The sequence below is a fragment of the Salvelinus sp. IW2-2015 genome, linkage group LG23, assembly GCF_002910315.2.
Source record: "Salvelinus sp. IW2-2015 linkage group LG23, ASM291031v2, whole genome shotgun sequence".
Classification (NCBI taxonomy): domain Eukaryota; kingdom Metazoa; phylum Chordata; class Actinopteri; order Salmoniformes; family Salmonidae; genus Salvelinus; species Salvelinus sp. IW2-2015.
In genome coordinates this window covers 49412832-49484920 of record NC_036863.1, presented here as the reverse complement: position 1 = coordinate 49484920, position 72089 = coordinate 49412832, and the positions used below count along the sequence as shown (strand labels likewise).

At 43.2% G+C, this 72089-nt stretch overlaps 1 protein-coding gene across 2 annotated transcripts; it reads left to right on the top strand.

Annotated features, from left to right (window-relative positions):
* Positions 1-20489: 20489 nt before the first annotated feature.
* Positions 20490-57258, top strand: LOC111950631 (segment polarity protein dishevelled homolog DVL-2-like). Of its 2 annotated transcripts, none has more exons than XM_023968374.2 (15): positions 20490-20963; positions 34919-34988; positions 35288-35433; positions 35744-35853; positions 36608-36734; positions 37017-37107; positions 39154-39223; positions 39431-39570; positions 39655-39731; positions 45258-45325; positions 45589-45756; positions 46170-46301; positions 51593-51769; positions 52155-52379; positions 53737-57258. In XM_023968374.2, the coding sequence occupies exons 1-15, from the start codon at positions 20803-20805 to the stop codon at positions 54291-54293; spliced, it is 2319 nt and encodes a 772-aa protein (XP_023824142.1). In that variant the 5' UTR covers positions 20490-20802; the 3' UTR covers positions 54294-57258. The 2 variants fall into 2 exon arrangements, with proteins under 2 accessions (XP_023824142.1, XP_023824141.1); XM_023968373.2 differs by having other exon boundaries at positions 45565-45756.
* The last annotated feature ends 14831 nt before the right edge of the window (positions 57259-72089 follow it).

Genomic DNA, 72089 nt, shown 5'->3' with positions numbered 1-72089 from the left:
CCAGCCAAATAACCAGGCAGTCACCAAAGAAGCAGAAATAGAGATAAAATAAATCACTAACCTTTCATGATTATTCATTCAATGACACTCATTGACTTCAGTTACACAATACATATATGTTTTGTTCCGATAAAGTATATATAAATACAAAACCTCAAGTTTACATTGGCGCCATGTTCAGAATCCTCCAAGATATCGGAGATAAATGCAGAGAGGCCAACATTCAAATAAACATAAAACTCATTCATAACTTTGATGAGAAGAGATACAGGTTTTACAGAGAATTAGAAGATAACACTTGTTCTTTAATGCAACACCGCTGTGTCAGATTTAAAAGCTTTTTCGGCAAACACAATATTCAAGCATCTGAAAAACAGACGAGTTTCAGCCCACAAAAAGCTCCAAGCCATACAGTACCCGCCAAATTGATAGCAGTCAACAAAACTACATAAAAAGCATTCATAAATCTTCACTTAACCTTTGCTGATCTTCGTCGCGGAATGCACTCCAGGACTTCCCCACTTTCCACAAGAAATGTTAGTTTTGTTCGGTAATGTCCATCATTTATGTCCAAATAGCTATTTTTGTTAGCGTGTTTGGTAAACAAATCCAACGTCAGGAAGCGCGTTCACTAAAAGCTGACAAAATGTCCAAAAGTTCCGTAACAGTCAGTAGAAACATGTCAAACGATGTATTGAATCAATCTTTAGAATGTTTTTAACATAAATCTTGAATAACGTTCCAACCGGAGAATTACATTGACTTCAGATGAGCGATGGAACAGAGCTCCCTCTCATGTGAACGCGCATGGTCAGGTCATGGCAGACCTGACTAATTCCCCTCTCATTCGGCCCCCTTCACAGTAGAGGCATCAGACAAGGTTCTACAGACTGCTTACATCTAGTGGAAGCCGTAAATTCATCCATATCTCGCTGTGATTTCAATAGGATCTTGGTTGAAAATCGACCAGCCTCATAATTCCCACTTGCTGTTTGGATTTTTTCTCAGGTTTTTATCTGCCATATGAGTTCTGTTATACTCACAGACATCATTCAAACAGTTTCAGAAACTTCAGAGTGTTTTCATATATTAGCATCTGGGACTGTGGAGCAGGCAGTTTACTATGGGCACCTCTGTGCACCTTTCATCCAAGCTACTCAATACTGCCCCTGCAGCCATAAGAAGTTAAAGATTTTATGGAGCGCAGGGGACTAGTTTGTATAAATGATGGTTGGGGTACACGGGTAAATGTGAGTTAATAAAGCTGCATACAAACATGGACTCTTTTTTGCTTTCGTAAGACAGCTCCAAAATGCAGGTGTTTCAGGCTAGCTCAGCGCTTTCTGTGGTGGTGGGACAGCCAGCGGAAAATATGCCGCATAGGGGTTTGGTAATGTTCTCTAGTTGCACCTTGATTGGCTCACGGGGACACTACGTCACCACAAAGTCTACAGTGAGACCTCGAAAATTCAAGCCCCTTGGGTGCTGCCATAGATTTACATAAGAATTACCCATCCAAGAAGGCTCAAGGTCATTGGCCACAGATAAAACTATGTCAAATCACATTATAGCTTTGATTGTACTGATCATGTCAACATCATACTTTCAAAATCGAAGCTAGACAAGCAGTCATCATCATGCATTAAGTAGGCTATCTACTGGCAAATCCTTTTCAATCCTTGTCATATGAAGATAAATTATATATAAAACATATCGGTGCTCAACGGCCATTGGACATAAACATTACGCAACAAGTTGGAAATCGCAAATTCAACATTGAGTGGTTTGGAACGAATCAGTAGCTAACTCCAAGCATTGAGAAGCAATCACTAACCTGCTATTCAGTGGAGAGGGTGTGTGGTCCAAGTCTGCTATTTTAAGGGTCTCTTTTCCAAGCTTAAAAGGATAAACATTCCCATACTACACCATGGGCCAGAAAAGGTTGAATATATTGGCCATGCTGTCAATCCAGCATGACTTCTGCCACGTTCAAAACAACTGGAAACTCGGAACTGGGAAATCTCAGATTTCAGCAAGTTCAAGACAACTGGGAACTCTGGGGGAAAAAACTAGCACAAACTGGAAAAATATGTTTTGAACGGTCCTCCAACTCTGAATTCCAAGTCGAGAACTCAGTCCTCTTTCTAGAGCTCTGAACGGAAGATCACTAACGTCATGATTCGACGTTGTTTTTTTCAGAGTTCCCAGTTGTCTTTTGAAAGCATCATAAATTCAGAGAATGCCAGACTTGGATGACAAAGTTTTATTTATTTAATTTAATTTCACCTTTATTTAACTAGGTAGGCTAGTAGAGAACAAGTTCTCATTTGCAACTGCGACCTGGCTAAGATAAAGCATAGCAATCGACACATACAACAACACAGAGTTACCAATCGAATAAAGAAAACATACAGTCAATAATACAGTGGAAAAATAAGTCTATATACAATGTGAGCAAATGAGGTGAGATAAGGGAGGTAAAGGCAAAAAAAAAGGCCATGGTGGCGAGGTAAATACAATATAGCAAGTAAAACACTGGAGTGGTAGATTTGCAGTGGAAGAATGTGCAAAGTAGAAATAGAAATAATGGGGTGCAAAGGAGCAAAATAAATAAATACAGTAGGGGAAGAGGTAGTTGTTCTGGCTAAATTATAGATGGGCTATGTACAGGTGCAGTAATCTGTGAGCTGCTCTGACAGCTGGTGCTTAAAGCTAGTGAAGAAAATAAGTGTTTCCAGCTTCAGAGATTTTTGCAGTTTGTTCCAGTCATTGGCAGCAGAGAACTGGAAGGAAAGACGACCAAAGGAGGAATTGGCTTTAGGGGTGACCATTGAGATATACCTGCTGGAGCGCGTGCTATGAGTGGGTGCTGCTATGGTGACCAGTGAGTTGAGATAAGGCGGGGCTTTACCTAGCAGAGACTTGTAGATAACCTGTAGCCAGTGGGTTTGGCAACGAGTATGAAGCAAGGGCCAACCAACGAGAGCATACAGGTCGCAGTGATGGGTAGTGTATGGGGCTTTGGTGACAAAACGGATGACACTGTGATAGACTGCATCCAGTTTGTTGAGTAGAGTGTTGGAGGCTATTTTATAGATGACATCACCGAAGTCGAGGATCGGTAGGATGGTCAGTTTCATGAGAGTATGTTTGGCAGCATGAGTGAAGGATGCTTTGTTGCGATATAGGAAGCCGATTCTAGATTTAATTTTGGATTGGAGATGCTTAATATGAGTCTGGAAGGAGAGTTTACAGTCGAACCAGACACCTAGGTATTTGTAGTTGTCCACGTATTCTAAGTCCGAGCCGTCCAGAGTATGATGCTGGACGGGGCGAGCAGGTGCCGGCAGTGATACGGTGAATAGCATGCATTTAGTTTTACTTGCGTTTAAGAGCAGTTCGAGGCCACCGGGAAGAGAGTTCGTATGCATTGCGAAGCTTCGTCTGGGAGATTAAGTTAACACAGTGTCCAAAAGAGGGGCCAGAAGCGTATATCCGAAATGTTGTCGTCTGCGTTAGACGTGTATCAGAGAATCACCAGCAGCAAGAGCAACATCATTGATGTATCCAGCAGAAGAGAGTCGGGCCGAGGATTGAACCCTGTGCCACCCCATAGAGACTGCCAGAGGTTCGGACACAGGCCCTCCGATTTGACACACTGAACTCTGTCTGAGAAGTAGTTGGTAAAGCAGGCGAGGCAATCATTGAGAAAACCAAGCGGTCGGGAGTCTGCCAATAAGAATGTGGTGATTGACAGAGTCGAAAGCCTTGGCCAGGTCGATGAATACGGCTGCACAGTAATGTCTCTTATCGATGGGCGGTTATGATGTCGTTTAGGACCTTGAGCGTGGCTGAGGGTGCACCCATGACACCTCTGAAACCAGATTGCATAGAGGCAAAAGCCTTGGCCAGGTCGATGAATACGGTGGGATTCGAAATGGTCTGTTTGTTAACTGGGCTTTCAAGGACCTTAGAAAGACAGGGTAGGATAGATATCGGTCTGTAGCAGTTTGGGTCTAGAGTGTCACCCCCTTCTGAAGAGGGGGATGACCGTAGGACGCGCATTTCCAATCTTTGGAAATCTCAGACGATATGAAAGAGTTTGAACAGGCTATAATAGGGGTTACAAACAATTTTCAGCAGATCAGTTTAGAACAGAGAGGGTCCTGATTGTCTAGCCCGACTGATATTGAAGGGATGTCCAGATTTTGCAGCTCTTTCAGAAACATCAGCTATCTGGATGGACTGAGGAGAAATGGTGGGGAGGCTTTGGCGGGTTTTGCTGTGGAGGTGCGGTGCAGTTTGACCGGGTGAAGGGTAGACAGTTGGAAAAACATGGTCAGCCGTAGAGAAATGCTTATTTGAAATTCTCAATTATAGTAGATTTATCGGTGGTGATAGTTTTTCCTAGTCTCAGAGCAGTGGGCAGCTTCGGAGGAGGTGCTCTTATTCTCCATGGACTTTACAGTGTCCCAGAACTTTTTTGAGTTAGTACTACAGGATATGCAAATTTCTGTTTGAAAAAGCTAGCCTTAGCTTTCCTAACTGCCTGTGTATTGTTCCTAACTTCCCTGAAAAGTTGCATATTCACGGCGGGCTAATCGATGCTATGAGAACGAACCACAGGATGTTTTGTGTTGTTGGCAAGGGAATCGAGAACAGTCTCGGGGATGAACCAAGGACTATATCTATTCCTAGTTCTAAATTTTTTGAATGGGGCATGCTCTATTTTACCAAGTGAGGATGAGAAGGCATTATCTAATGAATAGACATGGTCCATACAATCATCACTGAACGGGATGAGTCATTATGTCAATCCAGGCCGTAACCCCCGGCCAGGTCGATTAGTAGCGCAATCTGTGCAGAGTGTTTTAGGAGGCAGTTGACAGATGACGAGCGTGGTCGTTTAAGTCGCATGAGCTCCCATTAACGGATGCAGGCAATGAGGCAAGTGATCGCTAGAATCTTTGATTGAAAACAGCAGAGGTGTATTTGGAGAGGGCAAGATTAGTTAGGATGAACATCTATAGAGGGTGCCCAGTGTTTAGGATTTGGAGTTGTTACCTGGTAGGTTCATTGATTAATTCTGTGTGAGAATTAGGGCATCAAGCTTATAATTGTAGGATGGCCGGGGTGTTAAGCATGTCCCCAGTTTAGCGTCACCCTAGTAGGAAAATCAATTCACATATGGTATCAGAGGCACAGCTGTGTCACGTTCCTGGACCATTAATTCCTTTGTTTAGTCTTCTCGTTGGTCAGGACGTAGCTGGGTGGGTGTAGTCTATGTTATGTGTCTCATTGGTTTAGGTGTGTCTGATTTGCCTGATATGGTTCTCAATCAGAGGCAGGTGTTTTACATTGTCTCTGATTGGGAACCATATTTAGGTAGGCTGTGTTCACTGTTTGTTTGTGGGTGATTGTTCCTGTTCGTTGCGTTCTTTGTTTTATAGGTTCACATGTTCAGGACTGTAGCGTCGTTGGTTTCGTTTTGTTTATTGTTTTTGTTCGTGTTTAATAAGTGTTCCAATAAATATGGAAACGTACCACGCTGCGATTTGGTCCTCCTCTCTTCCACGTAACGACGAGCGTTACAAGCTGGGGGCAGAGGGAGGTCTATAGCAAGCGGCAACAGTGAGAGACTTGTTTCTGGAAAGGTGAATTTTTAGAAGTAGAAGCTCGATTTGTTTGGGTACAGACTTGGATAGTAATACAGAACTCTGCAGACTATCTTTGCAGTAGATTGCAACACCGCCCCCTTTGGCAGTTCTATCTTGGCGGAAAATGTTATAGTTAGCAATGAAGATTTCAGGGTTTTTGGTGGTTTTCCTAAGCCAGGATTTAGACACGGCTAAGACATCCGGGTTGGCAGAGTGTGCTAAAGCAGTGAGTAAAACAAACTTGGGGAGTAGGCTTCTAATGTTAACATGCATGAAACCAAGGCTTTTACGGTTACAGAAGTCAACAAATGAGAGCACCTGGGGAGTGGGAGTGGGGCTAGGCACTGCAGGACCTGGATTAACCTCTACATCACCAGAGGAACAGAGGAGAAGTAGGATAAGGGTATGGCTAAATGCTATTCGAACTGGCCGTCTAGCACGTTCGGAACAGAGAGTAAAAGGAGCAGGTTTCTGGGCTCGATAGCATAGATTCAAGGCATAGTGTACAGACAAATGTATGGTAGGATGTGAGTACATTGGAGGTAAACCTAGGCATTGAGTAATGATGACAGAGATATAGTCTCTAGAGGCGTTTAAACCAAGTGATGTCATTGCATATGTAGGAGGTGGAACAACATGGTTGGTTAAGGCATATTGAGCAGAGCTAGAGGCTCTACAGTGAAATAAGACAGTAATCACTAACCAGGACAGTAATGGACGAGGCATATTGATATTAGAGAGAGGCATGCGTAGCCAAGTGAACATATGGGTCCAGTGAGTGGTTGGGCTGACTGGGGACACGGTGATTCAGACAGTTAGCAGGCCRATGCTAACAAGCTAACAGTTAGTAGGCCGAGGCTAAACAAGCTAGCAGACTGGGTTAGCAAGTTAGCCTTTGGGGGACGTCGCGATGGGGGTAAGTCTGTTTTTGCCTCTTCTTGCGGTGACGTCGATAGACCAGTCGTGGAATTAGTAGGGTTCCAGGTAGCTCTAGGTAGTTAGCAGGGCTAGCAGGTTAGCAGAATGGGCCTTCAGCGGGCGTCGCGCCTGAGGGGCCTGTTGGAGTCCTCGGGCAGATTATGTCGGTATTCCAGTCGTAGAGGATSSRCGGGGTTCCGTGCYCCGTACCGGCAGTAGAARGGGTCYGGATATTGTAGCCCAGGAGTGGGCTTCGGTGGTAGCACAGGAGCCCTGGCCKSGCTAGCTTCAGGCTAATTRGTGCTTGCTCCGGGATGGAAACRCTAGCCAGGAGTGGTCACCCGGGATTGCGGTTAGCTAGTTGCGAAGATCCAGATGAAAATGTTCAGAGTTTGCGGTAGGAATCCGGGGATATGGAGAGAAATAGGTCCGTTATGCTCTGGTTTGAGTCACGTTGTTCGAACTGGCGAGGGCTTTCCGAGCTAAAGGTTAGCTGATGATCGCTAGCAATGGTTTGCTAACTGATAGCTGGTAGGTAGTTAACTGGCTAGCTTCAGTTGAGGGATTCCAGATCCGAAGTAAATAGAAATACTTTAGAAAAAAGCAGATCCACGCCACATTGGGTGAGGTGGGTTGTAGGAGAGTATTTAGAAGTTGAAGTTTAGGAAAATATTTTTAAAAGATATGTGAAGAAAAAGATGTAAAAAGATATATACAAGGGACAGGACAAAGACAAAGACGTCTGACTGCTACGCCATCTTGGATAACAGAACTTGCCCACAAGAAGGACCGCCGGCCCACTTTCCTGTTCAAGTGAACACAGCACAACAAGGTGTGTCCAATAATGTATTGTATGCTGCTGCATAAATGATGTCATATGCAAGGGAGATATGTATACTGTAGCTAAGAAAGTAATACTAAGCGTAAGTTGTGTACTAAGCTGTTAGTAGCCTATGTGCCTCACCCTACTGTTTTAGAGAAATGTCATCATCGAATATTGTAAGAGCTTTTATTGTCTGTTTATATGCCCCCTTCATTTATCCTACGGTTCACACTCGGTGTACAGGGAGAATACTGTAAGAAAAGCCCATGTTCTGAATTCTGTCGCTGTACATTTTCAAAAGTGCTGAACAAATAGTTATATTGACTACGTCTTTCTTAGCTCGCTCATTAATGTCTTTATCTAAATTACGGATTCCCTCTTATCCGCTTGTCGTCCCCATGTGCCACAGCTTGTACATCTCCATTGTCAGTAGAAACCACATTTGTTTAAGCAAGTCAGCTATGTTTTTTTTAAAGGAAGTAAATGAGGCTGAATGAACTGTTTTGCTGCCAGACAAGGCTCTGCTGATAGCCAGGTGTAGCAGTGGTAAGGATTCACTCCATGGTGCTGAAGAGAAAGCTCTGCTGTTGGGACAGCTTTATGTAGGCCCTAACTGTTTGTCACTGTTATAGTGCAATTCATGTATTGTTTAGTGGCTTTGCTGGCATGCAAATATAAACATATATTTTTTTTACTTTGCCCCACCAAGATTTACATGCTAAAATTGCCATTGGGCAGTGAACATTTCCCAGTCATGTGCAACATAGATCTTCACATACTGTAGCAGTCAAATGTTTGGACACACCTACTCAATCAAGGGTTTTTCTTTATTTTTTACTATTTTCTACATTGTAGAATAATAGTGAAGACATCAAAACTATGAAATAACACATACGGAATCATGTAGTAAGCAAAGAAGTGTTAGGGAGACGTGTCCTTGAGTGGCCCTACTCAACCGTAGCATTGATTGTTAAGAGGTTCCTTTGTCTTCTTCAACCTCGTGTTGCGTTTTGGGGTCGTGACTAATCGTAGACCTCGGCAGCATCGCGTGGTCATCCTCGTCTGGTATGTTAATTCTTAACTCAAATGCTTGTTCTAGAGTTTTCCCTATTAACGTTTCACTTTACCGTGGCAATTGTGATCGAATCAATGCAATATTAGCCACTTTTAATGTAACATACAGACACAAAACGAACTGCAATAATTGTATTTTTTGTTATTTACGGACTCGGGAGAGGACTCAGGAGAGGCATGCGTCCTCTGAAACATGGCCCTGCCAAGCCGCACTGCTTCTTGACACACTGCTCGCTTATCCCAGACAATGCTGGGCCAATTGTGCGCCGCCTCATGGGTCTCCCGGTTGCAGCCGGCTGCAACACAGCCTGGGATCGATCCTGGGTCGCTTCTAGCACTGCAATGCTGTGACACAGCTGCGCCACTGTGGAGGTGACTATGCAGGAGATTTTGTTGTAAGCCGATCTCTTCGGAGTCGGACTCTATTGCATTGACACGCACTACTCAGCCCATACTCTACACAGACGGGTGTGGCATAAACAATCAGAGCTGCAGTAGGCCTATATGCAAATAGACCATTGCCATGGATATGTGTCAATTTACTTTGAACTTGATTGTGTTTACAGCAAGAGCAGTCGTGAGTAAAGCTGCATGTAGCCACGTGTGCACATTTTGTTCATATCCTTTACTAGTTAGTGAGTTCACTGCGCACTGTGATTACTATTATTTGACCATGCGGGTCATTTATGAACATTTGAACATCTTGGCCATGTTCTGTTATAATCTCCACCCGGGCACAGCTAGAAGAGGACTGGCCACCCCTCATAGCCTGGTTCCTCTCTAGGTTTCTTCCTAGGTTTTGGCCTTTCTAGGGAGTTTTTCCTAGCCACCTTCTACACCTACATTGCTTGCTGTTTGGGGTTTTAGGCTGGGTTTCTGTACAGCACTTTGATATATCAGCTTATGTAAGAAGGGCTATATAAATACATTTGATTTGAGTTATTAGCCCAGTTAAAGATAATTTGTAGTCAGCAATAGGGGAGTGATTGCTTCCTACAAGAGCACAAAACATGTACATTTCTATACATATTTGAAAAGCGAGTCAGGTAAAGAGCTTTTTTTTGTCTTAAAGGGGTACTGTTATATTTTGAGACTGGCTTGAATAAACTAAGTAGCCAATAGGCAGAGGGTAGCAGAGGCTAATTGAAAGAGCCATGGTGTCTTGACTGCAAATGCATTAGTGAGACGTTGACCCTGCATGCATTTAATGAAAATGTTGTCCTTTTAGTATGGGACAGGATACCACTTTGGGCCCCATGATGGTCTTCCCAACCAAACAGAAGAGTGCACCTTTAACTCCACGGGGAGGGATGGTATCCATATCCCTGGCGTCCCCTTCAGTACATGGAACAGGAGGCCCAGTCGACTGGAATGGACTTTAAGAGGTACTTTGACTGTCTGAAATGACATTATGTTGTTATACCTTATGTAAGCGGTGGTCAAAAGTAGTGCACTCTAAAGGGGGCCATTAGGCACACTTTTCATATCCATATGTAACAGTAAAACTTTATGGCGTCCCCTCGCCCTGACTCGGGGGCGAAACCAGGGACCCGCTGCACACATCAACAACGGTCGCCCACGAAGCATCGTTACCCATCGCTCCACAAAGGCCGCGGCCCTTGCAGAGCAAGGGGAATCACTACTTCAATTCAAGGTCTCAAAGCGAGTGACGTAACCGATTGAAACGCTATTAGCGCGCACCACCACTAACTAGCTAGCCATTTCACATCCGTTACACTCACCCCCCTTTCGACCTCCTCCTTTTCCGCAGCAACCAGTGATCCGGGTCACGGCACCAATGTAACAGTATAACTTTATGGCGTCCCCTCGCCCCGACTCGGGGGCAAAACCAGGGACCCTCTGCACTCATCAACAACGGTCGCCCACGAAGCATTGTTACCCATTGCTCCACAAAGGCCTTGCAGAGCAAGGGGAATCACTACTTCAATTCAAGGTCTCAAAGCGAGTGACGTAACCGATTGAAACGCTATTAGCGCGCACCACCGCTAACTAGCTAGCCATTTCACATCCGTTACACATATATGCTACCAATTCTGGCAACACTAGCAATTACATTTCTTTCCTGGACCTTATTATGCCCAATCCCAAAATGCTGGTAGTCCCTTGGGCACGATGGTCGGACCCGACAACAAGCAAGGTTTCATTAGCTCTACAACATATGATGGCCTCTTCAGGCAGAAAGGAGTAATCGGTCCCAAGGAGGTAATGACCTTTCTGGTTTGGATGTGTGGTAATTGAATGTAGGCTCTGTGCTAACTATAGTCTGTTCTCAGAGCTGGAGCCCATCCCAGACCCTGAGTTCATTCCTGAGCCCATTGGAGACTTTGGAGCAGAGTTTACCACAGAGAAAGAGGGTCTGATTGAAGATCTAGGTAAAGAGAAGGATGAAGCCAAGCCTTTGGTTGACAAGGATCATTCTAAGATTGGAACTCATGGTAAGGGAATGTATTGTATCATGGTGGGTATGTGAATTTCAAGGATGACTCCCCCTAAAAAGCAACTAATCCCTTTGATAACTGCATATGTGGCATCGATATGAGTCAAACATTTATTCTAGTGTCAAAATTGACTACAAAGTGTAAATAGGATAATTTTGGTCATAGTTAGTCTAAAACGGAGTTTAGAACCTCAGTGCTTCACAACGAGTAAATTAAGTTTGGATAACCATTGTCAACAAATCATGCCCCCTTTTTTGAAAAGCTCCATGTGCAAATCTAGGTAGCTAGCTAAAATAAATAATGGATGCAGATATGGTGGTAGCTAACTCATGTCTGAGTCTGACTAATACAGTGAACTAGGCGCAACAAACCGTAACGGTGTCACTTGCCTGAATCAATCCAATCTGGAGCTAGTCAGTCTAGATCTTGTAAAGCATAGAATTAGGGTTACCACAGCCACAAAGTCAAAATTGGCTATATCGTAAAAATTCATGAAAACAAAAATATTTTGGTCTTAAAGGTGAGGTTAGCAGTCTGGTTAGGTTTCAAATCAAATGAATAACTTTTTGAAATGGGTGGGGTTTAGGACTTTGTGGCTGTGGTAACTAGTGATGACCTAGAATTGGCTTGACCAGAGTTACTGCAATGTGTGTTATGTGAGAAGTTGTATTAAAAAATAACTGGTTTGATAAACTAGTAGGTTAATGACCCAGCCAAGCAGATACAAGTAGTAGTCATTTTGGTTGTGAAGTGCATTATCAAAAAGCTTTGTCCTTTATAACAAAATGCAATTTACCACTTGGCTGCCTATTGTGTCACAGGCCCTCCCAGTCAACACAACCTCATAAGATGAGGAAATACAWTGTTTATGAGGATTGCTGCTGCTGCAGTTCGAGATGTCCAGTTTGCAGCCAAACATGGAGAAGACCAGTAAGAGGACCCTCAGCATCACACAGACATTTCTTCGCTGTGAGCATTCCTAGAAATGGAAACAGGGAGGACACTTGAATCAGGTTGGTGAMATGTTACCAGGTCAAAGGTTAAAACAGTTCTGTGTTTTGTCCGAATTCACCTTCATAACCTAGCATGGAAGAACCAGCCTGATCACTCCGTTTATCCATTCTATTTCACTGTACACATCATGATATCTGAAGTGAAATAGAAAGGTAAATGCAGCGATCAGGTTGGTCCCACCATGCTAATCATAACCACCATTGATAATACAGATATGCATCTGATGGTCACAGATACCTTACAAAAAATGGTAGGAGCGTGAATCAGAAAACCAGTCAGTATCTGGTGTGACCACCATTTGCCTTATGTGGCATGACACATCTCCTAAGCGTAGAGTTGATCAGGCTGTTGATTGTGGTCTGTGGAATGTTGTCCCACTACTCTTCAATGGCTGTGCAAAGTTGCTGGATATTTGCGGGAATTGGAACACGCTGTCATACACGTCGATCCAGAGCATCCCAAACATGCTCAATGGGTAACATGTCTGGTGAGTATGCAGGCCATGGAAGAACTGGGACTATTTTAGCGTCCAGGAATTGTGTACAGATCCTTGCGACATGGGGCCATGCATTATGATACTGAAACAGTGATGCCATTGGATGAATAGCACGACAATGGGCGTAGCTTATGCCTGCCCATACCATAACCCCACCACCACCATGGGGCACTCTGTTCACAACATTGACATCAGCAAACYGCTCGCCCACAAGACGTCATACCATCTGCCCAGTACAGTTGAAACCGTGATTCATCCGTAAAGAGCACACTTCTCCAGCATGCCAGTGGCCATCGAAGGTGAGGATTTGAAGAAGGAAACTGAAGTTGGTTACGACACCAGACTACAGTCAGGTCAAGACCTTGGTGAGGACGACGATCACACAGATTAGTTTACCTGAGACGGTTTCTGACAGTTTGTGTAGAAATGTTTTGGTTGTGCAAATCCTTTACGGATGAATCATGGTCCTGGGCCAGCATGGTTTCATGTGGTCTGCGGTTGTGAGGCTGGTTGGACRTACTACCAAATTCTCTAAAATGACATTGGAGGCAGCTTATGGTAGAGAAAAAAACATAATTCTCTGGCAACAGCTCTGGTGGGCATTCCTGCAGTCAACATGCCAATTGCACCCTCCCTCAAAACTAGAGACCGCTGTGGAATTGTGTTGTCAGAGTGGCCCTTCATTGTCCCCAGCACAATGTGCACCTGTGTAATGATCATGCTGTTTATTCAGCTTCTTGATATGCCACACCTGTGAGGCGGATGGATTATCTTGGCAAAGAAGAAATGCTCACTAACAGGGATGTAAACAAATGGGTGCACAACATTTGAGAGAAATAAGATCTTTGTGCGTATTGAAAATGTCTGGTATCTTATATTTCAGATTATGATACACGGGACCAACACTTTACATGTTGCGTTTATATATTTTTTCAGTATAGTTTGACAATGCGTTTCTATCTTTATCATTATGCACTGCATAATAGCTAGAGCAGGGGTGGGAAAACCTTTTGGCTCAAGGGCCACATCGGGATTTTTAAATTCAACAGAGCGCCACGTTTTTTGGGGGACCTCCCAGGTGGAGCAGCGGTCTAAGGCACTGTATCGCAGTGCTTGAGGTGTCACTACAGACACGGGTTCGATCCCAGGCTGTGTCACAGCTGGCCGTGACTGGGAGAACCATGAGGCTGTGCACAATTGGCCCAGCGTCGTCCGGGTTAGGAGAGGGTTTGGCAGGCCGAGATTTCCTTGTCCCATCGTGCTCTAGCAACTCCTGTGGCGGGCCGGCCGCATGCTGACATGGCCGCCAGGTGTACGGTGTTTCCTCTGACACGTTGGTGCGGCTGGCTTCCGGGTTAAGCGGGCATTGTGTCAAGAAGCAGTGCTGCTTGGCTGGGTCGTGTTTCGGAGGAYGCAYGGCTCTTGACCTTCGCCTCTCCCGAGTCCATACGGGAGTTGCAGCGATGGGACAAGTCTGTAACTACCAATTGGATACYACRAAATTAGGGCAAAAAAAGGGGTAATTGAAGTGGCCAGCGGGCCATACTTTGCCCCCTCCCCTTGAGCTAGAGTAATCAGAAATATTGCCTTATTTGTTAAGAATGCCGACTTAAGAGCTTTAGGATAATATCCTTTSCAGTGTTTTACGGGGGTTTCTAATGAGTTCAAGATGGTCAGGGCAGTTATGTCATTCTTTTTCATTATAATTGAGGGCAGAKTCAGTCCAACTCTAGCCCTACTCAGATGTACAAATTATCAGAGGGGATATTCCGTAGATTCGACCAACAAGAATGTTGCACATAGAAAGTATGGCAACTCTTTTCACATGTTTCTGCAAATCCTAACATTCCTAGATTTCTTTGGCCTTGGTTTCCTGAGTTTGCAAAGCCAGACCTATCGCTAGTCTTGGCTTAATGTGAATCAGGTTATCACAAGTCCCAAGGTTCCTGATTAATCAAGTTACAGGGCATTCCTAGGAAAATTGGGCTTGCAATGTTGGGCTTGTTATAAAGGGTCTTATGAGGAACAGGGTCTTAGGTCTAGTTAATATATCAGCTAAACACATATGATATGTTTGTCTGATGACGTGGCACGCAACCATTGGTTGATGCAATGCCTACRCATCTAGTCGGGCAGGAACTCTACCTTTGCTACTGTCATAAATGCACACAAGACTGCCACAGTAACTGTTCTTCAGATTTGAACAAGCCAGATATGCGAAATTATCCGGTGACGATTCATACTGTGGCTGCATTTTAGACAAGCGGCCCAATTGTTTATTTTTTCCACTAATTGGTATTTTGACCAATTAGATCAGCCATAAAAAATCTGATGTGAAGATCTGTAATTGGTCAAAATACAAATTAGTGGAAAAAATATCAGAATTGGGCTGCCTATGAATACGGTCCCTGAACCCTAGGGACAGTGTAGGCATATGAAGGCCAATCGGCAACACACCTGATTCTTCCAATCATAGTCTTAATTATTATTATTTGTTTTTTTAAGGCATCATGCGATGAATCTGGGCAGGAAACCTTGGGGAGTAATGGCGGCAGGTAGAGGGTTAGGATGAATTATCTGYGGTGGCAGGTGCGTTGAAGACTGACGACTTCGGGCCTCRTCCCGATGATTACAAGGATGATTCTGACCCAGTGGGAGCAAGATTTTTGGGGAGAATGGATCCTTGCCTTCTGGCTGATCCGTATGTGGTGTCAGGATTGGTGGAGAAGTGGTTGGCCTGTTGAATCGGTGAAAGTAACTCAAAGTGGATTTATGATGATTTTCATCCAGAGGGAGCCGACACTCCGCGCCAAGGACTGTGACTTCCTTTGCTCTCCGCAGCAGGGCGCCATTGAAAGGAGTGATAACCCGAGTGACGCTAAGTTTTGAGGAGCTCCAACAGAAATGGAGGATTCCCGGTGTTTGTGACTCATACCGCTTGGTGCGACACAGACCCGGTGGAGAGTGTGGTGAAACGGATACTGTCTGTCCTGATGAGTTTTGAYGCAGAGTCTTTACCCAACAAAGTCAAGTTAGGATGTGTCAGTTATCCCGTGAKAGTTTTTGTCCCGAATCCATTATGGTGTTTTATGTGCCAAGCTTATGGCTATGTGTAGGAGGGAGATTCCTAGATGTGAGAAGTGTGCATTAGGGCATGAGACAAAGGAACGTGTAGTATCTTTGGAAAAAGCTGAGTGTGTTAACTGTAGTGGTACCCATGGTTCTGGAGATCAGAAGTGTCCGGTGATRGAAAGGCAGATTGAGGTTGCCAGGATCAGAGTAGTACAGAAGGTGTCGTATGCTGAAGCAATGAAAAGTAGTAGACGAAGATKGGTCCAGGGCGAGGGAGTAGGCCGAGGCCAATAGWGATCRRAAATAACACGTTTCAGTAAGGTTGGCTTCTTAGCATTCATAGCCATGGTTATTAACTGTACTGCAGAAATGGAATGTAAATCACAGAAAATATATGTTGTGGTGGCAGCTGCAGAGAAGTACATGGGTGTACGGCATTTTACTAGAGGAGTTACAAGGTCTGTTCAACGGTCTTGTCAGGCTGCGGRCCTGGTGTACGATCAGATGTAGAATGGTGGTGAGGTTTTAATGGTTGTAGGGTTAGAAGGTAGGGAAATTTTTATAATCTTTTCCTGTCCTTTTCCCCTTCCATTTYGTGTCACAGAGTGTAAGGAATTCACACTCCAGAATAGTAGGTGGAAACACAGGGCTAAAATAAGATAAATAGATTAATAGGGTGGCCGTGACCAGCCTTACAATCCAGTACAGTTGGTGGCGTGTATGCACCTTTCAGTTGCTTGCTATCAGGGCAGGATTACCGAATGGGTACGCAGGGCATGTTCCGGGGCCCATAAATAGCATATGATAGCAAAATGTGTAGCATTGCAGGAAATTTGCTTTAAAACTGACAAAATGTGTAGAATAGCATGATTTTTTGGGGGCGGGGCAAATGCAATAGTCCAGCCCTAATCCAACAATGCAAATTTAAAGGTGTTTATTGGGTTCGGTAACATGGCAGAAGCGGGTCTTCTGTTTGAAACTGATGGCGTGTTGAGTGGAGATGAGTGAGAAGGAATGGACTACTGGTAGAGTAAGTTCAAATGTATTATTATTATTCAACATTCTGGCTTGTAAGGAAACGTTCCACATTTTTGCACTGTTTAGTTTCAGACTGTACCAGAAGCTGGTATCACAGTCTGATTCATCAGCCTAGTCACTGACCAAGACATTGTGGCCTCTATGCCTTTTCACACTGCATTATCTTAGCACAGGGCTCATCTTAACCCTGGGTTAAAATTATCCCAGGGCTACTTTGACAACCTTTCACACAAGAATKTGTTAGACCTGGACTTATTGCAATGTGAATGTGGCTTTTGCTACAATTTGTCTTTGGCATGCTGTGATCACCAGGGGCCGGTTTATCAAAACCTTTTGTGGGTGATCAGACGGATCCGGATTCTGTAATCCATTTTTTTTTTGCTATCCAGGATCAGATCGATCTAACTGTTTTTGAGACGGTTTTTGAGACTGGGATCATTCTGATCCAGATACCACGATATCAAGATCAAAGAATGCAGATTCAGATTTTTGGATAGGTCTCTATATTGCCATCTACTGGGTGAGTTATGTTGATCCAGATTTAAAGTTCAGAAAAACTTTACTGTCTTTTTGGCTAAAGAAAATTTTGCAAGATAACTCGCCCAATAGATTACAATTYAGAGACCTGTCCAAAAGAGTCTCTCTCTTATGGACAAAGGTCTCTCAGCGCAGTATTTTCCAGACTACAACCTAAAACAACACGGCCGCTWTTGACCAAAAAACATCCACGYGGGCGTGGTCTGGCACATAAATGGATAGAAATCAGTCAAATATCATTTTAACAATTTGGTACACATGAAAAAGTTTTCCCTTTGTCCATAAATGCCACACTTAAACGTGCTGCATGGTCAGTCCTACGTCTGCATTGTCCGTGCGGTATTKACGGTGATACGGCCTCTGCAGGGGTCAGGGGCATTCATACTTCTTGCGTTTCGCGGCGCAGCGCAGACTGTTGAGCAGAGCTTTTGTGAAGGAAGTTGTCAAGGAAGTGARTTTGTGTTTGTAGAGSACCTTCCGCSCACACCCACCGTCAACCAATCATGTCACTGCGGAGCTATGCGGAGCACTCCGCATTGTTACAACAATTGGGAGGCCCACAGCGATGCGGTACGCGCCTCAATTTGGCCTGTGCGTGCCTCTGGAGGTTCCGCAATCGCGTCACACCCTGCACACGTATTGTCCGACCACATTTTCGGATCAAGCTTAAATKGGCTTTTATCTCTATCCAGAGGATCAGAATAAAAAWKTTCAGTTTTGAAAAACCCAATGCTAACATTTAATCCTAGCAGATTGCCAAAATCCAATAAGCTAACTTTTGAAAGACTGGCGCATGATGAACTATATGAATATAGCTAAGATAAACGAGCTTGCTTGTCAGTTATATATTTTTTTTATTGCATTACTTTTAATATAACACTTAAGTGTTAAATATTTTTAAATGTATTTCATTACATTTAATATAACACTTAATAAGTGTTAAATATTTGAAGAAAATGTAAAGCATGACTTTTAATATRACACTTAATAAGTGTTCAATATTTTTAGAAAATGTACCATCTCAGCGGATAACTCAATAATTCTAAACACAAATCCATATTGTTCAGAAGTCTTCATCTGAAAATGTAATCCTGGCATCTTTCAAGCGTGCTTGAAGGAAGCGAAGGTACAGTTTTCTCTTTTTGTTGGAGCATTGTCAACTTGATCTTCTCTTCAGCAAGACAAGTCAGATTTTCTKCCCTCTGTTTCCTTCTTAATAAGATTTCATCACTGGTGTCTTTTTCAAGACTACCTTTTTTTGATTTAAAGGTGACATTGGATGACCAAATTCTTTACCCAATCAGGAGGAACTGAATCTCATTTTTCAGTTTTGAAAAACCCAATTTCAAACATTATATCCTATCCGGTTGGGGAAATCCTAGCAGATAACATTTGAAAAACTGGGCCGTAACCAGTTAATCATAATTATATATTTTTTTAATTGGGGGTGAAATCACATTATGTGGCCCCCGAGTCACACAACGGTCTAAATCAAATGAAATCAGTTTATTTGTCACTGCGCCGAATACAACCGGTGTAGACCTTAGTGAAATGCTTACTTACGTGTGTTGTTGTGTGTGTTGTGTGTGTGTGTGTGTGTGTGTGTGTGTGTGTGTGTGTGTGTGTGTGTGTGTGTGTGTGTGTGTGTGTGTGTGTGTGTGTGTGTGTGTGTGTGTGTGTGTGTGTGTGGTGGGTAAGTAAAGAAATAAAACAACAGTAAAAAGACATTTGAAAAATAACAGTAGCAAGGCTTATACAGACATCGGTTAGTCAGGCTGATTGAGGTAGTATGTACATGTAGGTATGGTTAAAGTACTATGCATATATGATGAACAGAGAGTAGCAGTAGGGTGGTGGGACACAATGCAGATAGCCCGGTTAGCCAATGTGCAGGAGCACTGGTTGGTCGGGCCAATTGAGGTAGTATGTACATGAATGTATAGTTAAAGTGACTATGCACTAAGATAAACAGAGTAGCAGCAGTGTAAAAGGGGGATGGTGGGGGGGAACACAATGCAAATAGTCTGGTAACCATTTGGTTACCTGTTCAGAGTCTTATGCTTGGGGGTAAAAATTGTTAGAAGCCTTTTTGTCCTAGACTTGGGACTCCGGTACCGCTTGCCATGCGGTAGTAGAGAGAACAGTCTATGACTGGGTGGCTGGGGTCTTTGACAATTTTTAGGCCTTCCTCTGACACGCCTGGTGTAGAGGTCCTGGATGGCAGGCAGCTTTGCCCCAGTGATGTACTGGGCCGTACGCACTTCCCTCTGAGTGCCATGCGTCGAGCCGAGCAATTGCCGTACCAGGCAGTGATGCAACCGGTCAGGATGCTCTCGATGTTGCAGCTGTAGAACCTTTTGAGGATCTCAGGACCCATGCCAAATCTTTTTAGTTTCCTGAGGGGGAATAGGCTTTGTCATGCCCTCTTCACGACTGTCTTGGTGTGTTTGGACCATTCTAGTTTGTTGTTGATGTGGACACCAAGAAACTTGAAGCTCTCAACCTGCTCCACTACAGCCCAGTCGATGAGAATGGGGGCGTGCTCAGTGCTCCTTTTCCTGTAGTCCACAATCATCTCCTTAGTCTTGGTTACGTTGAGGGATAGGTTGTTATTCTGGCTCTGCATCTCAGTGCAAGAGGCATCACTACAGTYCCTGGTTCGAATCYAGACTGTTTCACATCCGGCCATGATTGGGAGTCCCATTGGGCGGCTCACAATGGTTCAGCGTCGTCCCGGTTTGGCTGGGGTAGGCCGTCATTGTAAATAAGAATTTGTTCTTAACTGACATGCCTAGTTAAATAAAGGCTACATGTAAAAAATTACAAAATACAATCTGTTGCTAGGACACATCCGAGTCCTTCAGTTTGTAATCGTTCGTTGACACAAGGTTTTGGGTTTCCAAGATTATTCCGTTTGAAGCAATGGATCACTCGTCTAAAGCAACCCTGTTAACATTGTGCATCCTGTATTCCATTTCAGGCTGTGGTTTGAGACAGCGTGACTCTGGGTCCTGTGATTATTTTGCCTAAAAAATATATATTTCTTATTACACAAAGAGTTAATGTGATATGTTCTGTGATTTGTCTTTGATAGACCTAATTGACAGATGCCAATCAGTCTTAAAACATTCTGTTTTGTCTGATTGTGTGCATCTGTGAAAGCAGGCCGGGTCAAATCCTATATGTCAGATCATTAGATAAGCTTTAATATGGAATATATATATTTTTTTTTTACATCGGGTACAAGACAATTTTATTGTACCATGTGAAAGTCCTATCATGAGTAGGCCTATATACTACTAGGCTATCTGTTGGGATTTCAATTGGATGTCCCGAGCAGGGAAGGGGATGTAGGGGCGTAAARATACGCCTATGTAGCCTATAACGTCACACGCCGCGTTGGCTACTAGCAGTGCAGGGATAGCTTTGTGCCCCCTCTTTCCCTACCCAGTTGATGCCTAAAAAGTTTTAGGAAACTGTACGAATTTCAGCGTACCTGAGGGAATTAAACTATCTAACACAAACTGGAAAGCTACCGAATAATTAATGTATGCAAGGACAGCTGCAAGTAACCAACCAACCGAAGCATTTAAATGGTCGCGATTTCAGAAGTAGAATAGTTTGCTTAGAGGGTAACTTTACGGTCAAACCTCGTCCACTCGTACTGTTCTACTCGGTGTGTAAAGTTCTGAGGGACCGAAGAAGGCTGGTGAAATGGCGGAAACCAAAATAATCTACCACATAGACGAGGAGGAGACGCCGTATCTGGTGAAGATCCCTATTCCTTCTGAAGACATAACACTTTTGGATTTCAAACAAGTTTTGAACAAGCCGAATTATAAATTTTTCTTCAAATCTATGGATCAGGATTTCGGGTAAGGACGGTTGTTAATGTGATGATGCTTTGAAGCTGGTTTGCTACGCCAGCTATGTTTTGCCTTAAATGGCCTAGGCTAATTGATGTTGGACAGAACACATTTCTGTCACGAGGCATGAATTGAATTGAATTATTCGACAAGGAAATGGCACTGGTATTCAGATATTGCTTCTTAACGTAGGACTGTCCCATGTCAGTTGACTAGGAACTATTGCTGGAGATGTTGTTTTTACTGCGATAAACTACTGACTTTGGGCACAAGGTCGTTTTTTAGTCTTTAATAATTCCAGGGCCAGCATCATCCTACGGAATGTAATCGAGCATTCTGAAAAGGCACCACTGAGTAGCCGTCAACTCCACGTGAACAATTAGTGGAAAAAAACGAGGAATTTCAGCACTCAATGAACAGCCTGCATTAATGCTAAATACACATTAGTGTCCTGTGTAAATGCAGGCTATTCTTTGGGTGCTGAAAACCGTCGTTTTTAATACTTGTATTTCATGTGGCTTAAGAACCCCAGTCTGCCCACACTAGTGGGGGCTCAACTTCATCTTAAATCGTTGAGTTTAGTTAGCTATGACTGACTTGCAGCAATGTTGCAAACTTTTGGCAACAATGTAACAAGTTTGGCTCTCTTAGTGAGACACAAAGTAACTGATTGTAAAGTATTATATATTCACATGATGTAGCTATTCAACAGCCTCCTTTATTCACCCCTGAAACCTTATTTCTGTCCTTGAAAGTRTACTCATATATTAATACGTAGGCCTAATTATATAGTAATAACCAATAGTTAGACTGAAGGCATATCATGATCTGCTAATGGAACATGGGCCTATATTTAGATATGTGTTTTTACTGTCCCAATATGCAGGCAGTTCCTAAACTAATATATTTTCTTGTGAGAGGCAAATTAAACAAATGCACAACTCCCTAATCAACAGCACTGTTTAAACAGAGGATGTTCTATAGCCTATACATCTCTGGGGGTCTTCAGTCTTTCTATCCCTCTGTGTTTGAATACGTCCCAAATGGCACCCTATTCCCTATATAGTGCACTACTTTTGACCAGTGCCCTATGGGTAGTGCAAAGAAAGTAGTGCACTATAGCAAATATGGTGCCATTTGGGAATGCAATCTCAGTGTTTGGGCTAAGTGCCAGAACTCTCCCCTCTTCACAGCAGCTGCACTTCCTCCTCACCTAAACCCCATTCCTTCTCGACCCTTAAGTAGAGTCAGGAGAAAACACTCTGCCACTGCCACAGACTGTCGACTTTTCTCTTTAACAAATGAGCCTTTCCTGCTCTGCCTGAGGTTAGATTTACACATTTACAGTTCCAGCGATTTTTAAAAGCATGACCGCCATGATTTAGCAACTTCAACCATTGAAAACACACACACACACACACACAGGCGCCTGAGCAATGGAGCAGCTGCATCCTCACTTTCAAAAATCAGGGTGTAAACATGTTTTAGCACCCCCACTTTTTTATCAGAAAAGTATCATGATCAATTGGGTAATTTTTCTTTTTCAATGATAAGTCAATTAAGTGTCATTCAACAATAGATGACTCGTTTTCATGCACATTTTTCACTTGAGAGATATTGCAACCAACATCTTAGTTAAATGTATTATTGAGCAAAAACTCAAGAATTTGTCATTAATTGACTTATCTTAGATTAATTCTGACTATTTTGAGGAAAGTGGCTATGGTGTCTCAAGATGGACAAGCAAAGGTACAGTGGGGCAAAAAAGTATTTAGTCAGCCACCAGTTGTGCAAGTTCTCCCACTTAAAAAGATGAGAGAGGCCTGTAATTTTCATCATAGGTACACTTCAACTATGACAGACAAAATTAGAAAAAAAAATCCAGAAAATCACATTGTAGGATTTTTTATGAATTTATTTGCAAATTATGGTGGAAAATAAGTATTTGGTCAATAACAAAAGTTTATCTCAATACTTTGTTATATACCCTTTGTTGGCAATGACAGAGGTCAAACGTTTTCTGTAAGTCTTCACACGGTTTTCACACAGTGTTGCTGGTATTTTGGCCCATTCCTCCATGCAGATCTCCTCTAGAGCAGTGATGTTTTGGGGCTCTCATCTTTTAAGTGGGAGAACTTGCACAATTGGTGGCTGACTAAATACTTTTTTGCCCCACTGTATTTTCAAGCCAAGGTCGAAGGTATGCGAGCACACGCGCCAGCCAAAACAAAGCATTAGGAATAATTGGTTAGCCTAGGGCTACGCTTTAAGCCCCCTAAACATAAACAGGTTCCACACACAAAATATGCAAGAACATAAGCTTGATAAATACACAGAGCATATACTTTTATCAGGATCATTAAGCCTAGGCCTACTCACCAAACAGATGTTGTCCATAATTCATCACCATTCCGTRTTCAATTCTGAAGAACGGGCATAATATACGAAATCAAACGTCTGCATATCGAAAAAACATTTTGGTTTGTAACCCTGCATTGTTTTTCTTTCAACCCGCCAAATTGAGCCACGTTTCAAATGACCACTCTGGGAATAACTGTTCCAGACGCAAGATGTGAATAATTTCGCACTGCAAACTTTTTTCWTTTGGAAAAATATTCTGTTCTATTTTATTCCTGTTATTGTTTTATTTACTATAAATAGGTGTCTTGACTGTGATAAGGGCTCTGGGAAATAAGAGTGTCTTGCCTGCTAAATGAACAAAACAAGGCTATGCCATTGCATATCCATAGCCTTCTACAAGAACGCACCACTGCTGAAGTTACTGCCTTTTTTAAAGATTGTGTTCAACGATATAATAAACCAGTCGATCCACTACATGGACAAAAGTATCATTCCAAAATCATGGGAATTAATATGGAGTTGGTCCCCCTTTTGCTGCTATAACARCCTCCACTCTTCTGGGAAGGCTTTCCACTAGATGTTGTAACATTGCTGCGGGGACTTGCTTCCATTCAGCCACGAGCATTAGTGAGGTCGGGCACTGATATATGATTAGGCCTGGCTCACAGTCAGCGTTCCAATTCATCCCAAAGGTGTTTGTTGTTGAGGTCAGGGCTCTGTGCAGGCCATACGAGTTCTTCCACACCGATTATGACAAACCATTTCTGTATGGACCTCACTTTGTGCATGGGGGCATTGTCATGCTGAAGCTGGAAAGGGCCTTCCCTAAACTGTTGCCACAAGTTGGAAGCACAGAATCGTCTAGAATGTAATTGTAYGCCGTAGTGTTAAGATTTCCCTTCACTGGAACTAAGGGGCCTACCCCGAACCATGAAAAACAGCCCCAGACCATTATTCCTCCTCCACCAAACTTTACAGGTGGAACTATGCATTCGGGCCGATAGTGTTCTCTTGGCAGCCGCCAAACCTAGATTGATCTGTCGGACTGCCAGATGGTGAAGCGTGAATCATCACTCCAGAGAACCTGTTTCCACTGCTCCAGAGTTCAATGGCAGCCAGTTTTACCCCACTCCAGCCGACGCTTAGCATTGCGTATTTTGATCTTAGGCTTTTGTGCGGCTGCTCGGCCATAGAAACCCATTTCATGAAGCTCCCGATTTAACAGTTCTTGTGCTGACGTTGCTTCCAGAGGTAGTTTGGAAATCTGTAGTGAGTGTTGCAACCGTGGACAGACTATTTTTACGTGCTTCAGCCCTCGGCGGTCCCATTCTGTGAGCTTGTGTGGCCTACCATTTCGCGGCTGAGCCCTTGTTGCGGCCTAGCCCCTAGACGTTTCCACTTCACATTAACAGCACTTACATTTGACCGGGCCAGCTCTAGCAGGGCAGAAATTTGACGAGCTGACTTGTTGGAAAGGTGCAATCCTATGATGGTGCCACGTTGAAAGTCACTGTGCTCTTCAGTAAGGCCATTCTCCTGCCAATGTTTGTCAATGGAGATTGCATGGCTGTGTGCTCGAATTTTATACACCTGTCGGCAACGGGTGTGGCTGAAATAGCCAAATCCACTCATTTGAAGAGGTACATTAGGCACTGTTGGCGTGTAGGCCTAGATAAATGTGCACATATTTGTCTCGCCTTGTGTTCTAAAAATAGATTTACTCGAGTTCATATAATTTGTGGCAGAACCGAAGAAAATGTGTTTTTTGTGAAGAAAGTGTAGAATTGTAGGAAATGGTTAAAAAAAACATTTTGCATTGATGCAAATACCATTTGACGGAAATGCATTTGACCATCATTCTTCTTGGTCTATAGGTTAATTTGCATAATATAGTGTGGGTATTTTTGTTAGTCATCATGAGACCCATCTTATTTATCCAACACAACTGTCACACTCACATCATAGAGCCTATTTTGAGCGGGATGTTTGCTGGTTGCTTCTGAAGTAAAACATGCTTCTATAAGTCAATTTATTGTGCAACAATTCTAAATGCAATTGCATGTTAACAGTTTTGGTGCATGACTAGAAAGAGCTTGGCCTATTACTATTTTCTCAACTCAACGGGGAACCTAATTGGAGCGCGCCTCCCATTCATCATAAACAATCAGCCATTTCCAGCTACAATATTCATTTACAACATTAACAATGTCTGCACTGTATTTCTGATCAATTTGATGTTATTTTAATGGACAAAAAATGTGCTTTTCTTTCAAAAACAAGGACATTTCTAAGTGACCCCAAACTTTTGAACGGTAGTGTAAGTGTACATTTATTTTGCAACGCTCGCGCACGCAACGCGTCTGGTTTGGTCAGCATGTTCCCGATATGCCATTTCTCTCCTGTTCTATTGGTTTTCATATCAACTTTCTTCCTTTGTCCAGAAGCCAAAGGCATTATCCTAGTCATATTAGCAACCCATCCTAGTTGTTGCATCTAGATTCCCCCTTTAAGTTTCTAACAGAGATTTACATTTTTGTCACATATGGAACCACTCATCAAGTGTGCTGTTTAGGGTTTTCCGCAAATTGCTTTTTGGCAAATGTTTGAAAATGCTTCATTACAGGATTGCATGTTCTGTTAAGAAATTACCATAATCTATATGTGATTTCTTTCATGCTGAGCACCTTGAGTGGATGCCCTAATGGGTTACRMACCCAATGCATATGGGTCCGTTAAATTTGTCCGGYGCCACATTTTCCTAAAGGAAACCCTGATACACACACACAACATACAAAAGCTATTTTCTACCTCAGACAAATCTTATTATGCCATTAGTTTGAGTGCTGGCCTCCCTGGTAAGTTAAATTCCCTCCCATCAACAACAGGCTAATTATCTCCTGGATAATACAGCTATACTGGAGGCCCCCTGACTGTACATTTAACTTATGGACTGCTGACATTCATTAGGCTATGAGACAAATGGGGGGAAGACCGTAATGGAGAGAATGTAGGCTTTCAATATCTGTCCGCTCTACAACGCCTGTTACCATGTACAACTACACAACTTTCTCTTGTCTCGAAGGCTGCGTTTACACAGGCGTCCCTATTCTGATCTTATCCCCAATTATTTGTTTTTTGAACAATCAAGTCATTTACAAACAATTAGGCTGCCTGTGTAAACACAGCCTAAGAAAAGCGTCGTTGCTCACCACCATATTAGTGGTTCCTCCTTTAAAACTTGCACACTTAACGCCTCCGGACTTAGAGGTACCCAGCGTCACAGCTTCATTKCKTCAGACCACCACAASGGGGTGTGAGAGCACTCGTTATGCATTTGGGTCCCAAGGTTTTTATATGACCAATCATATCGAGTGGTTCCAAAGACGAATTTGACATTATGCCACCTGTCCCTGGTGACTTTCTTCAGCAAAGATGTCTGACAAAACTTGTTCAGTTTGTCTGTTGAATCTTATGTTCATACAAATATTTACACATGTTAAGTTTGCTGAAAATAAACACAGTTGACAGTGAGGATGTTTCTCTTTTTTTTCTGAGTTTATAAGCCTTCCACAACCATAAGACCCACTAATCATTTTATCAAAATAGTTTAACCCGCTTTTCTTTTTTTCTTAATCACTGATCTGGCTTTCAAGTCTATGAAAATGCCCGTTTTTGTKACAAATTTAAGTAAAACAATGCACATTCACTAATATTGATTCACTTCTTGTAGTAGGCATCAAGCTATAGAAAATTAACACAGGTCTCAACAATCTGTCTCCAACTGTTTGAAAAGCATCTTAGCCTGTCCACTTTGTTCAGATGTCGAAATCAAGTGGCCTACCTTATTTCTCAGAATGAGAGAGTTTCCATTTCCATATATCATTGTTTTATGCTTATTGCACATTTTATAAAAGACTAGACAACTAGTATAAGTCTTTGGCTAAAATGCTGCTAGCAGTACCCAAATGCCGTGCGTGACAAATTGAGCATTCATTTTCCAGATTGAATATTAATTTATACTCTCGTTTTAGTTGTCTGCTCTGCACGCAATTTGAGTAGTTGAGACATAAAAAGRGTTTTGTTAGAAAAGTTAACTTCTCTATTACAGTAAAATAATGTCTCAATGTGTTTGTCCATATGACCGATCCTGTTGGACCGAACATCAAATGCAGATGGCAAGTTGAAACTGCTTGTCAGAGAGGAAATTATAATCTCTCAATTTTGTTGGCATGAGAGGCRGGGGGAGGGGCTTGATGTGTGTAAACCATAGAGGAAAAGACGAAGCGAGAGGTCTGCCTCAAGCTAAAATCTGTCCAAAATAAGCCCAATGTGTTTCTATGGGCTTATTTTGGACCTAAACTTGTCGCCTGCCTACCCGGCTTTGGGACAACAACTCCCTTTGTTTGGGCAGAGATGTGCATCTCTTCTTTATATATAGATCTCTGGTGTAAATGTGGAGGTGCACACAGCACAGAAGGAGCTAAAGATATGAGACTAAAAATACAACACGAGAACAAGCGGCTGTAAATACTCATACAAATAATAAAACCATCATTATTTTGGAACATTGCGCAAAAACATGAATTCAAATTAATCTAATAAATTAGATATCACCCAGCCCTACTTGATTCCCTTCAAAAGTTTGTCAAAGCCATTCAGTATAGTTGCAGAACATTATGCATGGTRTTTTTCTTTACCTCAATATCATTTAGAGGCCAGTGAAGTTGACCATGCAGTTGGATTTCAAGTGAGACAACAGCAGATCTTGACTTATTTTCCTTGACCAGGGTGAGGCGTTTTATTTGCTAGTGAAGATAATAGCCTGTGACTGCACAATATAAATACTAACAAGCTTTAAAGCAAGGGTTTTTAAAMGTTATTGGCCAGGGTCCCTCTCCCATCATATGTTACCAAAAAACAACAAACGTTGTCTTATATTCAGGCAGAGCCGCCGGAAAACATGTGGCGAGACAGCATTTGCCCCAGTAGGCCTACTTTTCAATCTGCACACCACTTTGGTCGTTCATTCAAGCACCAATATGCTCCAGCAAATCACAACTTCTCGAGCAGAGCTACGTTCACACAGCGCACGCACGCACACGAGCTGTCCTGAGCAAAAAAGAAGTCCCCATCAATCTACTCGCTTATTTATTTTAGGGAAAGTGACTTTACGAAAGTAAACTTACAATAGTGAACATTCTATCAATATGCTGGTGACTGTTGAGTCTGCAAAAAGAAACCTACAAAAATGCACYAGCATTTGTCTTGGTTAGCCTGCTGTAGCCAGGTAGATGTCATTTCGAAGCAATTGTCTTAAAGGGGCAGCGTGATATTTTGAGATGTAATTTTTTTAAATTCTCAATGACATACGTTAGAAACTAAAATAAATGAAATTAATACAATGCAATTCTAAAGAATATAGTAACGACTTAATTGCTAAATTATATTAAATAGCTTTTTAATGCATATAATAACCAAACATTGCCTATTAATAGCTGCATATGGAGAGAAAGCAGGCATCCTATAGGCTCTGCATGACCCCAATGCATTTAAAAACTACACCATGTCCAGGCCAGTGAGAGGTAAAAMGTTACGTTGGACCCTGTTAAAGCTTACAATTAGGACTGAGTTTTACCTGACCAGGTCATGATTTTCAGGAAAAGCTCCAGGCTCCAGAAGATGCGTACAAATTTTGACACACCACTTTGGAACTTCTGGTGCCTTCTCTGTCATCATGTGAATGATAATGGCTAGTAGAAGTAATCAGCATTTTAAATTTAATAGGTTTGGTAGAATATTTCATTACTGTGACCTCCCCACAGTTCATTAAAAGAKGAAGTGTAAACTAACAGTCCATTAGTTAGAAAGGTATCTTGGCAGCGTAGGGAATTTTGCTGTTCTAAAGCAAATTTTATGCAATTCAACACTTTCATTAAGCTGAAAGTACATTTTGCTGTTTTGAAGAATTGCTGGAAATGTTCTATGTATTTTTCCATGGCTAATGCTGTGTTCCTCTGTTCATAACACAATCAATGGCATATGCTCTGAACCAATGCTGGCCTTAAGACCGCACTCAACGAGCTGTATAATAATGATAAATAATTTATGATAATGGTGCCGAAAGAGATGGCCGCTGTTTTACGACCCAATAACTAATTGTGCTATTGTATTTTTTTGTTGTTGCGTTATTTAACTTGTCGATGTTTCTGCCACCATGTCTTATGACCGAAAAGAGCTTCTTGATATCAGGGCAGCGATTACTCACCCCATACTGGAGGAATTCTTCTTCATCGAGTCGGACGGGAAGGATTTACTCCAGACACCCGACAAGGCCCTCATCCCCGTCATTCACAGGAGGAAAAGACGGAGGTATCGTGGGTGCCTTGTAAGGATCCGTCGCAGAGAGGGTAATCTACCTTTACCATCGGTCCTATTAGCCTATTTACAATCAATCGTTAATAAAATAGACGAACTACGAGCACGTATATCCTACCAACRGGACATTAACTGTAATATCTTATGATTCACCGAGTCGGCAGAACGACGACATGAGTAACATACAGCTGGCGGGTTTTAAGCTTTTTCGTCAGGATAGAACAGCGGCCTCTGTTAAGACAAGGGGCGGCGGCCTATGCATATTTGTAAAAAACAGCTGATGCACGAAATCTAAGGAAGTTGAGGTTTTGCTCGCTTGAGAGTATCTCATGATAAGCTGTAGACCACACTATTTACCAAGAGAGTTTACATCAATAGTTTTCATAGCTGTTGATATACCACCGCAGACCGACGCTGGCACTAAGACCGCACTCAATGAGCTGTATACGGCCATAAGCAAACAGGAAAACGTTCATCCAGAGGTAGCGCTCCTAGTGGCCGGGGACTTTAATGCAGGGGAACTCAAATCAGTTTTACCTAATTTCTATCAGCATGTTAAATGTACAACCAGAGGGGAAAAAAATCTCGAGACCACCTTTACTCCACAGACGCGTACAAAGCTCTCCCTCGCACTCCATTTGGCAAATCTGACCATAATTCTATCCTGCTGATTCCTGCTTACAAGCAAAAACTAAAGCAGGAAGCACCAGTGACTYGGTCAATAAGAAAGTGGTCATATGAAGCAGATGCTAAGCTACAGGACTGTTATGCTAGCACARACTGGAATATGTTCTGGGATTATTCCAATGGCATTGAGGAGTACACCACATCAGTCACTTCATCAATAAGTGCATCGATTAACGTCCTCCCCACAGTCACCGTACATGCATACCCCAACCAGAAGCCATGGATTACAAGCAACATCCACACTGAGCTAAAGGGTAGCACTCCCGCTTTCAAGGTGCGGGACTCACTCAATCACATGTATTTATAAAGCCCTTCTTACATCAGCTGATGTCACAAAGTGCTATACAGAACCTAGCCTAAAACACCAAGCAATGCAGATGTAGAAGCACGGTGGCTAGGAAAAACTCCCTAGGAAGGCAGGAATCTAGGTAGGAACCTAGAGAGGAACCAGGCTCTGAGGGGTGGCAGGTCCTCCTCTGGCTGTGCCGGGTGGAGATTGAACATCTTGGCCATGTACTGCTATAAATGTTCATAGATGACCAGCAGGGTCAAATAATAATCAGTGGTTGTAGAGGGTGCAACAGGTCAGCACCTCCAGGAGTAAATGTCAGTTGGCTTCTCATAGCCGATCATTCAGAGTTAGAGACAGCAGGTGCSGTAGAGGGACAGAGTCGAAAACAGCAGGTCCGGGACAAGGTAGCACGTCCGGTGAACAGGTCAGGGTTCCATAGCCGCAAGCAGAACAGTTGAAACTAGATCAGCAGCACGACTAGGTGGACTGGAGACAGCAAGAAGTCATCAGGCCAGGTACTCTTGAGGCATGGTCCTAGGGCTCAGGTCCTCCGAGAGAGGGAGATAATTAGAGAGAGCGTACTTAAATCCACACAGGACACCGGATACGAAAGGAGAAATACTCCAGATAGAACACTGACCATAGCCCCCCGACACACAAACTATTGCAGCATAAATACTGGAGGCTGAGACAGGAGGGGTCGGGAGTCACTGGCCCCGTCCGACAATACCCCCGGACAGTGCCAACCAGGCAGGATATAACCGCACCCACGTTGCCAAAGCACAGCCCCCGCACCACTAGAGGGATACCTTCAACCATCAACGTACTACCCTGAGACAAGGTTGAGTATAGCCCACAAAGATCTCCCCACATCACAAACCCGAGGGGGGCACCAACCCAGACAGAAAGATCACGTCAGTGACTCAACCCACTCAAGTGACACACCCCTCCTAGGGATGGCATGGAAGAGCACCAGTAAGCCAGTGACTCATACCCCATAATAGGGTTAGAGGCAGAGAATCCCAGTGGAGAGAGGGGAACCAGCCAGGCAGAGACCGCAAGGGCGGTTCGTCTCTCCATTGCCTTTCCGTTCACCTTCACACCACTGGGCCAGACTACACTCAATCATAAGACCTACTGAAGAGATGAGTCTTCAATAAAGACAAATGTTGAGACTGAATCTGCGTCTCTCACATGGATAGGCAGACCATTCCATTAAAATGGAGCTCTATTAGAGGTCAACCAATTAATCGGCATGGCTGATTTAATTAGGGCCGATTTCAAGTTTTCATAACAATCGGTAAACAGCGTTTTTGGACACCGATTATGGCCGATTACATTGCATTCCACTAGGATACTGCGTGGCAGGCTGACCACCTGTTATGCGAGAGCAGCAAGGAGCCAAGGTAAGTTGCTAGCTAGCATATCTTATAAACAATCAATCTTCACATAATCACTAGTTAACTACACGTAGTTGAGGATATTACTAGGTTACCTAGCTTGTCCTGCGTTGCATATAATCAATGCGGTGCCTGTTAATTTATCATCGAATCACAGCCTACTTCGCCAAACGGGTGATGATTTAACAAAGGCGCATTTGCGAAAAAAGCACAATCGTTGCACGAATGTACCTAACCATAAACATCTTTTGCCTTTCTTAAATCAATACACATAAGTATATTTTTTTTAAACCTAGATATTTAGTTAAAAGAAATTGTTAGCAGGTAATATTAACTAGGGAAATTGTGGCACTTCTCTGCGTTCATTGCACGCAGAGTCAGGGTATATGCAACAGTTTGGGCTGCCTGGCTCGTTGCGAACTAATTTGCAAGAATTTTACATAATTATGACATAACATTGAAGGTTGTGCAATGTAACAGCAATATTTAGATTTAGGGTTGCCACCCGTTTGATAAAATACGTAACGGTTCCGTATTTCACTGAAAGAATAAACGTTTTGTTTTCGAAATGATAGTTTCCGGATTTGACCATTTTAATGACAAAGGCTCGTATTTCTGTGATAATTATATTGTAATTAAGTCTATGATCTGATATTGGATAGAGCAGTCTGACTGAGCGGTGGTAGGCAGCAGCCGGCTCGTAAGCATTCATTCAAACTTTACTGCGTTTGCCAGCAGCTCTTAGCAATGCTTGATCACAGCCTATCAACTCCTGAGATTAGGCTGGCAATACTAGTGCCTATTAGAACATCCAATAGTCAAAGGTATTTAAAATACAAATGGTATAGAGAGAAATAGTCGACGCGTCATAATTCCTATAATAACTGCAACCTAATATTTCTTTACTGGGAATATTGAACCACCAGCTTTCATTTGTTCTCATGTTCTGAGCAAGGAACTTAAAYGTTAGCTTTTTTACATGGCACATTTTGCACTTTTACTTTATTCTCCAACACTGTTTTTGCATTATTTCAACCAAATTGAGCATGTTTCATTATTTATTTGAGACCAAATTAATTTAATGTATTATATTAGGTTAAAATAAAAATGTTAATTCACTATTGTTGTCATTATTATATATAAATAATAGTTTAATGCCATTGGATCCAATGCCATTGGATGAATCCAGGAACATATTCCTGTGCTTGCAAAACAGTCCTGTAGCATCCGTGTCATCTGACCACTTCCTTATTGAGTGAGTCACTGGTGCTTCCTGCTTCAGTTTTTGCTTGTAAGCAGGAATCGGGAGGATAGAATTCTGGTCAGATTTCCAAATGGAGGGCGAGGTAGAGCTTTTTATGTGTCTCTGTGTGGAGTAAAGGTGATCTAGAGCTTTTTTTCCCTCTATATGCACATGTGACATACTGGTTGAAATTAGGTAAAACAGATTTAAGTTTGCCTGCATTCAAGTCCCCAGCCACTCGGCGCAGCGCTTCTGGATGAGCATTTRTTTGTTTGCTTATGGCCTTTATACAGCTCGTTGAGTGCGGTCTAACGGCCAGCGTTGGTTCAGAGCACATGCCCATTGATTGCGTWATGAACAGAGGAACACTGCATTAGCCATGGCAAAATACATAGAATTGCTTGAAATTAGTTYGATATTCTAAAATATTTCACACACAAAAAAGACCCCAAAATATTTTCCAGATTTCTCTTCCTCCCACTGCCTTCCATCTTTTGAGGACATGTATTTACATTGCAAGAGCAGTCACTCGACTATCTTAGTATAATAGATAATCCATTTTTTTTAGATGAAACCAAAGATTATCTTCAACCTAGACTCGAACAGATCAAATCAAAGTTTATTTGTCACGTGCGCCGAATACARCAGGTGTAGTAGACCTTACAGTGAAATAATTACTTACAGGCTCTAACCAATCGTGCAAAAAAKATACCCGCTTCAATCAACGGGGAAATACAAGGTAATCATTTACATTTTTACAGCTTTGCCTTAAAGTTTTGATTGTTAAACATGATCACATTGCACTTGTTACTTTTGATCAGTAAATACGCAAACATAAAGAGTTATAACAACGGGCGAAGCACAGCTAAAGCTTTCCGCGACGCACCAATTACCGGCGCTCCCAACTCGTACTCCTAATACATGTTCCTTCCTGTACAGGTGATCAGCAACAATCGAGGACATCTCTAACCCACATTTGTTATTAATAAATACACGTGCTTATCATAAACTGTAAATCCTCTTCAGTGTCCGGTTATTCATAATGTCTTTGGCTCAAGTGATGGAGGACATGGGACGATAATCACAAGGCCATACACAGAAAAATGCCTTCTCTCACACAGTGACAGGCATGGACAGGCACCCGGGCATTCCAACAAAGGAGAGATGGGTGGATAAACGCRTACAGACCAAATAATACGCATCCACAACCCAGACAGGAGGGAAAGGAATATGTGATGAAGCACCAGAAGAGGGAGAAGGATTCTGTTTGTGTGTCTAGAGATGCTGTTGTGCGATAGTGGCATTTAGGTCTGGTTTTACAAACCAAGTGTGTAAGGTAATAACTATGATACTAAAAGTACCTATTTGAAATAATAAGGAAAGTAGGCTCCATATTTCATCAAAAATGTTTGTAGTATAGACTTAGCGATGCACAATTCATCCATTTTTGTTTTTGAGATAATGTTGTAGGTCTGAGTGAGCATGACACCCACTCTGCCTGAAGCAAATGAACAATGGCATGTTTGAGATCTCTCGCTCTCTGTATGTGTGGTATGTCAATAGGGTGTGTGTATCACTTATCTCTATCTGTGTTGTATGTCCATAGTGTGGTGAAGGAAGAGATTTCGGATGATGCTGCCAAGCTACCTTGTTTCAATGGGAGAGTTGTGTCATGGGTAAGATGCTGGCTTTCACCTTTCTTCTACTGATTGTGTTGCATGGCACTTTGTCCACCCAGTCAGCAGTAACCTCAATACTTCTCACTTGTCTCAATGATTACAGACATATTTCAATACAGAGTTGAGTTCTTTATCAATAATAATAACTTGGATCTTGTTTTCACTGATGTGGTCCTGCTGATGTTTGTTTTGACAGCATGCTAGTTTGGTGGTAGGTGAGCAAGCATGGCGTTCGCTTGTGTGAATAGGTCAGTTTTTCGACTTTGTTTCTGTTGCCTCCCCCCCTCCTTCTCCAGCTGGTATCCTCAGACAGTCCCCTTGCGGAGCCCCCTCTTCCCCCGGTGGAGGTCTGTACGGAGTCCTCTCCCCCCCCTCCCCCCCTGCCTCCCCTACCGGTGGAGAGGACAGGGGGCATCGGAGACTCCAGACCCCCGTCGTTCCAGTAGGTTGAAGCCCTACAGCATAGCCTGATCCACACACACACACGGCTGGGAGTTAAGTAAATGCAATAAAAAGTGACAGGTCCAGTGAATGATCTAATGATTGAACGGTCCAGTGGATTGGGATTGTGAGAAGAACATTTCAGAGGGAGAACAGGAAAAATGCTGACTACATTCATCAGGATGCCTTTACGATATGTCAAAAAAGAGGAAACTGAGACATGGAGTTGTTTTTCCGTTAATGACAATGGCATTCTAAAACATCCTCCTCATTCTCATCCCCCTTGTTCTCCCCCCTCTTTCTTCCTCCAGTCCCAATGTGGCGGGTAGTGTTGAGAACCTGGATGAGCGTACTGAGACMGAGTCAGTGGTGTCATTCAGAAGGGAGAAGCCCAGACGGAGGGAAAGCATGGAGCAGCATGGTCAGTAACTGTTTGAGTGGTCCAGTTGGTAAGAAAATTGCGCGAAACGCCAAGGTCGGGGGTTCAACTCCTGCAGGCATTACATACATTTTTAAGATGTGACTAAGTCTCTCTGGATAAGAGCGTCTGCTAAATGACTAAAAAGGTTAATTGTACGGCCTCCCGAGTGGCGCAGTGGTCTAAGGCACTGCATCGCTGTACCACTAAGAGAGAGCCTGGACTCGAACCAGGATGTCGCTGTCGGCTGCGACCTGGAGACCCATGGGGCGGCGCACAATTGGCCCAGCGTCGTCTGAGTTAGGGGAGGGTTTGGCCGGCAGGGATGTTTTTGTCCCATCGCGTATTAGCGACTTTGGTGGCGGGCCGGACTTAATGCACGCTGACACGGTCGCCAGGTGTACGGTGTTTCCTCCGACACACTGGTGCGGCTGGCTTCCGGGTTAAGCGGGCTTTGTGTCAAGAAGCAGTGCAGCTTGGCTGAGCTGTGTTTCGGAGGACGCACGGCTCTTGACCTTCACCTCTCCTGAGTCCGTACGGGAGTTGCAGCGATGGGATAAGCCTGTAACTACCAATTGGATGCCATGAAATTCGGGACAAAAAGGGGTAAACATTTTTTTTGTTAATTGTACTGTCGCTTTGGCAAAGTGGCATATAAGTGATATGCTCTAGTCAAGGTACTAAAGGAATAATGTTTGGACGATGCGCGTTTCCCCCATGATCGTCCTTATCTCTGTTGTCCCTCTGCTCTCCAAAGGGCCGCGGWTGAATGGACAGAGCCGTCGGGAGCGCCACCTGGCAGGCTACGAGAGTGCCTCCACCATCATGAGCAGCGAGCTGGACACCACCAGCTTCTGTGACTCGGACGATGACACCATGAGCAGGTCAGACACACACACAGAGCATGGGCCGTCAACCACGACTGTTTAATAACTTGAACTTATTTGGCCCAGCATCACCACTTTGTCTATATCATTTATATAAATGGTTAACAAAACAAGCCYTAAAATAGAGCCTTGGGGAACCCCTTATGTGATATCCAGGAACCTAGATTTTTTTTACTSTTTCACATTGACACCGAGTTGTGTTTGAGATATAGTTGCTGAGCCAATTACAGGCTTCCTTAGGGAAGGGTTAACGCCTCCATTCTGGCTTTCTCCCCTCAGGTTCAGCAGCACCACAGAACAGAGCACAGCCTCTAGGCTACTGAAGCGCCACCGCAGACGCCGGAAGCAGCGTCCCACCAGGCTGGARAGGGTACTGCAGCTACTGCTTTTAATCTATATGAATACTTACAAGGCAACATGAGTAATTCTGAGACATAAGACTATACTATAGTTGCATGTTATGGATATGAAATATGTAGGGGCCAGTTTGTGTTTTAGTATACAGTACCAGTCAAAGGTTTGGACACCTACTCATTACATTGTTTTTCTTTATTTGACATTTTTACATTGTAGAATTATAGTGAAGACATCATTACTATGGAATAACACTTAATCTAGTAACCAGAAGTGTTAAACAAATCAAAACAATTTCAGATTTGTCAAAGTAGCCACCCTTTGCACACTCTGGCATTCTCTCAACCAGCTTCACCTGGAATGCTTTTCAACAGTCTTGAAAGAGTTCCCACATAAGCTGAGCACTTGTTGGCTGCTTTTCCTATACTCTGCGGTCCAACTCATCCCAAACCATCTCAATTGGGTTGAGGTCGGGTGATTGTGGAAGCCAGGTCATCTGATGCAGCACTACATCACTCTCCTTGGTCAAATAGCCGTTACACAGCCTGGAGGTGTGTTTTGGTCATTGTCCTGTTGAAAAGAAATGATAGTCCCACTAAGCGCAAACCAGATGGATGGAGTATCACTGCAGAATGCTGTTGTAGCCATGCTGGTTGTGTGCCTTGAAATCTAAATAAATCACAGACAGTGTCACCAGCAAAGCACCACCACAACATCACACCACCTCCATGCTTGCGTGGGTTGCGGTGAACCGTCTCAAAGACACGGCGGTTGGAACCAAAAACCTTAAATTTGGACTCCTCACACCAAAAGGACAGATATCCACCGGTCTAATTGCTTGTGGTCTTCTTCCTCTTATTTGTCCTTTAGTAGTGATTTCTTTGAGCAATTCGACCATGAAGGCTGATTCACGCAGTCTCCTCTGAACAGTTGATGTTTGTGATTGTCTGTTACTTGAACTCTGTGAAGCATTTATTTGGGCTGCAATTTCTGAGGCTGGTAACTCTAATGAACGTATCCCTGCAGCAGAGGTGATTTCGGGTTCCTTTCCTGTGCGGTCCTCGTGAGAGCCAGTTTCATCATAGCGCTTGATGGTTTTTGCGACTGCACTTGAAGAAACTTTCAACGTATTATGAAATGTTCACCATGACTGACCTTCATGTCTTAATGATGCACTGTCATTTCTCTTTGCTTATTTGAGCTGTTCTTGCCATAATATGGACTTGGTCTGTTTTACCAAATAGGCTGTCTTCAGTATACCACCCCTACCTTGTCACAACAAACTGATCTTCACCTATTATTCCTACAATGTAGAAAATAGTCGAAATAAAGAAAAACCTGAATGAGTAGGGTGTCAACTTTTGACTGGTACTGTACATTTTAAAAACACTTACAATACATACCAGATTTCACACAAACAGGTGTTGATGGTGTACAGGCTATTAAATGGATTTATTAGACTTTTGACTATTAAAATGTGGACCTTTCATCAGCAGCTTGCATGTGTGGAGACCCCTTTATAATAATTACCGGTCAGTTACCGTGACACCAGCAGTTATTTGCATGACAATTACCAGCTGACAAAATTTGTGTCGACAGCTTTCACAGTGATGCTGGCCCATGTTGGCTCCAATGCTTCCCCAGTTCAAGTTGACTGAATGGTCCACCACCCAAAGGACATTCTTGATACACACGGGAAACTGTTGCGTGTGAAAAAAAACAGCAGCACTGCAGTTTGACATAAACCGGTGCGCCTAGCACCTACTACCATACCCTGTTCAAATGCATTTAAATTGTTTTATCTTGTCCATTCACCCTCTGACTACAGCACACATACAAAAGGCCAAAAAATTTCTCATTGTCTCAAGGCTTAAAAATATTTATTTAACCCGTCTCCTCCTCTTCAWCTACACTGATTGAAGTGGATTTAACAAGTGACATCATTAAGGGATCATAGCTTTCACCTGGTCARTCTGTCATGGAACGAGCAGGTGTCCTTAAAATGTTGTATGCTCGGTGTATGTGATGTAATAGTACGTGTTTTTGTTTTGCTGCGTTTCAGGCGTCTTCGTTCAGCAGTGTGACAGACTCCACCATGTCCCTTAACATCATCACTGTTACTCTCAACATGGGTGAGTGCCCCCTTCAATTGCTCCCCTCCTTTTCGCTTCTTTCTTCTCACTMCTCTATCACCTCACGCTCTTCCATTGCCTTATCTCTACATCAGRCTCACGTGCTAGCTTATCTGTAAGGTTTAGTTTTTCTTATCTGAAATGGAATAGGATAAAAAGACTATCTGTTAGCTGCTGTACTGTATGTGTATGGTTTCCCCCGTGCAGATAAATACAACTTCTTGGGCATCAGTATCGTGGGTCAGAGCAACGAGAGGGGCGACGGGGGTATCTACATCGGCTCCATTATGAAGGGAGGTGCTGTGGCTGCTGATGGGCGGATCGAACCAGGAGACATGCTGCTGCAGGTGACACGCATACAATAAGTTGTGTCTCTTAGAGCTGGAAAGCTCTTTGTTTAAGGTCTATCCTCTCATGTTGCTTCGTCTCAGGTGAACGACATCAACTTTGAGAACATGAGTAATGACGATGCTGTCCGTGTGCTGAGAGAGATTGTACATAAACCTGGGTAAGGCATCTCTTTCCTGTATGCACAAACTTTCGGTCTGTGTCTTGGTCTACAGTTGAAGTCGGAAGTTTACGTACACTTATTCATTAAAACTAGTTTTTCAACCACTCCACAAATTTCTTGTTAACAAACTATAGTTTTGGCAAGTCGGTTAGGACATCTACTGTGTGCATGACACAAGTCATTTTCCCAACAATTGTTTACAGACAGATTATTTCACTTATTATACACTGTATCACAATTGCAGTGTGTCAGAAGTTTACTAAGTTGACTGTGCCTTTAAACAGCTTGGAAAATTCCAGAAAAKGATGTCATGGCTTTAGAAGCTTCTGATAGGCTAATTGACATMATTTGAGTCAATTGGAGGTGTACCTGTGGATGTATTTCAAGGCCTACCTTGAAACTCAGTGCCTCTTTGCATGACATCATGGGAAAATCAAAAGAAATCAGGCCATTTTTTTTATTTCACCTTTATTAACCAGGTAGGCCAGTTGAGAACAAGTTCTCATTTTCAACTGCGACCTGGCCAAGATAAAGCAAAGCAATGCGACACAAACAACAACAGAGTTACACCTGGAATAAACAAGCGTACAGTCAATAACAATAGAAAAAAATAATTCTATATACAGTGTGTGCAAATGGCGTGAGGTAAGGCAATAAATAGGCCATAGTAGTGAAGTAATTTCAATTTAGCACATTAACACTGGAGTGATAGATGAGCAGATGATGTGCAAGTAGTGATACTGGTGTGCGAAAGAGCAGAAAAGTAAATTTAAAAACAATATGGGAATGAGGTAGGTAGATTGGGTAGGCTATTTACAGATGGACTGTGTACAGCTGCAGCGAGTGGTTAGCTGCTCTCCTTTCGGAAAAGCTGACCACGACTATTTTGTTGCTCCCAGCCTATAGACAGAAACTAAAACAGGAAGCACCCGCGCTCAGATCTGTTCAACGCTGGTCTGACAAATCGGATTCCACGCTTCAAGATTGCTTCGATCACGTGGACTGGGATATGTTCCGCATTACGTCGAACAACAACATTGATGAATGTGCTGATTCGGTGAGCAAGTTTATTAGCGAGTGCATTGGTGTTGTTGTACCCACAGCGTCTATTAAAACCTTCCCCAACCAGAAACCGTGGAATGATGGCAGCATTCGCGCAAAACTGAAAGCGCGAACCACTGCTTTTATAGAGACACGGTGGAATTGCAATTCAATGGCTCAGACACGAGAGGTATGTGGCAGGGTCTACAGTCAATCACGGACAACAAAAGAAAAACCAGCCCCGTCGCAGACCATGATGTCTTGCTCCCAGACAGACTAAACAACTTCTTTGCTCGCTTTGAGGACAATACAGTGCCACTGACACGGCCCGCTACCAAAACCTGCGGGCTCTCCTTCACTGCGGCCAACGTGAGTAAAACATTTAAACGTGTTAACCCTCACAAGGCTGCAGGCCCAGACGGCATCCCCGACCACGTCCTCAGAGCATGTGCAGACCAGCTGGCTGGTGTGTTTACGGACATATTCAATCAATCTTTATCCCAGTCTGCTGTTCCCACATGCTTCAAGAGGGCCACCATTGTTCCTGTTCCCAAGAAAGCTAAGGTAACTGAGCTAAACGGAACTACCCCCCCGTAGCACTCACTTCCGTCATCATGAAATGCTTGAAGACTAGTCAAGCTACCATATCAACCTTCCACCCTACCTGACACCCTAGACCCACTCCCAATAGGTCCACAGACGACGGCAATCACACTGCACACTCCCTAACCATACTGGACAAGAGGAATACCATGTAAGACATGCTGTGTCATCGACTAACAGCTCAGCATTAAACACCATAGTTACCTTCCAAACTCGTCAATTTAGCTCGAGACCCTGGTCGCGACCCCGCCCTGCTCAACTGCGGTCCTGACTTCCTGACGGGCAGCCCCCAGTGGTGAGAGTAGGAAATAACAATCTCCACCCCGCTGATCCTCAACACTGGGGCCCCCACAAGGGTGCGTTTCTCAGCCCTCTCCTGTACTCCCTGTTCACCCACGACTGCGTGGCCATGCACGCCTCCAACTCAATCATCAAGTTTGCAGACGACGCTACAGTGGTAGGCTTGATTACCAAGAACGACGAAACGGCCTACAGGGAGGAGGTGAGGGCCCTCGGAGTGTGGTGTCAGGAAAATAACCTCTCACTCAACGTCAACAAAAAAAAAGAGATGATCGTGGTCTTCAGGAAACAGCAGAGAGAGCAGCCCCCTATCCACATCGACGGGACAGTAGTGAAGGTGGAAGTAGTGGGACAGTAGTGAAAGTTCCTCTGCGTACACATCACGACAAACTGAAATGGTCCACCCACACGGACAGCGTGGTGAAGGCGGCGCAGTAGCGCCTCTTCAAACTCAGGAGGCTGAAGAAATTCGGCTTGTCACCAAAAGCACTCACAAATTTATACAGATGCACAATCGAGAGCATCCTGTCTGGCTGTCACACCGCCTGGTATGGCAACTGCTCCGCCCATAACCGTAAGGCTCTCCAGAGGGTAGTGAGGTCTCCACAACGCATCACAGAGGGCAAACTACCTGCCCTCCAGGACACCTACACCAACCGATGTCACAGGAAAGCCAAAAAGGACAACAACCACCAGAGCCACTGCCTGTTCACCCTGCTATCATCCAGAAGGCGAGGTCAGTATAGGTGCATCAAAGTGGGGAGACAGAAGCTGTTTTTCAATCTCAAAGCCATCAGACTGTTAAACAGCCATCACTAACATTGAGTGGCTGCTGCCAACATACTGACTCAACTCTAGCCACTTTAATAATGAACAAAATGTATGTAATAAATGTATCACTAGCCACTTTAAACAATGCCACTAATGTTTACATACCCTACATTACTCATCTCATATGTATATACTGTACTCTATACCATCTACTGCATCTTGCCTATGCCTTTCGGCCATCACTCATTCATATATTTTTATGTACATATTCTTCTTCATTCCTTTACACTTGTGTGTAAAAGGCAGTTGTTGTGAGATTGTTAGATTACTCGTTAGATATTACTGCATGGTCGGAACTAGAAGCACAAACATTTCGCTACACTCGCATTAACATCTGCTAACCATGTGTATGTGACAAATACAATTTTATTTGATTTGCTCAGATAGCTGATGTTTAAAGTTAGTGAGGGAAATATAAGTCTCCAGCTTCAACGATTTTGTGCAATGTATTCCAGTCACTGGCAGCAGAGAATTGGGAGGAAAGGTGGCCAAAGATGTGTTGGCTTTGGGGATGACCCGTGAGAGATACCTGCTGGTGCACGTGCTACGGTTGGGTGTTGTTATCGTGACCAGTGAGCTGAGATAAGGCGGCGCTTTACCTAGCATAGACTTGTAGATGTCCTGGAGCCAGTGGGTCTGGCAATGAATATGTAGCGAGGGCCAGCCGACTAGAGCATACAGGTCGCAGTGGTGGGTGGTATAAGGGGCTTTGGTAACAAAACGGATGGCACTGATAGACTGCATCCAGTTTGCTTAGAGAAGTATGGAAGCTATTTTGTAGATGACATCGCTTGAAGTCGAGCGATCGGGTAGGATGGTCAGTTTTACTAGGCTAAGTTTTGGCGGTGTGACGTGAAGGAGGCCAAGAACCTCAGAAAAGACCTCCAAGTCCGGTTCATCCTTGGGAGCATTTTCTAAACGGGCTGAAGCGTACAAAGAAAGCCACGGCTCCAAAACCGCCTAATAATAAAAAAATGTCAAGACTACGTTTTGGGGATAAAAGATCGTTACTTGGGGAATTAAAGAGTACGCTACTTTTTTGAGAAATGTCGTCTGGTCTGATGAAACAAAAAAATTAGAAACTGTTTGGCCATAATGACCATCTTTATGTTTGGAGGAAAAAGGGGAGCTTGCAAGCCGAAGAACACCCATCCCAACTGTGAATCACGAGGGGGTAGCAGCATCATGTTGTGGGGGTGCTTTGCTGGCAGGAGGGACTGGTTGCACTTCACAAAATAGGTGGCGTCGTGAGGCAGGAAAAATGGATTGGATTATGTGAAGCAACATCTCAAGACATCAGTCAGAAGTTAAAGCTTGGTTGCAAATGGGTTTTCCAAATGGACAATGACCCCAAGAATACTTCCAAAGTTGTGCAATAACAGCTTAAGGACAACAAAGTCAAAGGTATTGGAGTGGCCATCACAAAGCCCTGACTTAGAAAAAACCAGAAAATTCACCCAACTTATTGTGGGAAGCTTGTGAAGGCTGCCCAAAAACGTTTGACCCAAGTTAAACAATTTAAAGCAATGCTAACCAAATACTAATTGTGTGTATGTAAACTTCTGACCCACTGTACTATATCTATATTTTCTGATATTTCACATTCTTTAAATAAAGTGGTCATCCTAACTGACCTAAACAGGGAATTCTTACTAGGATTAAATTCAGGAATTATGTGAAACTGAGTTTAATTGTATTTGGCTAAGGTAACACCTTCGATTTCAACTGTATGTGTGCATGCCTTCTGCTCCTTCTACAAAGATAATTATCAATACATTTAGCAAAAACATTTAAGTTAATCTGCAGAAACTGAGAATAGAAAGGTTCACAACTTTTGGTGAAACATCACAGCAAAGTTGAAAAATATATGGCAAATAGAAATCCAATATGGATGGTGTTAAAGAGTCGATGGAGAGGGTGAGTGGAGCTGAAGGGTGGCATTAAAAAACAACAAGATAACTAATGTAAAATATACTTTCCAATAATGGAAAATGTATTTAAAAGAGCTGTGTGCATACATACATACATACATACATACATACATACATACATACATACATACATACATAATACATAACATACATACATACATACATACATACATACATACATACAAGTATTCAGACCCTTTGCTATGCACTTAGGTGCATCTTGTTTCCATTGATCATCCTTGAGATGTTCTACAACTTGATTGGAGTCCACCTGTGGTACATTCAATTTGATTGGACATGATTTGGAAAGGCACACACCTGTCTATATAAGGTCCCACAGTTGACAGTGCATGTCAAAGCAAAAACCAAGCCATGAGGTCGAAGGAATTGTCCGTAGAGCTCTGAGACAGGATTGTGTCGAGGCACAGATCTGAGGAAGGGTACTAAAAAATGTCTGCAGCATTGAAGGTCCCCAAGAACACTGGCCTCCATTCTTAAATGGAAGAAGTTTGGAACCACCAAGACTTCCCAGAGCTGGCTGCCCGGCCAAACTGAGCAATCGGAGAAGGGCCTGTTCAGGGAGGTGACCAAGAACCCTATGGTCACTCTGACAGAGCTCTAGAGTTCCACTGTTGAGATGGTTGTCCTTCTGGAAGGTTCTCCCATCTCTGAAGCACTCCACCACTCCACCAACATTGATGGAAGCTACAATCCATCTGCAATATTAAAGCCGATCTACCCCCTAAAACAAAAGAGAAAAAAATAAAGATTATCTCGATGTCTCTCTCTTTCTCTCTCCTTTTCTCTCTTCACCCAGACCTATTATCCTGACAGTAGCTAAATGCTGGGACCCTTCACCCCAGGGCTACTTTACCCTCCCACGCAGTGAGTAACCTGTTATATCTCCTAGGCTCTTTCTCAGTTCCTCTTTCCTTGATTYCTTGCATCCTCTTTCCTCACAACACACTCGAGGTCGAAGATCCAAAGTCCCTTCCCCTCTGACCTTCTCGTTTTGAGAACGAGGAGAGGGAGGACGCGAGAAATCGAGCAAAGACTAACTGCGAAAAGAGCCTCGGCTGAGAAATCCACCCAATGGTAGAGGAGACTACAACCCCTCCTCATAGTGTACACCCCCATTGTTCTTCCAGATGAGCCGATCCGGCCCATAGACCCGGCTGTGTGGGTGAGCCATTCTGTGGCCATGACAGGGGCCTACCCTCCCTACCCCGGCAGCTCCTCTCTCAGCACCATCACCTCCAACTCCTCGGTGACCGAGACAGAGCGTGAGTCCCTCTGCCTGTCTCTGGCCCACAAAGGTAAGGTTTGCTTTTATTTAGTACACTATGTTTGAGTCTTCTCGTGTCTCTTTCTCTTGCAAGTCTCAAGTTTTGTCATTTTGCTCATTGATCTCTGTTGAAGATTTCAGTCAGGGTTTCCCAAACTCGGTCCTGGGCCCCCAAGGGGTACACATTTTGGTTTTTGCCCTAGCACTACTCAGCTGATTCCAATAGTGAACTAATCAAGCTTTGATCATTTGAACTAGCTGTATAGTGTTAGGGCAAAAAACTACATGTGCATCCCCTTGGGGACGTGAGGACCGAGTTTGGGAAACGCTATTTTAAGTTCTCTCTTCTCTCTCAAGTGTTCTGTCTACCTTAGTTGATAATGAATAGATTTTTTTGACAGTCTGTTTCTCTTAATCTTACCCTCCTCTCATCTCTCTCTCCAGGGTTTGATGACTTCAACCTGTCCCTGCACTCTGACATGGCGTCGGTGGCTAAGGCCATGGCCTCCCCAGAGTCTGGTCTGGAGGTCCGGGACAGGATGTGGCTCAAGATCACCATCCCCAACGCCTTCCTTGGTGAGAGAACTGCTTCCAGATCTGTTTGTGCTGTATAGCCAACTTCTAGGGTGCTTTTGGATTTGGAAAGAAAGGTTATATCGTTGAAAAGTTATAACTAGTATTAGGGTTTAATGAAAAATATAGAAATAATAATAATACCGATGACCGGTATCCCAGGACTTCCCAACCAAGYACCTTCCAGTTTCCCAAGAAAAATATTGACAGGTCCYGTGRACCAATAATATTAAACATTTATGCCTCACTAAAAAATACAACATGTGCACGTGCAAATAGCTGCATGCATGAACCGGACATATCAACTTTTCTTTAACTTATTTTACTAGGTAAGTTGAATGAGAACACATTCTCGTTTACAGAAACGACCTGGGGAATAGTTAYAGGGGAGGTGGGGGAATGAATAAGCCAATTGGAAGCTGAGGGCGATTAGGTGGCCATGGTGGTATGAGGGCCAGATAGGAAATTTAGCCAGGACACCAGGGTTAACACCCCTACTCTTACAATAAGTGCCATGGGATCTTTAGTGACCACAGAGTCGGGGCACCCGTGWAACGTCCCATCTGAAAGACGGCACCCTACACAGGGCAATGTCCCCAATCAYTGCCATGGGGTATTGGGATATTTGTTTAGGAAAGAGTGCCTCCTACTTGCCCCCCAACACCACTTCCAACATGATCTGGTCTCCCATTCAGGGACCGACTAGGACCGACCCTGCTTAGTTTGAGGCAAGCCAGCAGTGGGATGCAGGGAGGTATGCTGCTGGCAAACTCTCTGGCGTCATTCATAGCCTACATTAGACCAGTCATCACAATTCTAGCAGCCTGCCGTATTTAGCTTACTCAACATMATGTCAATAGAAAACATCACTTACTTGCATGACTTCTATAAATTGCTGTCTCATGTGTAGGCTACTCATGACGCAGTTTACTGAAGGCAGTCTCATCTCACATTCACAAATCTCTTTTTGGCACTGGTAGAAGCTCAAAATAKGAACTGCAGCTACTCACTGGTCACAAAATGACTGGTATATTGTGATTACAACCGTGCCTCTAGGAAATAGATATTTGCAACATTGTTCCATGATGTGAAAATAACAAAAGCGAGTGCACGGCTAGCAGATACCATAGACTTCCAGTCATTGTACTAACCGTACTTAGCAGTTGCGCTAGCGCTAGTTAGCAACTTCCTTCAAACTGCATGCAGAGACATACAAATGCAGTGGTGGGCCGTCAGGGCCAGCAAGGCCTTCTCTGCTGGCCTAATCATCAGAATATACTTTTTTTTTAAATATATTTTCCCACAAATATGTATTAAATTATTCCCCAGAGTAAGAATTATACTCTTCATTTCATAGCTTTCCTCTTGGTTGCACTGCTTCCAGCCCCAGGTTGAGATTTGGAGGGCTGGTCTTTATGTTAGATCTTTTATCCAATCATATTCAGCCATCATGTGTTGCCAGGGGTCTAAAATCTGCCCTCAGGCCTTCAGAATCAACAGTGCGGGCGCTTGTAGCTTAAAGGGAATGGAAATGAAAATTTAGTGTCAACCAATCAGCTTTAGAGTTGGCTATTGTACGCCTGCTGGAGCCAGCTAGCAGGCGTAGTGCGTGCACGTCTTTTGATTGGATTACCAATATTGAGAGGCAGGTCCTATGGGCAGGTCTATGCAGAACCTCAGAAATAGGAAACTGAATTTGATAAACAAATTAAATTGCGTACTACTAAGCTGTTTTTTCAACCCACAATGGCGGAAGGAGGAGAAGATATCGATTTGGTCGAGGATATAATTATAACGCCATTCCCAAGACGAACTTTTCAAGAAAAGTTAGACATTGTAAGGTAAGGTCGCCCGACGCTACAAAGCCTGTCACAGGCGGGAAAGGGGTTCGTTCGCCACTTTCAAAGTTCCAACTACGAGCGCTATCAATGGCTCACAGGCTCAGAGAAGCACTGCAAACTGTACTGCTGGGAATGCCTATTATTTGCAAGTGATCGATTTGGTGTTTGGAGCCACACTGGCTTTGCAAACTTGAGTTGTCTAACCAAGGCAGCAACGAGACACCAAAGTACGGCTGGGCACTTACAAGCAATGGTGCTTTTGAAAACTTTTGGGGACACCCGAGTGGATCTACAGCTCAACGAACAAGCGCGCAGGGCAACGGAGCTGCACAATGAAAAGGTGAAGAAAAATAGGGAAATATTGAAAAGACTCATTGATTGTGTCATGTTTTTGGGTAAACCCTGTTTACCCAAAAATGTAAATTTGTCAATTTCAAGGTGACGCAACGCCTGGTTATACTCCGTTTCTGTCTAAATGTATAGTGTCTAGAGCCATGGCATCATAATGATGGTAATAAGAGGTGGATTAATTCGGGTGGGACTGTGTAGGACCTCACTGAAGGCCCCAGGCCCACGGCACGCCACTGTACAAATGGTATCCATGAGTTCATCTGACTCTGGGGAAGTAGATATAGGGCGTCATTACCACAATCACAACGTGTCCCTTTTAAACTGGCTGGGCCTAATATAGTGAATAAGAGGTCATACAATACGTTTTGTAGTGATTCATATGTTGCTGATGTAAAGGATATTTGCTGGTCTGTGGTGTGTAATGCGGAGCAACCAGACTTGACACATTGCTTATTACTAATAAGCACGCACCCATTAAGAAAATGATTTTAAGTCCTGTTGGATTGATGAAGAATTGAAAAATTGTATGGTTGAGAGGGATGATGCATGGCAAATAAGTCTGGCAGCCCAACTGATTGGCAAACTTACTGCAAATTAAGAAATCGTGAATAAGCTAAATAAATAGAGAAACTATACTATGAAACAAAGATGAATGATAGTAAAAAGCTTTAGAGCACCTTAAAGGACATTGTTTTGGGGAAATCATTCCATCATTCATTGAATGATGGCTAATTTAAACGTAGGGATGATACGCCAGCAACAAACGCTGACACTACACATCCAAGTATATCTGACCAAATTATGAAAGACAAGAATTGTACTTTTGAATTCCATGAAGTCAGCGTGGAAGAGGTGAAATCAACAATGACAAGCCAGGCCTCCCTGGTGGCGCAGTGGTCTAAGATGTGCCACCAGAGACTCTGGGTTGGAGCCCGGGCTCTGTCGCAGCCATCCGCGACCGGGAGGTCCATGGGGCGACGCACAATTGGCCCAGCGTCGCCCGGGTTCGGGAGGGCTTGGCCTAGCAGGGATATCCTTGTCTCATCGCGCACTAGCGACTCCTGTGGCGGGCCGGGCGCAGTGCACACTGACCAGGTGTACGGTGTTTCCTCCGACACGTTGGTGCGGCTGGCTTTTACTAACGACATGCCACTGGCTTTGAGTAAGGCCAGTGTGTCTGTATGCAGATGACTCAACACTATACACGTCAGCTACTACAGCGACTGAAATGAATGCAACACTTAACAAAGAGCTGCAGTTAGTTTCGGGAATGGGTAGCAAGGAATAAGTTAGTCCTAAATATTTCCAAAAATAAAAGCATTGTATTTGGGACAAATCAATCCCAAAACCCTAAACCTCAACTACATATCGTAATGAATAATGTGGAAATACAGCAAGTTGAGGTGACTAAACTGCTTGGAGTAACTCGGGATTGTAAACTGTCATGGTCAAAACATATTGATACAACAGTAGCTAAGATGGGGAGAAGTCTATCCATAATAAAGCGCTGCTCTTCCTTAACCACACTATCAACAAGGCAGGTCCGACAGGCCCTAGTTGTCGCACCTGGACTACTGTTCAGTCATGTCGTCAGGTGCCACAAAGAGGGACTTGGGGAAATTGCAGTTGGCTCAGAACAGGGCCGCACGGCTGGCCCTTAAAAGTACACGGAGAGCTAACATTAATGACATGCATGTCAATCTCTCATGGCTCAAAGTGGACGAGAGATTGACTTCATCATTACTTGTTTTTGTAAGAGGTGTTGACAAGCTGAAGGTACCGAGCTGTCTGTTTTAAAATACTCGGGACACCCATGCATACCCCACAAGACATGCCACCAGAGGTCTCTTCACAGACTAAGTCCAGAACAGACTATGGGAGGTGCACAGTACTACATAGAGCCATGACTACATGGAACTCTATTCCACATCAGGTAACTGATGCAAGCAGTAGAATCAGATTTAAAAAGCGGGTAAAAATACACCTTATGGAACAACGGGGACTGTGAAGTAAAAAAACAGGCAAGTGCGCCTGCATACACAACACATGATAACATACACACACTTTTGTGTGTTGTGAATTTGTTGTGATTCTGTAATGAATGTATTGTAATGTTTTTAAAATTGTATAACTGCATTTTGCCGGACCCCAGGAAGAGACAGCTAATGGGATTCATAATAAGTACAAATAACTACTTTACAATTTCACTTAACAGAACCTGAGTTGATAAAGTTTGACAAATACAATATTATAAACTGGGTGGTTTGAGAACAGCCTTTAGCCGTCGTATATTGGCCATATACAACACCCCCCGGCCTTATTTGCTTTAATAAACCATTGGATTCCTGTCCACATTTCTCCATTTACAGTGGTATAGTCATGTCAATTTTTTGGACTGGTATTTATTACGTTTTCAAATAGCATTTCCGGTTTGAACGGGAATACCAGGATGTTATCGGGATGTTTGCAATTTTCTCGCAAAGAAAATTGGTAGATTTACAGGAAAATATTAAACCCTACAGTAGATCATAGGTGGGGTTCTAATGATGATTGATTGGCAGGTTCTGATTAGTGGAGTGCCTCTACCAAAACATCGGGGGTTCTTAGTGAATGATTGATTGCAGGTTATGTGGTGGAGTGGCTCTCAAACACTTGGGGGTTCTAAGATGATTGATTGGCAGGTTATGGGAGTGGCTTACCAACACGTCGGGGTTCTAGTGTGGGGTTCTAATGGATGATTGATTGGCAGGTTCTGATGTGTTGAATGGCTCTACCAACACATCGGGGTTCTAGTGTGGGTTTAATGAATGATTGATTGGCAGGTTCTGTGTAGTGGCCTCTACCAACACTCGGGGGGTTCTAGTGTGGGTTCTAATGATGTGATGATTGGCAGGTTCTGATGTGGTGGAGTGGTCTACCAACACATCGGGGGTCTAGTGAAGAATTGATTGCAGTTCGATGTGTGGAGTGCTCTACCAACACATCGGGAGGTTCTAGTGTGGGGTTCAAATGATTGATTGGCAGGTTCTAATGTGGTGGAGTGCCTGTACCAACACATCGGGGGGTTCTAGTGTGGGGTTCTAATGGATGATTGATTGGCAGGTTCTGATGTGGTGGAGTGGCTCTACCAACACATTGAGGGCTTCCAGGACCGTCGTGAAGCCAGGAAGTATGCCAGTAACCTGCTGAAAGCTGGCTTCATCCGCCACACRGTCAACAAGATCACCTTCTCAGAGCAATGCTACTACATCTTCGGTGACTTCAGCGACTGTGAGAACTGTGAGTAAAACAGCACAAGCCTTCGTGGCTAATTGCCCATAGGCCTGTTTTACTGTACTACAGAGATGGGCAACAGGTGGCCATCCCTGTATTATGATTATTTTGGATAAAAAAATTGTCAATCTGTGCGGCACTCCTTTGAATTTCGAAATCCCGATGTGGCCCTCGAGCCTTAAGATGTTGCTGTGCCTGCTGTGCTACATTAGCTTTACAGTTTYGTTGCTGTTTGTTGTAAATATGTATATTTGCCATGGACTTTTTGCTGTTTTATTTTGTGAGCGCTCTGGTAAAATGTCCTATGTATTTGTATTGAAAATGAAGGTCAAATGATGCATCATACATCCCTGATTATAACTGTACCATTACTCGATTCTTCCTCTCCCAGACATGGCAAACCTCTCCCTGAATGACAACGACGGTTCTAGTGGGGCCTCAGACCAGGACACCCTGGCCCCCCTGCCCCTCCCGGGGGCCACACCCTGGCCCCTGATGCACACGTTCCCTTCCTACCAGTACACATCCAACCCCTACTCCAGCCAGCCGCCCCCCTACCACGAGCTTTCCAGCTACAGCTACGCGCCAGGCAGCACGGGGAGCCAACATAGCGAGGGTGAGGGGTGTATGTATACTGAACAAAAATATAAATGTAACATGCAATAATTTCAAAGATTTTACTGAGTTACAGTTCATATATGTAAATTCATTTGGCCATATCTATTTATTTCACATGACTGGGAATACAGATATGCATCTGTTGGACACCGATACCTTTTTAAAAATGTAGGAGCGTGGATCAGAGAACCAGTCAGTATCTGATGTGACCACCATTTGCCTCATTCAGCACGACACATCTGCTTCGCGTAGAGTTGATCAGGCTGATTGTGGCCTGAGGAATGTTGTTCCACTCTTCAATGGCTGTGCAAAGTTGCTGGATATAGGCGGGCACTGGAACACGCTGTTGTACACATCGATCCAGAGCATCCCAAACAGGCTCAATTGGTGACATGTCTGTTGAGTATGCAGTAGATGTAAGAACTGGGACATTTTCAGCTTCCAGGAATTGTGTACAGATCCTTGCGGCATGGTGCCTTGCATTATCATGCTGAAACATGAGGTGATGAGCGGATGAATGTCACAACAATAGGCCTCTGTGCATTCAAATTGCCATTGATAAAATGCAATTGTGTTCATTGTCCGTAGCTTGTGCCTGCCAATACCATATCCCCACTGCCACCATACGTTGACATCAGCAAACCGCTCTCCCACACGGTGCCATACACATGGTCTGCGGTTGTGAGGCCTGTTGGACGTACTGTAAAATTCTCTAAAATAATGATGAAGGTGGCTTATGGTAGAGAAATGAACATCAAATTCTCTGGCAACAGCTCTGGTGGACATTCTTGCAGTCAGCATGCCAGTTGCACGCTCCCTCAACTTGAGACATCCGTGGCATTGTGTTGTGACAAAATGCACATTTTAGTGGCCTTTTGTCCCCAGTACAAGGTGCACCTGTGTAATGATCATGCTGTTTAATCAACGTCTTGATATGCCACACCTGTCAGGTGGATGGATTATCTTGGCAAAGGAGAAATGSTTACTAACASGGATGTAAACTAATTTGTGCTCAATTTGAGAGAAATAATATTTTTGTGCGTATGGAAACTGTATTTTATATTTTATTTCAGCTCATGAAACATGGGACCAACACTTTACATGTTGTGTTTATATTTTTGTTCAGTGTAATTAATACGTGTTATGGATGAATAATTAAAGATTTCAGAGTGTTTTCCTGACAGGCCATACTCAGAAACTTGAAGATTGTAGGGTTATGCAAGGGTTAAAAAATGTCTAGTTTGAATCAGAGCTATAGATAGCCTCTGTATGAYTCTGGTTAGACTGTGATATTAGAATGTACTCAGCTTTTCTGGGGTGCCTGTTTTCACATTGTCCTGTCTTCTCTCACCCAGGGAGCCGGAGCAGTGGCTCCACCCGGAGCGAGGGAGAGAGACGGAGGGGAGGGAAAGGCGGAGGAGGGGTGGGCAGTACTAGCGGCCGGGATGAGAAGTCACCGGTAGGCGGAGACGGAGGCAGGGACTCTCGCTCAGGAAGCGGCAGCGAATCAGAGTATTCTGTACGGAGCAGCCTGAGGAGGGGGGAACACGGAGGCTCGGCCACCCCCAGTGAACACAGCCACTATAGCCACGTCAGCCAGCGCTCACACCACCGCGCACCCCCTCCACACCTCCAATTCCCACAGGGCATCCCCCTTTCATACAACCCCATGATGCTTATGATGGTCCCCCAGCACCCCCATCACCCTCACGTGCACCCACACACCCTCCAGGGCCTGGGGCAGACAGGGCCCTCGATGCCGGGCCTGCCCCCTGGCACCATCCCCGGGGGACCTCCAGGGGCACCCCCAACCCGTGACCTGGGCTCTGTGCCCCCAGAGCTCACCGCCTCGCGCCAGTCCTTCCACCTTGCCATGGGAAATCCCAGTGAGTTCTTTGTGGACGTCATGTAGGAGTGGAGACACTACAGAGGGTTGAGTCCCAAATGGCACCTAATTCCCTACATAGTGCACTACTTTTGACCTGAGTCCAATGAGCCCTGGTCAAAAGTAGTGCCCCTCTGGGACTGACTCAGAGGCTGTATATGGGGAAGTTGGTGTCCAGAATCAGAAGGATGCACGCTGCAGCATAAAGAAACTTTAGAGCGGTACCAGCAACATTCACGAGTTGCCTTGATTCATTTGAAYTCTTGGAAAGCTTTATGAGCCTAAACCCAGCCCAGACCATTGTCTCTCTTTGTGATGTCATTGGTTAACCAWGGTTTTATTAGGTGTCTCCTCATCTGACTGGAATCAGTTACCTCTAGATGTTTACCTATCTCTGCCTTATCTTACAAGCTGGCAAACATCTAGAGTAAGCAAAGATGAGTAATTCCTGTCAGCTCAGGATTCACCTAATAAAAACCTTAAATTGAGCTTCATCAAGGGTAATAGGAATACCTATATTTCTCTGTTGTTCAGACAGGAACATAGGTCATTATTATGTCAATATTTACAATGTGAAAACGGAATACATTTCACTTCAAGTAATTGTACATAATTCAATGTGCCACGCAATTACGACCACTGTTACATAGCTGTGATCATGTTTCTAAACATGTTTTCACTCATAGTGATATGGAGCATAGTACTACTATAGCCTACTTAGGAGGTTAATTGCTGTGGTGTTCTTGGAATATGGTACTAAAACACTACCAGCTGGAGAAGRAAAGTGTTGTATACATCATGTATCTGTTAATTGAAATGGATGAATTCATGCATGCATTCACATTTGATCTACTGATAACCAGCAGTAGGAATGTTTTTTTAATGAGAAGCTCTGTTGTCGGGTTTGTGTTTGCATGCACTCACGCTCAGGTCCTGTATTCACAAAGCAAGTAGGTAGGCTGATCTAGGATCAGGTGCCCCCGTCCATATAACCATATTCATTATGATTTGACAGGACTCTGATATGATTGATTGAATAAGGGCCCAGGTATTGTGGAGGCCTCCTGTCCTCTGCAGTAACTGGTGAGCCCCCTGATTCTGTTGTGATTTGCGCCTTACTGGTCAGTCGGCTTGATGCAGTGTGTGAATTGGGCCGGTACACACAGGTACTGATTACTGTACTGCTTTAGTACTGGCCAGTGTTATATTGGCTTAAATATATGAGTACTGGCACCCAAAATGACTACCATACCAGCACCTATTTCAGTTCACTTCAAACACTGGGTGGATGACTGGGAGATGGAAGCTGGTACAAACCGACAGACTGAAGTATTTGCGATAGCAGTTGGTGAGGGTCAAAGGATGTAGCCTGGTTAAACCAGACTGAATGCTATGCTCTCGCCATTGTTTTGAGTGCTGCATTCAGTCTGGTTTAACCAGGCTACAAAGAATTGAAAAAGAAGCAAATACAAAATAGTTGATATAGCTCTGATCTCACACTCCAACCCACATTTAGTTTTTTAACTGAGTGACATACACATTTTTATGTATACATTTCTATAATTGTATTAAAAGGTGCTTGATGAAGAGAATAGTTATGTTTCTTAGTATGGCACAGTCAGTAATGCATTGTCATATTTGCTTGTTTGTCACTTTTACATTTGTACAATTTAGTCATTTAGCGGACACTCTTATCCAGAGAGACTTAGTTAGTGCATTTATCTTAAGATAGCGAGGTGGAACAACCACATATCAGTCATAGTAAGTACATTTTTCCTCAAAGTAGCAAAGTCCGAGCTAGTAAGGGGGAATTGGCATAGGATATTATAGTTTAAATACAACTCTAATAAATTTAAAGTGTTTTCCCCTTAATTTGTAGATAACATAATTTGGTGTATAAGCCTTAATTGTAATTTTTAACTGAACTTCAATGATGGTGGCAAAAAAAAAAATTGACACTTATTTAATTGTTTTTAGAAGAAGCCTAATTTGGCTTTTGACGCTGTCCTTGAATAAAATAAAATAACATGGTTATATACTGAACATAAATACAACATGCAACAATTTTAAGATTTTGCTCAGTTGTAGTTCATGTAAGGAAGTCAGTCAATTTAACTAAATAAATTTGGTCCTACTCTATGGATTTCACATGACTGGGCAGGGGCGCAGCCAAGAGTGGGCCTGGGAGGGCATAGGTCCATCCACTTGRGAGCCAGGCCCAAATCAAATGTATTTGTCACATGTGGCTAATACAACCGGTGGAGACCTTATTGTGAAAWGCTTACTTACAAGCCCTTAACCAACAATGCAGTTGAAGAAATAGTCAAGGAAATATTTAYAATGAACTACATTGAATTAAAAAATAAGTAACAAGAAAATGCCATTAATTAGGCTATATACAAGGGGTACAGCTACAGAGTCAATGTGCGGGGGTACAGGTTAGTCGARGTAATTTGTAAAAAGTGACAATGTATAGATAATAAACAGCGAGTAGCAGCGGTGTAAAAATAAAAGCAGGGGTGGCCATTTGATTAATTGTTCAGCAGTCTTATGGCTTGGGGGTGGAAGCTGTTAAGGAACCTTTTRGGCCTAGACTTGGCGCTTCGGTACCGCTTGCTGTGCGGTAGTAGAGAGAACAGTCTATGACTTGGGTGGCTGGAGTCTTTGGCAATTTTTAGGGCCTTCCTCAGACATCGCCTGGTATAGAGGTCCTGGATGGCAGGAAGCTTGGCCCCAGTCCTGTAGCATAGCATCTGTGTCATCTGACCACTTCCATATTGAGTGAGTCACTGGTACTTCCTGCTTTAGTTTTTGCTTGTAAGCAGGAATCAGGAGGATAGAATTCTGGTCAAATTTGGCAAAAGGAGGGAGAKGTTTGTAAGTGTGTGTGAAGTAAAGGTGGTCTAGAGTTTTTATTATTAAAAAAAAAAAAAAAAAAATGTATCCCCCAGTGAAGGGAAATCTTAATGCTACAATATACAATGATATTCTAGATGATTTTGTGCTTCCAACTTTGTGGCAACAGTTTGGGGAAGGYTCTTTCAGCTTGACAATGCCCCCGTGCATAAAGCGAGGTCCATATAGAAATGTTTTGTCAAGATCGGTGTGGAAGAACTTGACTGGCCTGCACAGAGCCCTGACCTTAAACATCAAAAACCTTTGGTATTACTTGGAATGCAAACTGCAAGCCAGGCCTTATCACCTAACATCAGTGCCCAACCTCACTAATGCTCTTGTGGCTGAATGGAAGGAAGCAAGTCCCTGCAGCAATGTTCTAACATCTAGTGGAAAGCCTTCCCAGAAGAGTGGAGGCTGTTGGAGCAGCAAAGGGGGAACTGTGGGTGATAATGTAATATATATAGGTGCAGCTGCTATACTGAAGCAGCAAGGACATACAGTGGGGAGAACAAGTATTTGATACACTGACGATTTTGCAGGTTTTCCTACTTACAAAGCATGTAGATGTCTGTMATTTTTATCATAGGTACACTTATCATAGGTACACACAAAAATCCAGAAAATCACATTGTATAATTTTTWAATAATTCATTTGCATGACATAAGTATTTGATCACCTACCAACCAGTAAGAATTCCAGCTCTCACAGACCTGTTAGTTTTTCTTTAAGAAGCCCTCCTGTTCTCCACTCATTACCTGTATTAACTGCACCTGTTTGAACTCGTTACCTGTATAAAAGACACCTGTCCACACACTCAAACAGACTCCAACCTCTCCACAATGGCCAAGACCAGAGAGCTGTGTAAGGACATCAGGGATAAATTTAGAAATGCACAAGGCTGGGATGGGCTACAGGACAATAGGCAAGCAGCTTGGTGAGAAGGGCAACAACTGTTGCGGCAATTATTAGAAAATGGAAGAAGTTCAAGATGACGGTCAATCACCCTCGTCTGGGGCTCCATGGCAAGATCTCACCTCGTGGGGCATCAATGATCATGAGGAAGGTGAGGGATCAGCCCAGAACTACACGGCAGAGACCTCGTCAATGACCTGAAGAGAGCTGGACCACAGTCTCAAAGAAAACCATTAGTAACACACTACGCCGTCATGGATTAAAATCCTGCAGCGCACGCAAGGTGCCCCTGCTCAAGCCAGCGCATGTCCAGGCCCGTCTGAAGTTGCCAATTGACCATCTGGATGATCCAGAGGGAGGAATGGGAGAAGGTCATGTGTATCTGATGAGACAAAAATAGAGCTTTTTGGTCTAAACTCCACTTGCCATGTTTGGAGGAAGAAGGATGAGTACAACCCAAGAACACCATCCCAACCGTGAAGCATGGAGTTGGAAACATCATTCTTTGGGGATGCTTTTCTGCAAAGGGGACAGGACGACTGCACCGTATTTGAGGGGAGGATGGATGGGCCATGTATCGCGAGATCTTGGCAACAACCTCCTTCCCTCAGTAAGAGCATTGAAGATGGGTCGTGGCTGGGTCTTCCAGCATGACAACGACCCGAAACACACAGCCAGGGCAACTAAGGAGTGGGCTCCGTAAGAAGCATCTCAAGGTCCTGGAGTGGCCTAGCCAGTCTCCAGACCTGAACCCAATAGAAAATCTTTGGAGGAGCTGAAAGTCCGTATTGCACAGCGACAGCCCCGAAACCTGAAGGATCTGGAGAAGGTCTGTATGGAGGAGTGGGCCAAAATCCCTGCTGCAGTGTGTGCAAACCTGGTCAAGAACTACAGGAAACGTATGATCTCTGTAATTGCAAACAAAGGTTTCTGTACCAAATATTAAGTTCTGCTTTTCTGATGTATCAAATACTTATGGCATGCAATAAATGCTAATTAATTACTTAATCATACAATGTGATTTTCTGGATTTTTGTTTTAGATTCTGTCTCTCACAGTTGAAGTGTACCTATGATAAAAATTTACAGACCTCTACATGCTTTGTAAGTAGGAAAACCTGCAAAATAGGCATGTGTATCAAATACTTGTTCTCCCCACTGTACATAAGAGAACAACACCGTGGTATAGTCTATAATACCTATCAGAGATATTACAGCACCGTGAAGGACGGCAGGAGGAAACAGTGGGCAACTGAGTGCTCTGTAGCAGCACAGCCCGCAGGGTCATTATAGCCTGAAGGAAAGACAGAGGTATAAGGTTACAGAAACCAAGAGAGAGGGGGGGGGTCTGGAGAAACTCAGTGAAATAGGTACTGGCGCTGAGAACAGACAGTAAATTAAGAATAAAGCAATAAGTAACAATAAGATGGGATAAAGTAAATAAATTAAGATAAGACATTATAAATAACTAACTGAAAAGGAAAAGGTATCAGATAAAAACACTAAGTAAAGTTGAAATAACAAAGTAGACAGTTGATAAAATGAATGGAACACCAGTAGAGATCTTAGAGGCTAGACACCCCCTAAGCAAAGAAGAAATAATAAAAACGTCTATAAAATGGGAAAAGCGCACAAGAAAGTTGAGCACCAAATGGCCAGTGGTAGGGACACACATTCCTCCTGTGTGTGAGGAAATGGAAATGGAGACTCTGATAAAGAACCATAAACCAAATGACAAGAAACAGAAAAGGAAAAATAAACGAGAAAGAGAAAATGAAATATTAAACATGTTCAAAGAAGAAGGTGTTGCTTTGTAACAAAGCATGAAAACAGCAAGAGAAATGCTGAAGAAGGATGACAAAGGAAAAGAAGTGGGTGACTAACCCCCCACCTTATTCCAATGGACAATTTCCAATGATAATTGGACACATGGAAATAAAAGGTGAAGTAGAGATGACGGAAGAAAGAGAAGAGGTTGTCACACCTGGTGCAACATGTGCACCCTCTCACTCAACAGAGACAAGAAAAGGACTGAAGCACACAAGAACAGAAGAAGACGGTTTCAATTGCTATGGAGGCCTGAGAAAAGCCCTGGCAGCAATGGAAACAGCAACGGATGAAAGAGAGTCATCAGAGCCACATACAAGAGAACAAAAGACAAAAAGGAAGAAAACCTCAGGAAAGGCCTAAAAGTATTAGCAGACTACCAAGCAGAACAGAATCTCAGTGAATCAGAAGAAGAAGAGGAAGAGAGCGACAGATCCTATAGGAATAAAGTAGAAGGAGAAAATCAAGTAATGGAACAAAAAATAAGAGGAATATGAACGACTAAAATTAGAACTAGAGGAGAGTAATAGAAGACCAGAAAGAGAACATGAGGCTTCGGCCCGCAATGCATATGAGGGCATGAGGAATGAGCCTGCAGAAAACTATCCCAGGGCACGTAGAAGAGGGTCAAAGAAAGAATCTGGCTTTTATAGGAAACAGTGTCCAATCCTGATAAAAGGCACTCAGGGACACTATATACCATGGGCTACGCAGGACCTGGAGGGGTTGGTTGTCCGCCTGCCAGATCTCCATGAGGGGGCTGGAAAGTGGATCAGAACCTTTGAAGAACATACAGTGGGGAAATTACTGGCAGTGGGTGACATAAAGGCATTGTTAGCAAGGGTAACGAGCGTGCATAGAATGGGAGAGATCATGCAGGACGGAGGCATCGATGGCACAGAAGGGGAAGTGATAATGGATGGACTAATGTTCAACAGACCTAGACCAGCCATCTGGCAGGCTTTAAGAGCAGCATACCCAACGAAAGTTGACCCCAAAGCACTGAGAGGTGAAGCTATTGGGGCCACAGAAAACCCAGCCACATACCTACATGGACAACTGAAAAGATGGAGGATGGAAACAGAACAAGATCCAGAGGGGAACGAACTAATAACAACAATGTTCCGGAGTTCAGTGATAGAAGCCATGCCCCAGCCAGTAAGAAGCTGGCTGGAGGATGTGGTGGGACTTACTTCAAAACCCTACAAAGAATTCTGTGACTATGTGATTCATGCTGTGGAAAAACATAGGAAGGATGAACAGAGACAGATTGAACAAGGAAAAGACATTCAAAGGAGACTGACCCAGTTGCAGCTGGATGAACTAACCAACAAAGGGAAGAAGAAAGTCCAGGCCCCAGTAACGACCCCTGGGCCAGAGATGGGAACAATGGCTGCTGTCTCCCCAGGAGGGCCACAACTGCTCGACCCCAGGCAGGCTCAAATGCCAACCACACTGCCAGTAGTAAATGTGTACACACAGCCCCAGAATTGGAATGGTGGGAAAAGACAACAGAAAAATGTACAGCCCGATCAAGGGAAAGGACCCAGGATCCCTCGAGGGGGATGCCAACAATCAGGACACACCAGACAAGATTGCCCTACAAACCCTTGGCAGGATCGGACTGGAGGAAACACAAATAACAGGCAACCACCAACAAACAATAGCCCAAGGCAGCCACCTGGTACTGAAAACCAGAGTGGTTGGAATCCGAATGGTGGATGGCGGGGCGGCCCAAACCAGCCTTCGGGCCCTGTGAACCCATGGTCAGGGCCTAATCAAGCATACTAGGCAGGCCCAGATAATCCTACAGGGGAGGGTCAGTTTCCAATAATAACCACAAGAGCTGACCAAGAACCTATGCTGCAGGATCAAATAGAGAACAGAGGCACACCAATGATGATAGATACTGGAGCCACTTACACATGTGTGAGTTCAAATTATGCCTCTCATTTCCCCATGTCTGGAAAATATGCCAAAACAATAGGATTCTCTGGAAATACGCAGTTAATTCCAATGACTGTTCCAGTTCGTCTGACTGCTGATGACAAATTAGCTACAATTCCAATATTAGTATCAGATCAAACACCAGTTAATCTACTGGGAAGAGATGCTCTATGCAAAATGGGCATACAAATTAAATGTTCTCCTGAAGGAGTGATAATAGAAAGAACAGGAATACAACTACCAGTGGTGACTGCAGGTGAGACAGCTAATATATATTGGTTAGGAGGCATTGAGGCAGATGTAGACAGAACTGTAAGGAGATGTGGTAAATTTGTGCAGGCCCAAATACCTAAAGCAGTTAGAGCAAAATCTGAATATCACTGCACAATGCAATTTGACCCTCATCAGGACCCCCTGTTAGAACAACTCTGGGTTATGGGGGCAAATGGCAGGAAAACACCAATTATGTCTCAGTATGTGATCATTGGGAAGCAGGGAACTGCAATGGATGTGATGGACGGAGACGGATCTGAATTTGTGCAAAAATGGTTCAATGTCTCTGACTCTGTCCCTCACATTACATTGCTAGTAAATCAGGGATTTACATCAAAAGATCTAGGGCCTATGATGAAGGAAGCTGGGAAAAAGAGATGGGATAAAACAGACAATCCACTGATTTTCCATTCAAAAGATAAGGCATTTATCAAAATTAATAACCACTACAATGATGATGGGTGATCCTAGGGAAATAGAGGTCAGTGCAGGCCAACAGGTAGTGTTAGGTGAGGGAATAGGACTGATTAGTGAACTCAGAACAGAAATGGAGAAAATCATACCACCAGAGGTATGGTCACAACATGATACAGATGTCGGGTTAGTAAAGTCAGCAAGTCCCGTCACCATCAAAATAAAACCTGATGCTAAACCTCCGTGGAAAGCCCAGTATCCTATGAAGCCTGAGGCTGAAGAAGGGATAAGATCAACAATTGAAGGACTGCTCAGGGCAGGTGTATTGATAGAGATGCCCAGCCACTGTAATACACCTTTGCTACCTGTTCTTAAAGCCGATGGTAAAAAATGGAGACTGGTACATGACTTAAGAGCTGTCAATGACATTGCACAGGATTGTCCTGCGGAAGTTCCAAACCCTCACACACTGTTGACCAATGTTCCCCCTGATGCCAAGTACTTTACTGTGATTGACCTATGTAGAGCATTTTTTAGTATACCCCTGGCGGAAGAATGTAGGCATTTGTTTGCATTTAGATACAGAGGCAAAACTCTGTCTTACACAAGACTTCCCCAGGGATTTAGGCATAGCCCGCATTTATTCAATCAAATACTGAGAGCTGATTTGGAAGAATTACTGCTTGATGGCACTCTGATCCAATATGTGGATGACCTGTTAATCTGTGCCTCAACAGTGGAACAGTACCACTTTGACTCATTAAAGGTACTGCAGCGATTAGCAGAAGGAGGACACAAAGTCTCTAGAACAAAACTTCAGTACTGTCAACCCCAGGTTGAGTACTTAGGTAGAACAATAGCTCATGGAACTAAAGCAATAGCTCCAGGACAGCTAGAGGGTATTAGCAAAGCGCCGTTGCCACAAACAGTAGCACAAATGATGACCTTTTTGGGAATGACAGGATTCAGCGCAGACTGGATAGAGGAGTATGTAATCAAGACATCTCCTCTGAGAGAAATAATGAAAGAAGCAGGACAGCTTAATCTGAGAGCACAACTAGATTGGAACACTGATGCGTTGGTTGCATTTGAAACACTTAAACAGGAAATGCAAACAGCACCAGCTCTAGCACCCCCAGATTACACTAAATTATTTTTATTATACGTAGCAAATAGGTGTGATAATTATGCAGCAGCTGTCCTTATGCAGGAAACATGTAGTGGTAGGAAGAAACAGCCTATCGCTTACTACAGTTCTAAACTAGATCCGGTAGCTCAGGATTACCCACCATGCTATCAAGGGTTGGCAGCAAAACATTATGCTTATGACAAGGAGTCAACTATCACCATGGGGTATCCTGTGATCATAAGCACTCATCATAAAGTTGTGGAGATGATAGAACAGGGTAAATTTGTGTTAACTAATGCTAGGACTTTGGACTCTATGACTTTACTCACCTATCCTGATGTCTCCATTAAAATATGTAGTACTGTTAATCCAGCCGAAAGAATTCCATTTGACTTTGAAGGGAAAGCTCATGACTGTGTTGCAGAGGCCTTAACATTTACCAAACTGCGTTCAGACCTAGAATATATTCCATTAATAGACAGAGAGGGATGGAACATGGAGAACTACTTTGTAGATGGTTCTTGTTTCAAGGACTACACAGGTAATCATGCAGGGTTTGCAGTAGTTAAACAACAGGGGAAGGCTTTCACTGAGGAAATATTGGAACATTGTCCTCAACCTTGTTCAGCCCAGCTGGCTGAACTACAAGCACTAACTGCAGCATGTGTGCTAGGAAAAGGAAAGACCGTGAATATCTATACTAATTCAGCATACGCACATGGTGTATGCCATTTGTTTGGTGCAGTCTGGAAACAGAGAGGATTTAAAAAGAGTGATGGCAAATTGTCAAACTAATGACAGCTTTAATGTATCCTCGGAAACTAGCAATAATCAAATGTCAAGCACACAAAAAAGGTAATGACTTTGTTATTAGGGGTAATAATGTAGCTGATGAAGCTGCCAAAAATGCTTCTAGATGTATTGTCCCAATTCTAACTGCACCTTTGATGGACATGGTTGGCATTGTGCCTATTACAACTCCGGCTGAGCTGGTTCAAATTCAGTCTCGTGCTGGAATTGATGAGCAAAATACCTGGCTACAGAGGGGAGCCTCTAGATAGACATGAGGTATGGAGAACACATGATGGTGCCATACTAGCCACCACTACCTTATTGACTTGACTTATTAATGATCTAGATCATTGTGCAAGGGGGGAGGTGATAAGAAAAATCAAAAAACAAGGTTTTTGGTCACCTTATCTACAGGCAACAGTAGATGAGATCTTGTCAAGATGTGGAATATTTGCGAAAAACAACATACGTAAAGGTATAACAACGCCCATAGGTCACATACCGGTTCCAGAAGGCCCATTTCGACACATTGTAATGGACTATGTACACATGATAAAACCTATACGTGGTAAAAGGTACATGTTAGTTATCATCGATAGGTTCAGCAGATGGATAGAAGCAATACCATTGGCTGATCAAGGATCAGGCACAGTGATAAAATTCCTATCAAAAGAAGTAATACCCAGGTTTGGTATTCCGTCCGAAATTAGTTCACACAATGGTTCAGCGTTTATACAAAAAGTTGTAAAAACATAATACAGCAGCTAAGAATGAAACAAAGATTGGGATGTGTTTATCATCCGCAATCACAAGGTATAGTTGAAAGGGCTAACGGCTCCCTGAAAAACAAGATAATAAAGATCTGTAAGTCTACAGGGCTTAATTGGGTGGATGCTTTGCCGCTTGCTCTGAGCTGTCGCATGGAAACTAACAGAAACACGCCATTATCACCGCATGAAATGCTTACGGGTCGACCCGTGCCTATACCAACATTAGGAGGACTTTATAAAGGTCCCTCCTTAGATATATTGCAAGATGAATTAAAAACATATGTACAGCACCTAACTAAGATGCACAAAGCTATATATTCACAGGAGAAAAAGAAGGTGCCCGAGCCGGAACCAGAAGGACCTCTCCCGGGTGATACCAGGAGATCTAGTCTACATTCGAGTGTTCCCGGAGGAAGTGGGATCAGCCGAGGAGAGAAGGACCCTACGAGGTGGCCAAAGCAACGAGAACGGCCGTCCAAGTGAAAGGAAGCCAGACGTGGTACCATCTGAACCACTGCACCCGAGTCCCATCAGAGAGAAGGAGACAACCGCATAGAGATGAGGACACAGAGGATGCTGATTCACCAGGCGGGAGCCCGGAAGGAGCAGGAGCAGCGGAGATCGAGACGCCGGGGAGGAAACAAGAAATCAGCTGACCAAGTGGAAGCCAGGATACAACGGATGCACCGCCTAATGCACCCAGAAGAGGACGAAGGAGAGACAACACTGGGGGAAAAAACCTGCGAACAACCAATATTCTCTCCTGTGGGGCCAGAGAGCCCAGGGATGGGGGGGGAGTGACATGCCTGCTACTCCTAATGACATACCTGTTGTGGCAGACCTCCTTGACGGAAGCCCTCTACAGTGGGCCCCAGAAGTACTACCTAAAGAATGGGGGCGACTCTTCCCTGATGGAAGCCCAGTCAGTTCTGAGGAAGGAGCCCCACAGGAAGGAGGAGAGGAAGGAACCCCACAGGAAGAAAGATGAGAAATCCCACAAGAAGGAGAGACCTCACGGGGAGAAGGAGGAGTTCCACAGGCTGGAGAGGAGGGCGACTTCCCCACAATTGACTTTTCAGCTCTTGAATGGTCTCCTTAACAGACAATTGAAGTTAGAACAGAAGAACAATGACATTGACATGACAAGAGCAACAGTGAACACTGGTACAGAAACAACAGACTCAAGCAAAAGACTCTCACAATCAAGCAGTATGGTGGAAGCAGGAAGAGAAGAGAGGAACCTGCCGAACAATCTGAAAAGACTGACAAGGTTAGCATTTCTGTTCCACCTCAAATCATAACAGAAACAGAAGAACAGAAGTCAATCTCAATCAAGAGGATCAAACCTCTACCTGAGACTGCATTTTGTGGATGGACACATCATCAGATAAAGGGAGAAGTCATCTGGGACCCGAAAGGATGTGACCTGACATTAACCAAAGAAGAAGACGAGTGGTTGCTTACCATGAATAATATTGAAACTGTTGAAGGTGAAGAAAATGTAGTTGAAATAGCAAGAACAAGATTAACTGAAGGGAATAGCATAACTGTTATTAGAATTGGTCCTACGCCGATACCGGAACAAGAAGAACCTGTGACAACTAGAACAACGAAAACAACAGTGGCAGCTGCTGCAAAGACTACAGTAGTTACCACTAGGATACCATCTATGGCCCTTACCAAAGAGTCCACTGTACCCACAAAGAAACCTGAAGCATCGGCGTCAGGAGGGTTCTTTACTGACATTTGGAACTTTCTGACAAATTCTAACAATCTACCTCAAGACAAGAACATTGTAACAACAAATATCTTAGAATCGGAACCGCTCAAGGACACCACACTGGAAGAAGTAGTGAAGAATGACTGGTATAAATGGGCTAGATATACAGCAGCTAAACATAGAATGGACAATTGCATTTTGTGTAGCAAATCACCTTTGTCTGATCTTTTAATAGTACCTTAACCTGCATCATTTAAAGACTGCTAGTTGGAAAAATGTTCATTGAACTAATAGAAAGTACTATATTCCCTTGTGCAACATAGAATGCAGAATTGCTCTAGGTAGCACTAGGGGTAGGAGTATGTTGAATGAAACCATGTTGGGAGATAGTGAATGTGCTGCCTATGACATTAGAACTGAATTAAATTGACCTCAACTGGACAAAAGTACCATTGTTAAAAGAAAATATGAATGTTTCTATAGCTATGGTACTGATGGAAGTGATGTAGGAAACACTACTGTCAAGTGTGATACTATTTGGGTATTAGAAACTGATGGGGTTCGTAAATTTGATGAGAAAGGGTTGATTGAGAATAGAAAAGGTTTGTGTGGTCACAACTYAGGTTGCACCATCTCTCACTATGTTGAAAAATCAAGACAGAGGTATTGCTGATAGTTTCTGGATGTGTGGGAAAAACAAACTGTTGAATGTATTGCCTGAAGGATGGACTGGTCTTTGCCCCTTAGTCAGAGCAATTCAACAGGTTACCATTATTAAATCACCACAGGAGGACTATGTTAAAACTAGAGTTAAAAGGGCTTATGAAACAGATCCTGAAGTATACCTTGACACAATTGGACAACCTAGAGGAATTCCTAAGGAGTTTAAGGCTATGTACTACATGCTCATTGCTTTTYCACAGTATATTGGTTTATTGAAAGAGTTTTATTTTTTGGTTTCTGACTGGATCTTTTACTCCTATCAAAWTATTGACTGGAGATGTTTGGTCTAGTTGGGTTGTGCTTTATTCACATTMATTTAATATTTTATTTGCATGCATGTAGTTGATGCCCTTTTGACTCCATCCTCTTGGTATTCTTTTAAGTATAGTTTGTGGGACTAATTAGTCCCAGAGGRGGGATTTGTGGGAGCTAATGTAATATATATAGGTGCAGCTGCTATACTGAAGCAGCAAGGACATATGTACATCGGACAATAGTAGGAGAAGGTGACACCTAGCACATTTTTCTATTTCTGAAAAGGACAACATGCCAAAGATTACATTAAGCTGAACAAACATGAGTACAATGGCCAAGGCCATAGGTGCTTAGGACAGCTGGACATACCAATGGCAGAACGAGATAGGAAGGAGGGTGGTAGCAAACTGACCAACAGGTGGAACATAAGCATGCAACAAATGTATTATTTTTTGTAGGACATGAAAGGGTCCCGCCACCATTCTAACCTAACCAGAAGCAGATATGGGCGTTATTGGGCGTAAACAAGCAAGGAACTTAGACTAAAAGATAATGGTGGCAGAAGGACTAAGGGAGTAACWTAATTTGCATGTGGGATGTACTCATATGCTGTATGTGTATAAAAGCCGAGCCAGTGCTCAGGGAGGTTGGTTGTTCTGCGGACCAGCACGGCTTCTGCTACTTTGTATTAAAGCCTATATTGAATTCACAAGTTCTTGTAAAAGTGTTATGTTTCTGAGACAGTTTTCCACGACAGAAYCAGCTCCATATTAATGCCCTTGAGTTTGGAATAAGCTGTTTGAGCAGGTGTCCCCATACTTTGTCATGTAGTGTATCAGTACACTCGTAAAAACTTAAGCATAACGAAACTTCTATTTGATCAAATAAGCCATTACATTTTTTCTTGACCAAATTCGACACTCAATTAACATACAAAAACTCCTTGCTTGGTGAGAGAAAAAACAACAAAAAACACCACCTGCTGGAGAAGACAGATTTTGGGCCCAGTTATCCCTCCCGCTTTGCCTCTTCCTCTCTGGCAACTTCACTATTGATTTTCTAGATTCAGGTTCACTCAAACATTTTAAGCATTGTTTTTCAACTGATAGTTACAGCTGATTTGGGGATTTTATATCGACTCACTCTCCTTAAATATTTGTCATCTGATGTATTAGTTTCTACGGAAGTCCAGAGAGGACATGTGAATAACAAAATATACACTGAACAAATGTATAAACGCAACATGTAAAGTGTTAGTCCCATGTTTCATGAGCTGAAATAAAAGATCCCAGATGTTTTCCATCTGTACAAAAACCTTATTYCTATCACARACTGTCATAAACTGTCTCAGGGAAGCTCATCYGCATGCTCGTTGACCTCACATGCGTCTTGAACTGACTGCAGTTCGGCGTTGTAAAAKACTTCAGTTTGAAAATGCTCACCTTCTATGGCCATTAACACACTGGAGAAGTGTGCTGTTCACAGATGAATCCCGGTTTCAACTGTACTGGGAAGATGGCAGACAACCGATACATATCGGTAGTCCGGGTCAGGTGAAATCCATAGATTAGGGCCTAATGAATTTATATCAATTGACTGATTTCCTTATATGAACTGTAACTCAGGTAACTCTTAGAAATTGTTGCATATTGCGTTTATTTATTTTTTTCAGTGTATTTCCCTCGTTATGTCGATCACGACTAATTTATCTTATGATCACTACATAATAAAAGTTGTTTTGTCGAACACAAGATAATCAAAAGTACCACACATCAACCATTCATTTGTTCAGGTGCAGGATAACCACGTCATCATGTGGCTGTGTTGTTTGTTCGCAATGTTGGGCATTTAAGCCCTGAACTATGCCTGACGGGCAACCTTTCTCCCAGACTATGYGCCACCCCCAAGACCACAGCCCATTGCAYGCAAGGAATAACGCAGCTAGTCTTGTGAGCTAGCTAGGTAAYGTTAGTCTTGTTAGCAAGCTAGCTTGTTATCTATGCTGGTTGTTATCGAGCAGAACTGATATATGTATAATTGCAAGGGACACTTCATGTTTTGTGGATAATATTTACATTTACAGTGGGTGAGCTCCATTCCKGGCAGGCTGCTCAGATTTAGCAGCCTCAGAGGCTGATAAGTCAGGATGCTGCCTTGTAGGCTGTTTCATATGTAAGGCTTCTTGCAGACAGCCGGCCGGGCGCATGCACGCTGACTTCGGTAGCCAGTTGTACGGTGCGGCTGGCTTCCGGGTTACTCGAGCAGTGTGTCAAGAAGCAGTGCAGCTTGGCAGAAGAGTTGCAGCGATGGTACAAGACTAACTACCAATTGGATATCACGAAAATGGGGAGAAAAAGGGGTTAAAAGTACAACAAAAAATGAAAATGGTATACTTTTTAACTTAACCAGTTTTGGTCTTTAAAGCAGGGCCGACAGACAAGTTCCTTACTTTTCCCCCCTTCATAAGACTCCTGAATAGCAGACTGTTTGCATTGCCCGCCCCCCCTCTTTTACGTTGCTGCTGCTGCTCTCTGTTTATTATTTATGCATATTCACTTTAACTCAATCTACATGTACATATTACCTCGACTAACCTGTGCGCCCGCACATTGAYTCTGAATCGGTACCCCCTGTATATAGCTACTGTCATTTTTTTCTTAACACTTGTTTTTTTCAACTGCATTGTTGGTTAAGGGCTTGTAAGTAAGCATTTCACTGTTATGTCTACACCTGTTGTATTCGGCACATGTGACAAATAAAATATGATTTGATTCCACTTGCCTCTTCCATTTTTGCGGTAATGCTGCAATTTTGGGTAGAGCAGATATTTCCATATTTTTATTACCTGCATGTGTGACAACTYCACCAGCCCTATTTATGATATAGTTTACAAAGTTAATATAATTTTAAAAAATGTATTCCCCAAATAAATATTTTTTATCAATTAGTATATTTGAGTTTAACCATAATATTTGTTGCATTATTTGTTCTGTCTTTTCTGGTGGATTAAACTAAAATTGCAATCAACTTTCTATGGCTTGTTTTAACAATAGTGATATTTTGGAGAGGATTTCATTTTCAAATAACCGAAAGTGARAGGTCGTCATCTGAATAAAGGGAAAAAGGCCATTCTTGAACATTGACTAATCTGCTAGATAACCAGCTCAGATTTAAGTATACCTTTTGTATGACTGAAGCCTTTAGTGAGAGGTCTAATGCTTTAATATTTAATTTCTGCCCTCCGAATTCATATTCATTATATAAATATGCCAGTTTAATTTTGTTTGGCATGCCATTTCAAAAATAATGTTAGCAAGATATTATCTATTTTTGGTAACTTTCCTATAAAAATGTATGGAGTGAGGTTATTTATTTATTTGGGATATGTATACCGAGTATATCCACATCACAATCAGACCATTTTATTGGTAAAGTAAAAGTAGTATTTTTTTAATGATCCAATACGTAATATCATCATTTGGTTGTAATCCAGAGAGGTTGGAAAACGTTTCTAGATCCTCCGAGGCTGTGGAGAGATCCAAATTATGGATAAAAAAAAACAACATATCATCAGCCTCGGTATTCAGGCAGTATTGGTTTTTGTTCACGTTCAGTACGTTTATCCTGTTTTTAGTCGGCTTATGCTCATTATTAAACTCACCTTCTGCACCTGACTCGTAGCATATACGTTACACGCTTTTAAGCCCTGAATTTCTAGCCCCTTGATATTATTGTTGGATACGATTTTAATAGTTAGCAATTCTAAAGGCACATTTAAAAGTGTCCCATACAATAAGGGGATCTGCTGTACCTACAGTACCAGTCAAACGTTTGGACACACCTACTCATTCAAGGGTTTTTCTTAATTTTTACTATTTTCTACATTRTAGAATAATAGTGACAACATCAATACTATGAAATAACACATATGGAATCATGTAGTAACGTGCTTCAACACCTGCATTGCTTGCTGTTTGGGGTTTTAGGCTGGGTTTCTGTACAGCACTTTGAGATATCAGCTGATGTAAGAAGGGCTTTATAAATTTGATTTGATGTAACCAAAAAAGTGTTAAACAAATCCAAATATATTTCAGATTCTTCAAAGTAGCCACCCTTTGCCTTGATGACAGCTTTGCACACTCTTGGCATTCTCTCAACCAGCT